Source organism: Lampetra planeri, chromosome 5, assembly GCF_965212315.1.
Source record: "Lampetra planeri chromosome 5, kcLamPlan1.2.h2, whole genome shotgun sequence".
NCBI lineage: Eukaryota > Metazoa > Chordata > Hyperoartia > Petromyzontiformes > Petromyzontidae > Lampetra > Lampetra planeri.
The window spans coordinates 73,057-145,145 of record NC_136111.1 but is presented as its reverse complement, the minus strand read 5'-3'; the positions used below and the strand labels follow the sequence as shown (position 1 = coordinate 145,145).

The 72,089-nt window shown below is 41.3% G+C and overlaps 1 protein-coding gene across 1 annotated transcript; it reads left to right on the top strand.

Annotated features, from left to right (window-relative positions):
- The first annotated feature begins 28,558 nt into the window (after positions 1 to 28,558).
- Positions 28,559 to 55,609, top strand: GNL2 (G protein nucleolar 2). Its single transcript, XM_078593976.1, has 17 exons — positions 28,559 to 28,707; positions 32,181 to 32,265; positions 33,244 to 33,338; positions 34,784 to 34,923; positions 35,855 to 36,039; positions 37,704 to 37,770; positions 38,753 to 38,911; positions 40,279 to 40,392; positions 40,501 to 40,629; positions 41,407 to 41,511; positions 41,970 to 42,128; positions 47,005 to 47,112; positions 48,252 to 48,549; positions 50,004 to 50,235; positions 52,822 to 52,901; positions 53,556 to 53,671; positions 54,965 to 55,609. The coding sequence occupies exons 1-17, from the start codon at positions 28,644 to 28,646 to the stop codon at positions 55,112 to 55,114; spliced, it is 2,286 nt and encodes a 761-aa protein (XP_078450102.1). The 5' UTR covers positions 28,559 to 28,643; the 3' UTR covers positions 55,115 to 55,609.
- Positions 55,610 to 72,089: the final 16,480 nt, after the last annotated feature.

Genomic DNA, 72,089 nt, shown 5'->3' with positions numbered 1-72,089 from the left:
CAAGAATACATTCACTTCAGCCATATTCTTTACAACTGCTGCAGCATCTCTGTGACACTACGTGGTGCTAAGTTGTTACCATTATGTCCGGACAGGTGGCTCAATGGCAGAGCAAGCGGCTCGAATAGGCAGGTTGACAAGTTCAAAATTGTGGTTGGAGTTAACTCAGCCCATCATCCCTTCCTCCAGGTAGATAAAATGGGTACCGCTGTGTGGGGAAGTCAATACGATCGTGGAATTTCCACCACTGGCTCATAGCTGTAAAGAGTGGATGAGCAGTGCCGCATACTCACTTGAGCAAGACGTCTCTCTGACTTTCACTCATTTAGTGACACGCTGTGTATACGGTGTACCTGGTAGTTTACACTCGCAATGGATTTTGATGAAGATTTGTGTTGCACTTGTATTGTACTCTACGAGGCGCGATGTGCACTGTGCTGTATTTCCCAACCAGGGGGAGTCCCACGTTAAGACAACGAGCATCATGCAGGAGTTACTCTCCGTGCTATGGCTTCAATGCAACTACAGCTCCTAAATTAGCTGTTTGTTCTGTCATATTTGTACTTTTGTACAGGGACTTCAAAACCCCAAGCACACCTGGTAGAAGTGTGTGCACCCTGTTGCAAAGCATCATAAATCACGAGCAGATCATGAAAGGCAGATCACCTCAACCTGCAAAGTAACTGCATGGCCACCAGCAAACAAGCCAACTGCCGGGATCAAAGGCAACACAAGTACCTAATTTTCACAAATTACAGCTCTGAAGGTCTTCAAAGCTCTCTCTAAACTCTTGTAATGGAGTGGCCTTTGCTGCTTGGCCCAATATTAAATTGTATTAAGAGGAAAGCATCTTCCAACTGAATGACTTAAAAACAAGATTAGCAGCATCACTAAATCAACAGCAATGTTGTTGATAAATGGTAATATTATGCCCTCATTTGTATCTGGAACAAATTTTTTTACATTTTGCAAGTTTCAATACTTAACTAAAAAAGGTGAAGTACTTGAATTTAGTATTATGTTTAAGTCTTTGGTTTTTTCGGTAAAGCCACGTAGAAAGAAAATAAATTAAATAATAGAATATGACGTTTCGATTGCAACACAAGCAATCGTCATCAGGTAGAACTAAACTTGAGAGAGAGACAAAACACAGACACGGAGACAGACAGACACACAAGCAGAGAGAGACACAACAGACACACAGAGACCCAATGCCTCTGTGTGGTGGCTTTAAATAGAGAGAGGGGGGGGCAGAGAGAGAGGTGGGTCTGCTGGAGCAGAGAAATGAGCATGTCAATGGATTGCCCACAATCAATTTTTTTAATCTACTCACTAAAAGAAGGTGATTGTGAAAGCAGAGACTTGTCTATGGAGAGGATTGGATTGAAGCATACATATAGCAGGTGTAATTGTTTTAAAGGTTGAAATATTAAATTCGTTTCGACCACAAATGTATGCCCAAATATAAAAGTAGGCAAGAAAATCTACAAATGCAGCATATTTTACACTCCCGTGTGAACTCATTCCCCTTAGAAGGTTAATTTTGTGTGCACCATACAGTGAGTGCTGCCTCTTTGGTCTCCTTTGATTTCAGTGATTTAGAGGAAGATAGCATCTCCTGCCCGAGTCCTGAGTGTAATTGAAGTGTGCACAGCTATTTTAATGTTTCACTGGTTTAACTGTGTTGACTTGTTTTCGTAAAGCACTCCTATGTTTCATTGATGTAACATTTACTGAAATATTTACCCATGAATGTCAGTGTGTAATGCGTGTGACGTCACTCCACGTCAACCAGCCCCCCTCATTAATTATCTTAAACAGGTTACGTCCTCCACATGGACCCGCCCTTCATTAATAATCATGAACGGGTGACGTCACTCCGCATGGAGAACCCCCCTCATTAATAATCATAAACAGGTGACGTCCTCCAAATGGACACCCCGCCTCTATTAATCAGTCCCTCCAGAAAAACGCGATTATGCGATCGCAAGATTTCACGCAAAATCAGCCAAAGTCCGCATATTTATGCGGGGGGCGCGTTTTTTCATATACGCCGCACTTTCGCCGCATAAATTGCAGATTTCCGCGCGCAAAATATGCGGGCTTGCATGATTTCATAATCCCCGCATTTTCGTTGCAAAAAGTCACATATATCTTAGCAGAAAGTTGAAAAATGTTGCGTTTACTTCACACAAGCGCAGCCATTTCCCCTGTTGCCATGGGAACGTTATGAAGTGACGTCACTCATTACGCGACATCATTGAAAAGCTGCAAACCCCGCGATGCCAATGAAACCATGATGAAGCCCGCAAATCTTTCTCATTTGCCAACAAACATAAGCGCAAAAGACCGCGCAAAGCAGTTCCCCAGTGTGTTACATGACAGTGGGGGCAAATTATTTTGCATAGCTACCTCTGTAAAACAGGAAGCACACATTTTATTTTTTAATATTTTATTTATTCATTTTTACAGAAGTTGTAGCATATTCATTTTGTAAAGCTACAGAACTTGTTCGACTCAATGTTTTGTAAGTTTGAGCCATCTGTTTTTTAAGGTCTGAAATAAAACAAGATGAGAACTTAAATATTCCCAGCACTTTCTGTGATGTAGTATGCTTGCTTATCATAGGAAGTAATAAGAAATGACTCTTTACATTAAAGTAGTAGCCTAGTGAATAGGGTGTTGGGGGAATCACTTTTTTTCTCTTTTTCATCAAACCGCAGTTTTTGCAAGTTCCCGCAATTTTTGCAAGTTCCCGCAATTTTTGCAAGTTCCCGCAATTCAATCGCATAAAATTGCATAAATATCCCGCATATTCCATCGCATTTTTTTAGAAAACGTGCCGCATAATCAACGATTTTTGCCCGCAACAATCACCAAAAAACTCCGCGTTTTTCTGGAGGGACTGATTAATAATAATTAGCGGGTGACGTCACTCCACATGAGGGGGCCAGGCGCCTCCTCCCCCCTCCTCAGCGTCAACTTACAACCCTCACTACAAAGGCAGAACCCTCACGTCATGCGATCTCCGTAACGCTGTTGAGACATATAAGCATGTCATGATGAACAAGGGATTATAAGCTTGAAATTAAATAAGTCTGTGTCACTACAGCCTAACAAACTCGCTGCAAGGTATCCACGCAAAAAAATATGTTAAATAATGCCTGGGCAAAAAATAATGCCTGGCCAAAATTCGTGGAGCCCTGAAGACACTCAGAGTGAAAAACTCAAAAGTATTCCTTTTAAACGCGTGTTAAAATGAAGCACCTAAACCGCATCGCATGCGGTTTAGGTGCTTGCCTCACCAATACATACTTCACCTGGGGTGGAACATTCTACAAGCAAACTGAAGGCACCCCAATAGGTTCTCTCTTATCTCCGGTTGTAGCCAATATTTTCATGGAAAATTTTGAGACGGACGTCATCCAGGCATCCACTCTACGCCCGTCCTTGTGGAAGAGGTACGTGGATGACACGTTTGTCATCTGGCCACATGGCCGACTAGCTCTGAACCAATTTCTCAACCACATTAATTCCATACACCCAGCCATCAAATTCACCATAGAGGTAGAAAAGGATGGAATGCTACCTTTCTTGGATGTCCTAATCAAAAAGAGACCTGATGACTCAATGAGTCTACAGGAAAGTAACCCATACTGACGCCTACCTAAAACCTGATTCCCACCACCATCCATCCCAGAAGAATTCCCTCATCAAAACGCTACACCATAGAGCTCAATGTATATCCGACCATGAACACCTAACCAGTGAACTCAAACACATACACCAAGCTCTCAAGGCGAATGGATATTCTGACTACACAATCCACAAAGCCATCATCCCAACCGTGAGGAAGGAGCCAACTGAGGATCCAATCAAAACCATCACCTTTCCATACATAGCAGGGGTAACCAAAATATTTCGAAAATCATTGACAAACACAAGATCCATGTCCGATTTAACACAGTACATAAAATTCGTGATCTAAAAGACAATATTCCTGACATTTAATATCTCAGCGTCTACAAACGAAGCTGTATCTGCGGCAGCAGTTACAATGGGGAAAACTAAGCGATATGTCTCGGACCGTGTTCGTGAGTATAAGGCAGATTTGAAACATGATAGGACCAATACTTCTGCCGTGGCTGATCATTATTTTAATGTGGCTGGCTCACATGAAATTGATTTCTCTAAGACGATGGTACTTTGCAAGCCTACTGGCTATCAACAAAGATTCGTTCATGAAGCCATCCATATATACAGACACAGACACAATTTCAACCGAGAGGATGGTTATAAGCTCAGAAATCATTGGAAAGATGTCATCAACCACTTTGGGTCATGACTTGATTTGTGTTTTATTGACAACCTCCACCGTCAGCAGTGTGGGTGTGTGGAGCAAGGTGCAATGATTGCCTGGTGGCCCTTTGATTGGTGTAGACCTACTACCGGTGTCGTTGTTTTCTCCAACATTAACATTAGCTGCACCGCCCATGCTACGCCCATCTCTAAACCTTTATAAACAGTTTGTCTTTAGATGCGAACCCCCCTTTTCCTGATGACGCTTGCGTTGCGATCTAAACGTCCTGGTTTTTGTTTTTATTTCTATTTTATTTTTATTACTGAAAGAACCAAGAATAAGTCTACATTATAGACTGCCAGTGCTCTCACTCAAGTTAAGAACCAGGCTACAATCTGCATTATAGACTGCTAGTTCGCTCACTCATTTTAACAACCATTGCTACAGTCTACATTATAGACTGCCAGTACACTCACCAAGGTTAAGAACCAGGCTACAGTCTACATTATAAACTGCCAATATGCTCACCGAGGTTAAGAACTAGGCTACAGTCTACACTATAGACTGCCAGTACACTCAACAAACTTAATAACCAGGCTACAGTCCACATTATAGACTGCCAGTACACTCAGTCCGATTAAGAACCAGGCTACAGTAAAAATTTGTGTTTTTTTGTTTTTTATTTTCATTTTATATTTATTATTTTGATTTTGATTCACTTTATTTTGTATTATTATTTTTCTATCTACGTGACTTTAGCGAAAGAACCAAAGAATATTGCAATACTGGTGCAGGGACATCATAATTGTTGGATAGATTAGATACTATTTTATTTAGACAGTGGTTGTAAACTTGTATTTTGTATTAGTGTAACTAATATAAATATTATGCCACTAAATCACCTTTATAATGCATTAAGTACCAATATAGACTTTGGTTCTTTCGGCAAAGTCACGTAGAAATTTTTTTAATTAAATAATAATAGAATACGACGTTTCGGTTGCAACACAAGCAACCATCATCAGGTACAAATGAATGAGAAAACAAACATAGTAAATTTCGATTTAAAGCTTTCGTGACTGCGGGGATTCATCTTCTTGGTTCTTTCGGTAAAGTCACGTAAAATGGAAATAATAAAATAATAAAAATAAAACATAATAAAATAATATAATAATATAAACATAGTACACTTGGAAATATAATGCAATACAACACAGAGAGTCGGCCAACAAAACAGTCAACACCCCACCTGGTTGATTACGTTCTTCCAAAGATTGCTAAATTTGAGAGAGAGACAAAACATAGACACGGAGACACACAGACAGACACACAAGCAGAGAGAGACTCACACAGAGACAAACAGAGAGAGACACACACATAGGCACACAGAAAGACAACGTCTCTGTGTCGAGGCCTTAAATAAAGAGAGAGGGCGAGGGGGCAGAGGGTGAGTTGTGTGGAATTCCTGCCCATAGCGGTCAGAGGAGAGAAAGGACCTATAAACAAGCACGGTAGAAAGCAAATTTAGTAAATATAGTACCATAAAATTTGGTTAAATGTGGCATTATTACAGAAAGGGTTTAAGGTAGTTTTGTATAAAATATTAAACTAAAGAGAGAAAAATGTATCATGTATAATGCTACATATACAATTAAAGTGTTTTGTAATTAAGTATCTATAATGGGTGGAAAATATATAAAATAATATCAATGAAATAACATCTGATCTTAAGTCAAAAGCAAATGTAAAAAATGTTCATTATTCGTTAAAATGTATGCTTTACTTGAGACTTATTTTGATAGATCACTCTAAGCTAGTTTGACAAGGTATTAGTATTAATCTCTAACTACAGTCATCCAAAGAATCAATTTCTTCATATTGTTTACGTCGAACTAACTGATGTGGAACTTTTTGATGTGAAAATACAAATTCAGCAGAAGCATCTTTCACCAGATTATCTTTCATTGTATATAGTGGGGAAAAGCATTTGACATATATAAACAATGTTTCAGCTGTGTCTTTCTTAAAAATGTGGATACAAGGTTTAAATATTTTTTCTTGTTGCAAAATACTGGAATTGTTTTTCAAAAACGTTCAAAGTATAGATATATCCTCCTGATATTTAAAATAACAAATCGTTATGTTGTTTAATTTTATTTAAATATTTAACCACAAATGCTTATTTATTGATTGTAAAATGGATTATGGTTGGCTTTTGATTTGTAAATATTCTCTGGATAATGCGTCACCAGAATTCCTGCATCTCTGTTGTTCATTTAGCTAGGTAATGGTTTTAAATACTAACACTTCACAGCGCACATGCGTCATTTAACTTCATTTCAGATTTTTACTCAAATCCAGATGGAGAGTCTGGACATTGTAAAGTATATATATACATGTATATATGTATTTTTTAAAAATGTGCAATTATTCAGGCAATGAAGATATGAAACAGCATAAAATTTACCCAAGCGGCATTCTTGCAAGAATGCTGGCTTTGTGCAATGTTCTTAAACCTATGGCAACTAAATTGTTTGAATGCTTTGCAGTGAAGCAGTGTCATTAAATTGGTCCTAATCGATGTTTTACAAGGGAAAGGATCTCATATGTTTTGGTTCCTACACTTTATGAGCAGCATTGTCCAAACATTCACAGGGAATCGTAAACGTGGTTTCTCGTCTAAGCCATTTACAAGGCCATTCCAATGTCATTTTGGCTGTTGCCCTCACAAATGGTTGAATTTAGGAAAAGATTCTTAGGGGAAATTACTTGGAGAATAGGAGGAGGTGAGCCATTGTCAAGATGTTCTGGTAATAAACAAAGTGTAATGTTCCTAAATGTGAAAACAAAACACAATGCAGGTTACACAACAGTTGTATTAATATTCCACAGCAAGTCTAGCAATTTATATTTACTAGATAATAGTAGCCGTTCGTCATTGCCAAACATTATTACATCTGAGAAGTCTGATTTTCTCAAAAACGCTTCGCAAATAATGTAATGTAATTATAACAATGCACTTTGTAAAGAAAGTGTTACTTTTCAAGTGGCCATCTTAAAGATGTTGCTAAATAATTAACTAATTATACATAATAACAAAAAAAATACATTTTATAGGGTATCAAAATTATGTGCGAAAACATTGGCAGGCAGGATAAGGGTGCCAGAACTGAACCACATGTAACAGTTAAATAATTGCCAGGCGTGCAAAGCACTTGCCAATAGAGTAGTAACATAAATGACGAACACCATGGATTTATGCTTTGAAAACAAAATGAAAAGGAAAATATTCGAGTTTGCTGTTGTTTGTTACCAAGCCAAGAGAGTGGCAGAGCGTGCCGCAGGAGGGGATGGCCAAAAACGGGCGACTGAGTTGAGCTGTATAGACAAAAAGCGCAGGGCTTCCCAACAGGCGGCTAGAAAGTGGTTCTGAGATTACAAAGGCCACAAACCATTAACCACAAATTGAATCACAAATTCCATGCGGACACTGAATGTAAAACACATCAATGCCGCCACATCCTCTTGCTAGCACCCCGCCATTATACCCTGAGTAGTGGTCCTGCACCTTACGTGTTCAGATTTATAAACTAACTAAAAATGTATAACTACTTTTACTTTACCAGATAAGGCTCACTGAGCTATATAACTCATTTTCAGAAGCAACCTGGCCACAAATGATAGCTCAACGAAGTGGCTTATGTGGAAATTTTTAGTAGCCAAATACTTGAAACACATGTTTTTAAATGCGGAGGGAAACCCCGGAGGACCCGGAGAAAATTCCAAGCGACCAAGGGGAGAACATGCAAACTCCAAATATACAGGTGTCAGGGATGGCATCGAATCCACCGCCAGTTATAAAGAAGATACTTTGTTTTACAGAACAAACTCCTCAGTAAACAGTGAATATTATTACATAAGATATGTATTTCGGACTATCTGATTGAAATGTGTTTCATAGAGATGTTTTCACATTTGTATTGCAGAATGACATTTGGAGAACCACTTAAATGAGCTTTAAACACGAGGGTGTCGGCAGCCTGTGGCCGCCTGCTTCTCAGCGCTGCGCACCTCGCCCGTCGCCCCCACTGATGTCCTCTTCCTCCCCCTACTTCCCCAATGTGTGCAGATGCTACTGACTCTTTTGTATGTAGCGCGTGTAGGCATACTGTATATGCTTACAAAGTACATTTATTTTTCGGGGGGTGGGGAGTGAAATTAAAATTTTGGAAACCTGTTGGATCAACTTTGACCCCCACATCTGCGGGGGGGGGAGGGGGGTCCACTCTTAGTGCCTGTTGATTGAGGCCCTCTGAAAGGCCCTCTGAAAGGCTCTCTCAATTTAGTTGACGGACAAACAGACAAACGGAACGCCGGGCTTTTACAAAAATTTTCTTGAATTTACCATGTTTTCTCTAAATAAACTTCTTCAAATGGAATACTTCTCACAATGTTTCGCGTTCAAAGCCTTTTTAAGTTGTCTGTTATCCACCAATGTCTTCATGCAGATTTAGAGTCGTTGTGGAAGTTGTCATTTGAAGTTGTTCGTTGGCATTGTTTTCGTCGTGAGTAAGGCAACGCATTGTATCACCTCTGTTCAGAGATTAGAATTCAGCCTTATTCCCTGAGCACAGGGTTGCGGAGACAAAGCAGAATCTGCTGCACGTTCTAGGAGAAACAACCTCCTTGTGAGCTGGGGGCCCCTGGGATGTTAGTGTTGGGTGAATTAGAAACTGCAGTAATGTTTTTTTCCTCTGGCTCCCTCTGGATTAGAACTACAACTCCTGAGTTTCAGCCAAGCCAACATGTACAGAGGCTCCGCTGGGGCTGGGTTAATACTGACTCACTGGGCATCCATATGGTATCTACAAATGTGCACATTTAAAAACTCCCCCTTAAAGTAACACAACATCTATCATTTTACTGCAACAATAACGTTTCTCTTCAGTCCAAAAAGCATAACAACGTATCTGTCCCTAAAGTAAAACCCTGAATAGGCATACTCAGTCATACACAGCAGCTTGAATGATCTCTCGGACACTAAAATAGGCCACCAGTCTAAACTTATTGAAATCATTTATTTAAACACTTGTACATAATTCACCACTGTTAAAGATAGAGTGCATTCTACGTGAACCAGAGATGTGCACTATTAAATCATTTGTACATTTATTTAGGTTTTGATTTAAAGCTTTCGTGACTGTAAGGATTCATATTCTTGGTTCTTTCGGTAAAGTCACGTAGAAGGGAAAAACTTTTTTTAAATTGTTTTATATTTTTATTTTATTTTTATTTCTCTTCTACGTGACTTTACCGAAAGAACCAAGAATATATATTTAGGTGTTTGGGTGTGATATTATTTGTATAGATGCATACTGGATAAGTTATACATTTACAGTGTTTGTAGACGCGTCATTTTGTGTTTGCTACGTATGTGTCAATTGACGCCTTTGCAACCGAGATGTGCCATCTGAAGGTGAAATATTTAAGTGACTAAATTAAAACTCAACAATGCTCCTCCTCAACCTCCCCGCACCTTTGATGTTGATGTAACTGAGGGAAATCTCATTGTATTGCTTTGCAGTCATCCACTTTATGACTATGTAAAGTATTTATATATTACTCCTGTACTTACGTGTTTGGTACAGTATATTAGTTTTGCATTCGATACACATTTACTCGTAATTAAGGGAAAATAATCGAGAAAAACTCGTTGTTATTTTTTTTGCCCATGTTGCAGTTTGCAAAATGTGCCACCAAAGTCAAACAGTGAATGAATGTATATTATGTTTTGTGTGTGAGTGAATACATTTACAAATTCAGTACTGCTTGGTCTGTATTGAACACAGACATTCATAAATACCCTTCTTATATAATATTTATAATTAGCATTGCTCTTTGTTCAAAATTGATAAAACAACACCTTTTACAACCAACGGAAATAAACTTTTTTTGTAAATACACGACAAATAAAAGCAAAAACACAAAGTTTCATGAGAGAACACACCAGTCACCCGTGCGGTGCGCTTAGCATGCTAAAGGTTGCTAGTACAGTACCATATTATACTTTTTGAATGTATACCCATTTAAAAAATTTCTTTCAATATGCAACATTATAGCTGCTGTTTTCGAAAACGAGCAGTATTATTGCACACATGTAGGCAGCAGTTTGATTATACACGGATATTAAAGGTGAATATTTTCAACTGTTTCTATTTTCCTTCCATATTGCTGTTTTGCTAAATTGATTGCATATGTTGTGCTGGTAGGATTTCCTTGAGTTGTTAAAACTAATCTGCTGTATATTTCTGTAATGAAACGCACATTTCCTGCTTCATTCTCTGAGGAAAGTGCAATGCTGGTGAGTTATCATGAAGAACATAATCATTGTTCTCATACAGCAGTCGGGTGTGCACCAGTAAAGAGATCAACACACATATTTTAGAGGGGGATTTTCCCATCATTGTTTAGTTCATAATGATAAGTTATACAATTAATTACAATACTGAAATAAATGTTATGTCTTTGTCAATCCACTTATGGATTAAGCTCTCCCCATTCAGTCATTGTGGTCGTTTGACCATACTTCACCACTCTAGCCAGTGCAGGTTAGTGCAGGGTTCGTGTTGGCCGGAACCGCTTCAGATATTACTCGCCGCTGATGTCACCTAAAGCTCAGGTCACCGGTATCAAAGTAAGGTGTGCTAATCACTGCACCACCCATCCACAAATTGTACGATACATTCTATTAAAGCTGATTGACATTTCATTCTCATCTGTAACACTGCACCAAGCCCTATAACGTGCTCCCTAATTTGTCCAGTCTCATTTAATAGCTTGAATGAGTATTGTTTTGCAACAAATGTCTCAGAAATTGCAACAATTTTGTGTTGTTTATCCTTCGACTACAGAAAACTGAGTTACTTACATGTACCTGACACAGGAAAAAACACTTTAAATATCAATCATTTTGTACTGCGTGGCAGATTGTGGGTACTACTGTAAATACACAACAAAAATCTTTGTTCATCATCAAAATGAAAATAAATGTTCTCTCTGATCCAAGGTCCTTCAAAAGCACAAAGGCCGTCCAGGGTTTTCCTTTCCTACACATGTAGTGCAACACATTGGTCCACAAGGCTCAATGGTTGATTGACTACTTATTGCTGTAAATATCAACTGATTATTAATATATGTACCGGCAATTATAAAAATACTGCTGCTTTACATAGTTGCATATGTCTAGAGGTGTCTACAAGCAACATGACTCCCCATTTACGAGACATAGAGTCCGATCCACTTTCTGTGTTGGCATCCATGAGCCAATCATATTCCCATGGCAAAACCACACTGAGCAGGGTCGTGGGTGTGGATGAGAAACTCCTCCTGAGCTATTTTGAAGCAACAGTTTCCCCTTAATTCCTATGTTTATGGGTCTGACACAAACAGACAACGATCCACCATACAGCCTATAATAGATTACTGCGGAAAGTACTGTTAGTGCTGTTAGTACAAACAGTGCTATTAGCGCCAATGAAAGCCAGTATGGGGCTTGCCTCCACAGTGCCAACGTATACATCACATTAGCCTTAAGTGCAAATTTAACTTGGGTCGTCGTGTTTTTAAGCACAGTGCACTAACCACGACACTATTACTCCCCACAGCTGTCTTACACACATAAAAAGCACACATGTGTAATAACAATAGAGCCTGCATGCGTTGCGAATGCACTAGTGGCCACGGGAGGTAATGACAGGGGTGTCAGTTGTGAGTGCGAAGGGACTGGTGGCTAAGAGAATGTTCGGGAAAGGAGCGTGGTCAGGTGACGGAAGAGGACGGTAGAGTCTGCTGGTGAAGCGAGCGTCCAGAGTCAGCGAGAATGATCGAGAAGGAAGGCGTGGCCTTCGTTAGTATATAAGGGAGATGTGCGGGAGACTCGGGGCTGTTGCAGTAGGGTCTCTACCTGATGTCAAGTGAACGTGTCTTCAATAAAGTGCCATCTCAAGAGAAGTGTGTCAAGTCGTCATTACACATGCACAGAATGACAACAGCCACCATAATGTCACCACTTGTGTAGTGGCACCCATGGAGACACACACAACACCCCGACAAGGTAACTACATAAACTTACGGGATAACGACATAGGTGGTAGCTAACTTCCACTACCGACTAAACCACAACGGGCAACTACATAACTGGGTAAAGTCAGTAACGTACTGCCTGACCCAGGATGCCGAACGTGACGACCGAAGATCGCGGAGACGTAGCACGGCGGATTGATTCCAGAAGACAGCCCGGATCGATGCTCGGGACTTCCCTTTTATGCCCCTGAGCGTGGCCTGGCCCCGCCCTAGGCCACGCCCCTTCTATATCCTACTAGAAGGTTCTCGGCCTTACGTCATGTGTTCCTCTCGCCACCCCTTGGCCCCCCTTGCTACCCACTCTTGGTCACGTGCCCTGTCGGGTTTACCTAGACTATCATGTCCTGAAGTGCCCTCTCTCTGGCCGTCACCAGAAGCATGCCCTCTAGGGCCCGCTTCTGTGCCATACACGCTCTGGTGCCAGACAGAGACGCTAACATGTACAGTATCACTCTTCTTCCAATAGCTAGCGCTAGACGCCATAGTGACTCAATATACATCACTACACTTGTACCAGGCGAAGTGCCCTTTGCAGTCATTTGAAGTAGTGATAATTTGCTTACATCAAAAAGAAAAGCATTTTTTTCAACATCCCATCAACCACATGGCCTTCTGGGAGTTCATTCTTTTAGCAGCATTGATTTAATAAAAGCTAACACTGAATGGTTTTTGACATTCAGTGTCTCATTAGCAGAACTAGATCTGGCATGCTTCAAAGGACGAAGTGAGCCATCGCTGAACACAGTCTATCAAAATGCTGCCAACTTATGCATCACTTTTGGAAACTCCAGCAAGAAGCATGCAAACAGTGAATGTCCACAGTTATTTACTCCTGGTGGTATCAGTATACAGTGCATGGATGCAAAGCCAGCACAAATAAGGCATCTACTTAGCATGAGTGACCTTGGTAATAAATCATGCATCGGCTCTCTTTTAGGACTTAAATGTGATGTATTCAACAATGACCTAACCTTTTTGGCAGCTCATTTTTTTTAATGCATCTTTTAAAAACTTCAATATTAATAGCTGACGAAAAGGGTAAATGATTCATTATTATACTTAAAGTACAAATCCAGTAGGGTAAGATGCAGCCACGTAATCTACTAATCTGTAAGCTGTCGTCAGTAGTGAGGATACCATCATTAAAGCGCTCAAATTGTTATTTTAATGATCATTGATCGCAATGACCCATCACATTTATCATCTTTACCACAGTTATATTTAACTATGGCTTTGCATATTATTTGGGTCTTTCGGTAAAGCCGCGTAGATAGAACAAATAATAAAATAATAACAATATTATGACGTTTCGATCGTAACACAACCAATCGTCATCAGGTGCAAAATATAGCGGGAGAGCTGCTGAGAATATATGGTGGGAGCGCTGCTAAGGCCGGAAGTTATCAAGGTTTGAGATGGGTGTAGCCCAAGGGTCAGTGGGCGGGGCTAGAGATTAAATTTGCATGTAAATGTAAGATCAGATAAATCTTGACAAACGAAGTTGTGGGGGTGGCCATTGTATTGTGAGAGATTAGCATGTCAATGTAAGAAATTTGCTTGTAAATTTAAGCTCGGAGAGAGCTGGGAAAAAGCCATTTACTAATACAGCTAACGGTGGCTGTGTTAGTCAATGTAACTCAGAGTCTAAAATAACTGCTAACATAAGTAGGTAGGGAGGGAACATCACAGCCAGTTATGACCTAAACTGGTTAATAACGTCCTTCCAATGATTGCTCAGATTGTACCCATCTTCTCAGTTTAAATTGTCTGTGTTTATATTTCTGGATGGCTTCATTAACGAATCTTTGCTGATAGCCAGTGGGCTTGCAGAGTACCGTCGTCTTGGCAAAATAAATGTTGCGTGTGCGCACAGCGTTAAAACAATTATCAGCCACGGCTGCTTGTGTTGCGATCGAAACGTCGTGATATTGTTATTATTTTTATTATTTTATTATTTGTTCTATCTACGTGGCTTTACCGAAAGACCCTAAGAATATGAATTCCTGCAGTCACGAAAACTTTAAGTCAAGATATGGCTTTACAATTTAAATGTTGATGAGTCAACACGTGGCGAGCACATTTTGTACTGAGGCAACGTTTTCAATTTACTTCTTTGCTGTATACAGCAGCATGATTTGAGAAGTCATAATCTTAAAATATGGATATATTGTAGTCGTGAATCGTTGTAATATATCTGAATGACACAATAAAATATTAGACTGTCTCTATGCCTAAGATCAGCTTCTCTCTAGAACTGCTTTTTGCGTTTAGTTTTTTGTCCTTCCCCAGCACCTCCGATTAGCACGGTTGGCTACGTATGGTGCGAAAAGAGTTCAACATACATACATACATTCTCATATGGAAAATATCAGCACACTTTAGTGTCTGGAGCGCAGAGGAAATAACACATATCGGTTACAAAAAATAATGAATTGTTTTGTTTTTGCTGGACCTCAACCAAAACAAGAAGATGGATCGGTGAACATTATGCCAAACGACAAAACAAGGACAAATACAACTATTACAAAAATGTGCAGGTTTGACAAACACAAAAAAGGAATTATAAGAAATTTACTTCTCACAAAAATCAAAGTGTTTCCAAACCAAACTCAACAATGGAATGACACTCATCTACATCGGTGAACCTGAATAAATGGTTGAAATTCCACATTTCCATGGCAGGAGTTTGCCTCTCCATAGGAAGATGACTTGAGATTCCCAAAAAGGGGTGGTTATTATAGTAATCCCAGCGACACGATGGGCTGGATGGACCTCACAGAGGCACGATGGGCTGGGTGGACCTCACAGAGGCACGATGGGCTGGGTGGAGCTCACAGAGACACGATGGGCTGGGTGGACCTCACAGAGACACGATGGGCTGGGTGGACCTCACAGAGGCACGATGGGCTGGGTGGACCTCATACAGACACGATGGGCTGGGTGGACCTCACAAATGCACGATGGACTGGGTGGACCTCACAGAGGCACGATGGGCTGGGTGGACCTCACAGAGACACGATGGGCTGGGTGGGCCTCACAGAGGCACGATGGGCTGGGTGGACCTCACAGAGGCACGATGGGCAGGGTGGACCTCACAGAGGCACGATGGGCTGGGTGGAGCTCACAGAGACACGATGGGCTGGGTGGACCTCACAAAGGCACGATGGAGTGGGTGGACCTCACAGAGGCACGATGGGCTGGGTGGACCTCACAGAGACACGATGGGCTGGGTGGACCTCACAGAGGCACGATGGGCTGGGTGGACCTCACAGAGACATGGTGGGCTGGGTGGACCTCACAGAGACACGATGGGCTGGGTGACCTCACAGAGGCACGATGGGCTGGGTGGAACTCACAGAGACACGATGGGCTGGGTGGACCTCACAACCTTCCAATTGGAAGTCGAGTGCTCAACTACAGCTCCACATAGGCTGACTTCAAAATAATTTCATCATCCTTGCTAAACATCCATATTACTATTTGGTTCTTTCGGTAAAGTCACGTATAAAGAGAAAATAATACATTAAATACTTTTTTTTATTTTCTCTTTATACGTGACTTTACCGAAAGAACCAAAGAGTAATTCCTGCAGTCACGAAAGCTCCAAAGTATCCATATTACTACAGTTAACATCCAAATTGTAAGTTTTTATTTTACACATGTATTGACACAATGGTTCTGATAGCAATGTGTACAATTAAGCAATGTAAGAATGAGAGGTAACTTAAAGAAAGCAGGAAAGCGATTAGAAAACAGAAACGGAGGTAAAGACAACAGGAAGGCTTACAACTTGCATTGTATTTTGTGTCTTCTCAATACAAAAGTTTGGCCACACAATTACATTACCTGCCTTACAACTAGAGTGTTAGCTTCATTTAAACATTTTGTATCTGCATTAGACAAAAAAACTTACAATAGTATGGGTTAAATATATCTATAGCTAACCCACTGCCTTCTAAAACCATTTGGTAAGCTTGAAAATGAACTGCATATTACAAAATAAGTAGCACTCCCTAATGCAGTCCAAAAGTCTTCCACATTAGAATAGGTTTCCTTTGCATTTGTCATACTAGTTTTACCAAATTTAACCAACATTTTAACCATATAGAACATCTTACCATATTCTTACCAACCGATTGTAAATTTATCTGAATTGCTTTGTGCAATTGTAAATTTAGTACAACCCATAAAAGTGTGCTTGCTGCACAAGGAATGTAGCTTCTGACCTTATACTGAAATTCCACACACGTCCTGTTAGCAGCACGCCAGACATAAGAGTCTAAACTTGATTCTGTTGTCCTCAAACATTTACATTTGAAGTTATTGCACATTGGTACAAATTAAAACATTTACTGCAATGTAAATGTAATGATCTTCTAAATTATCACCTATGACAGTAAATTTAAATATATGTAAAGCAGGCATTGCGTTTTATGCCTTTTGGGGATTTCTACAGGTTTGGGTTGAACTTACGGAGCAATTCGTGCCTGCAGACACATATCTGGTGTGCATTCCATGACGCTTCACTCAACACAATTAGTTTGCTCCTCTTGGACATTTTTCTCAAAATGCCAACACTGTCCCATATCTCAAACACGGCATGCTAAAGAAAGAACCAAGAAGATGAATCCCTGCAGTCACGAAAGCTTTAAATCGAAATTTAATTTATTTTTACTTTAAGAAATGTATTCAGGATCGATGTAAAATTACTCTTGATTGGTAGTGTGGGAAGGCTTTTAACATAAAAAGACCCAAGCTGCTCACACTATATCACAACACGGCTTCATATAACTGCCATTCAATGAAAGGAAAGTGCCAAATAACTACCATCATTTCCTTAACACTCAATGGCAGTGAATAAAATAGCAGCAGGGTGGTACATTGCCAATACTCAGAGCAAGAAGGGGCTGAATTCGATCCCCAAATAGGCTCTGTTTCTAGGCTGTGTGTGGTTAGTATGTCTCCCCCCTGTTCTGCATGGGATTCCAATGAGTTCTCCTGTTTCCTCCCATTGATAAAAAATATATATTTTTTAAATACAATATAAAAAAGGTAACCAAATACGCCTATGCTGAATTGTTTTCTGCATATCACTCAATTGAAATCACACAAAGCAACATCGCCTCCTACTGCGAAAAACTTGACAGGACCCTCCTAACAAAAGTCTTTGGTAAACAAGCTTAATAATATAAATCCCAATTAAATCTACAGGAATGAATGTGAAGTGAAGAAATATACATAACTCTCTGCAGATATGTCAATGCTTTTGTCTTGCAGTGAAAATGGCATAGACAAAACGTACGTGAAGATTGTGTTCAATGTGACCTGCCTGAGGCCTATGAGGCAGTGGGTGGCGAAAGCTTTTGTCACTGCCCTGGAAACACATCCACACCAGTGTGAGAATATTCCCTGCTCCTGCACAAAACGCACCTTGCATGGGGTGCAATTGAGCTGTGCAATGTGAACAAGTCCAACTGAATTGTATTATCATGATACTCATCAGGAATGTGGTCATGTGTGTTTCTTTCATTGGTGCGTGGAAATATGTTTCAATTGAAACCTATCAGTGGTCATGTCACTTAAATTTGAAGTCATCATTGTTTAGCCAAGTGAGAACTCAAGAGAACAGGATATTCACATTTTTCAGAGTGAACTGGGTCACCAAAATAAAAAAATAAATTACATGAATACAGAGTAAAACAATAAAGCAAATATAAATCATAGTAAAACCAACTAGATATGAGAGCAAGAACAATTGTGGGACAGAATAAATCAAAAACAGTGCACAAAAAAAAACCCGCCACTTTTTCAAATTTTCTTGCTGTGGATTTCACACCTGATGATGATTGTTTGTGTTGCAGTCGAAACGTCGTGAAAATGTTATTGTTTTCTATTTTTATTATTTTATTGTTTCCCTTCTACGTGACTTTACCGAAAGAACCAAGAATAGTGCACAAGCAGTCAATATAAAATCAAATAAATATTGCACAAAATATTTGCTTCGACAACTTACTTTTAAAAACTGTCTTTAAGTTCGGTTACAAAAACATACAAATTTTTACTTAAAACTTTCGTGACTGCAGGAATTCATCTTCTATGGTTCACGTCGATAGAAAAAAATACCGAAAGAACCAAAAACAATAAAAATGTATTTAAGATATTACACCAGTATTTAAATAGACAAGGATATAGCTTATGTTGAATACAACTCCAAGTGAACTTACACAGAATGTTCAAAAGTTCCTCTGCTCATATGAAGACATGTAGCTGTTAGGACATGCAAAAACTTATTCCATTCTCCTCGATTAGTAATTATTCATAACATGATTACTTGCATTGCAAGTGTAAACTATCTACGTACATTCATACAATATGTCTTACTATACATAAAACGAATAATAACAATGAATTTTGCTTGACTAAAACTTGATAACAGTGATCAGGGATGCCAGGAGTCAGGACGCCTTGACTTCATCAACAATTCACAGGAGCATAGCAATAACAATTCCTGTAATGATAATGACTTTTGTAACACATTCCCATCTCATTAAACCTCAAATAAACCTCATACACAGGAGTGGCATGGTTTGTTACCCATATTCATAGCCGCTAGCTATGAATATGGGTAATTACATTGTACAAGTCTTTGTGATATATGTGAATAAACTTGCTGTTAAAAACACTGCAATAAGTAAAATACCATTGTCACTTCCCAGTCAACCAAAATACAAGTCACCTGATGTACACACAAGATAAATGAGTTCACATTTTCTGAAATAGGCTCAAAATGCTGCTGGTATGCAAGGATATTTCTCATAACATTTATGCTGTTTAACGGTGAGAGTGTGTTATCTATCGCGTGTGAAATCACTTGTCCAGATCTGGTTACCTCTGCGCAATGAGCCTTCTTCAGCCAAAGCTGGATTATAGCATTGACAATGAAAGTCATGAGTGGATGTAAATTGTGAGATAAAATCATCTGGTTCTACTTTTCCAGGTTGCTTAGACGCTTTGCTGAGAATGTTCGCATTAACTGTTAACACCAACGAGCTGCTGACAGTCAAATATCAATTCAAATAATTGTGTTATCACAATGGTTTTCATGCTACAAAGAACAACAGTGTTGAAGTGGAGTCGCTGATGAAATGCCAGCCAACAAACAATACGAATGCTGAAAATTCAGCATTCTTATGATGGGGAACACTGTATTCAAAAAGACAACTTCCCACAAAATGCTACTTAATCTATTGACCTCAGAGTGATATGTGGCTGAGTTTCATTGCAGATGAGATTTGAACTCACAAATGTCTGTGAGTTGAGTTCATATAGCATAACTCATGCACATATGCTGTGTTTTGGTAGGTTTAATCTGTTTTCCAATGGCCCTAGTATAGTTGGTGTTTTGACTTATCAGCATCTGCCATATGAACTGTATTAAATCACGTGTGTACAGTATAAGAGGCCCACTTAACCATGAGACTCTAGAGATTTGCATGCTTTACTGAAGAATGAGACCACCTCTGAATATGGACTCCATAATTGATAGCCATGGAGCACACATAGGACTTGCTATGGACATTTCAACATTAATGTGTAGTACGATACGTATCAGACCTGGGCATGTCAGACTACACAAAACAGTTGATACAATGTTTTTTTTACATATGCCTTTTTTCTGACACAATGTCTGGAACCTTATTGTTTAAGTCCAATACAGTGGTAAAATTCTGCATGCGGGAAAATAAATCTATGACAATGATGTCACGTGAATAACATCTTTATATCATGCATGCGATGTCACTTCAATATTATATTTTATACTAATATGATACATTGTAGAAATCTCTTTTTATGCTCTTACTATCTTTGGTCATAACATCTCAATTAATTGTGTTTGCATATACAGATAGCTTTTGCAGTCTCATTATTCAGTGCATAATTTGGTATGTTCATTCTTTTAATCCTATATGTTGACAATAAATACTGTGTTTTAAATGTCATACTTCCACTGGTTCCATATGTAAGTTAATGACATAACCCACGTTTCTGTTGTTTTTCTATATTTATTTACTTAAAATGTATCTTGTGTATTTGTTCACGACATGCGAATTTCATCTTTGTACTTAGTTAAGTGTGAGTCTGTCTATTTGTTATATGTTATAAGGAAAACCAATTAAAATTTTTTTAAAATAGTTCAATTTTGTAAGAAGTCAAAATTGACTACTTATGAAGATTGTTCCCTGTAATAACACCGCAGAATTCCCACTCCAGTACTGATTCGGGTCCATCAACTTAGATGAGCACAGCCCATTGCTAGAGTGGAGATAAAGTTTGACTATTCTTTGGGTCTTTCGGTAAGATCCCAGACGACAAGAGCATTGATGGCTGTGTGTGAGACATTTAACCTGTTAATGTAAAATCAGAGTCGAAAATAACTACTAACATCAGAAGGTTGGATGGAAACATCACAGCCAGTTATGACTTCAACTGGTTAATAACGTCCTTCCAATGATTTCTCGGTTTGTATCCATCTTCTCGGTTGAAATTGTGTCTGTGTCTATATACAGTATCTGGATCTTGCATTGACATGCTAATCTCTCACAATACAATGGCCACCTCCGCGCCTCGTCGTGGAGGTAGCTCCCCGATCTTACATTGACATGCAAATTTCTCACTTTAACATCACTAGCTCTGCCCACTTCGTTAATGACCCTTGGGCTACACCAATTTCAAACCTTTAAAACAGCCTGGCTCAGCAGCTTTCCCCCTCTTTTTTCTCCTGATGACGATTGCTTGTGTTGCATTCGAAACGTCGTAGTTTTTTGTAAAAATGTTTTTTTGTTCTACGTAACTTTACCGAAAGACCCACATAATATGAATTCCTGCAGTCATGAAAGCTTTAAGTCAAGATATAGTTTGACTGTTTTACTGTGCTGTATTTCTCTATGTGATTAATCGTGTATTCAAGCAACTAGGGTATTACTGTACTGATACCGTGGTCGTGTTGTGACTGAATTCTACCATGGAAGTGCATGGGATGTAATGAGGTTAATGAAAATGGTGTGAAAATGAACATGTGGCCATGAAGGCAGATGGACACTCTAAAGGGAATATGCGGCTGTCAACGAGCAGGTCGGTATGTTGTGCAGGTCAAGAGTCAGGGTGACCTGCATCCAATTATGTTGAGGGTGAATGGTGACTGCGGTTCCCAGCAGAATGCTGAGGCAGGAGCAACCCGTTTTGTTAAATGCCTCGGATCCAAATGCTGTCCAATCGGCAAAGAGGGGGCTCCTAGAAAATCAATGATCCAGGAGTCAGTGAGTGGCGGGAGCAGAGACGCCCGGGCCCCTGGACATGCAAATGCATAGATCGAGGGCGATGTGCGCGCGTGTCGAGGCAAGATGAGGCCGTGCGTACAGGACTGAAGACTGCGACGTCTCCCAGAGCAGCTGGGATCTAGCAAAGTAGTCCGTCCGATCCGCACTCGGGCTGAAGTAGAAAGCGTGGGGACACAAGGGTGCAAATGGGCGCAGGAACGAGTCGGACAAGGAATGTGAAAGCAGGGGTGGGGGAGTGATTGCGAACCGGAGCAGTCGTGGTGGCGGTAAAAGTGTGTCAGCTGTGTTGAATGAAAATCATGAAGATTGTGCGCCCTGGATGTTGTCTGTGTTGTATTTCAGTCGAATCACTGAATTCCTAGTCGATAACTGCATGAAGCTAAAAACAGATTGATTGAAACGTCATTTGTTGATATTGAATTCAGTCATGGAAGCCTTCAGCCTACTTCGAGGCCTACTTCGGGGTCTACATCGAGGCCTACGTGGAGGGTGCTCGTCAAACGGGCGAGAAGCCGTACATGTGCGACGAGTGCGGCAAGACATTACTCGCGCTCGGCCTACCTGTACGTTTACACGTGTGTGTTTAACTGTTGTGGTTCTTTGTTATTTTAAAGATGGCAATTCTGCTGTGTATTCTAGTGCTGTCCCTCCCGGCCATATCTAGTGCCAAACACAACTCCACCACTGGCAGCCCTCGTTATTTCTCGTCCATAGTTGATGCTCCATTTGCCACTACACCTGCTAGTGAAACAGCTTATAGCCACTTCTACACTCCACCATTGTATCCTTTTAAACCCTATCTCTGTCCTATTACTTCACCAGCACTCCTAGTGGTAAGGATGTTGAAGCTGGGAACGCACTGAGGGAGCTTTTTGGGGGCCTTCCTAAAGGTGAAATCATTTTAATGGGTGATCTCAATTGGAATTGGCTAAACCCGCCGGCCATGGCCACAAATTTTGCAGATTAATTTAACCTATTTCAATTAATAAATGTCCCCACAAGACCCAACCTAAACAACCCGGGACAGTCATCTCTGCTTGACGTCATATTAACAAATGCCCCTCACAATTTCGCGCTGACTGGTGTTCTGGGTAATAACCTTAGTGACCACTCCTTCATATTTGGGGTGAGATCATCAGCCAGACCCAAAGCCCCCCCTAAATTGGTTGAGAAGCACTCCATGAGACACTTCAGCATTCAGGCATTTAATAATGATGTGCTTCACTCGGATATTGACAAGGTCTGTGATATCCCAAACCTGACTTTCAGGTACACGTTTCTCCAAATTCTTAACAAACATGCTCCGTTGGTTAGATTTAAAACTAAAGGCAACCGTCCACCATGGTTTGATCCCTTGATTACTAAGCTCATGAAAACTAGGGACAAGGCTTGAGCATGTGCTCAGAAAAGTAATTTGGTCCATGACTGGCTAGAATACAGTATTTTAAGGAATAGATGCGTCAAAAAAATACGGCATGCAAAAAATGCATACTTTTACTCCACTCTCCTGGAATCATATGGAAATGCCAGGATCTTCTGAAAAACAATCAAAAGTATCGAAAAGGCATCTAACACAGATAATCTGCCCGTAGATCTTAACCGAAATGGGGAATATTTTCAGAGCCCCAAAAAATAGTTGACAATTTTAACCTTCATTTTTCTGAAGCTGGTGACCTTTTTGATAATGTATTGGGAGTCACCCCTGCGCATACAAATTCATACACCCCTGTCCAAACATTAAACGAATTTAGTTTCCAGCCAATCCACGAAAGTAATGTTCTGAAACAACTGTCCTACCTCAAAGGGTCCTCCTCTACCGGAGCAGATAGTATTCCCGTCTTTGCTCTGCTAACTGTTGGTCACCTAATATATAAACCTATAGCCCATATTTTCAACCTGTCCATCAAAGAAGCATCAATACCTCTAGAATAGAAACATTCATATGTTCGTCCACTTCACAAAGGAGGCCATAAAGATGATCCAAATAACTACCGACCTATCTCAATTTTGTCCCCGGTGATGAAATTTTTTGAAAAATTATTGAACTACCAAATTAGCAGTTTCCTGTCCGACAACAATCTATTACATCGAAAACAATCTGGGTTCCGAAAAAAGTACAGCACCACATCTGCTGCATTAGACTCTCTGAATCACATTTACAGTAGCCTTGATAATAAGCAGTATTGCGCCAGTCTTTTTCTTGACTTGTCCAAAGCCTTTGATACAGTCGACCACAACACCCTGCTTAGCAAACTAAGTTGCCTCCGTTTCTCCAAACACGCAGTAGAATGGTTAAAAATTACCTCTCTTTTCGCACCCAAACTGTACTCACAGATGGTTGGAGGTCAAACAGTGTTAAGATAACAAAAGGGGTTCCACAGGGTTCAATCCTCGGCCCCCTCTTGTTCTCTCTTTATGTCAATGAATTGGGCACTGACCAGGATCATTCCAGGGTAAATCTTTTTGCAGATGACACGATACTGATTACTACTGGCCGCTCTCCGGATGACGTGATTGCCAAGCTCCAGGGTGATTTCAACAAAATACAACATCAGCTAGTTGCTCTTAAACTAGTACTGAATACCTCCAAAACCGAGGTGCTATGCTTCTCACCGGGACTAAAGCAGGAAGTTATTTTTCCCCAATTACATTCCTTAAATAATTATCAAATAGAGCAAGTCAAGATCTATAAGTATCTTGGGGTCATTCTTGATTCAAAATTGAAATTGGAAGATCACATTGATTATATTGGTAACAAGACAAAAATAAAAATTGGTTTTCTGTATCGACACAAGCACTGCTTCCCCCCTATGTTCCGCTTGGAATTAATAAAAGCTACCATACTGCCTCTACTTGATTACTGTGACATCGTGTATAAATCAGCCCCAAGTACTGTACTGAAGAAGCTTGACTCAATGTATCACTCGGCCTTAAGATTTGCATTGAACTGCCCATATAGGACTCACCACTGTGATCTCTACATTGGGTCAAACTTAACATCTCTCAATGTTCGACGGCTTGTGCATCAGATCTTATTTATTCATGATGTACTTACAAAAAAATCCGCAGATTACCTGCTGGATCTCCTCTCTGTTTCAAAGAACAAATTTGACCTAAGGTCTTCGCTCATTTACCAGCTTCGCATTCCCTATTGCCGTATAAATACTGGAGGAAGGGCCTTTGCTATTGATGCCCCCAGGGTCTGGAATGCTATTGCCAATAAATTGTAACTTGAATCACTACCTATGAGATCTTCACTCAAAACTGCTCGAGAGGAGTTGTACACCCCTAGCTGCCAGTGCTATTCAGTGGCCTAAAATACAATGTTTCGCTCCGGATGATCGCTGCAAAGTATGATCTGTTTTGATTTAGTGTGCTGATCTTAAAGGTGCATTGAAAAATGTTGATACTCCGACTGATGCTCCTACTGTTATGGAGTGACTCATGCAGCCAGCTACGGCTGCAGAGTTTGGTAGTACATGTTGTTTACGTCGTTTATTGTGAAAATTCGGTCACAGTTCCTATGACGACTGTTTCATTGCTTTTATGGCTTTATTTTGGTGATTTTCGATAAGTTTTTTGGTTTGGCCATGTTTGTTTGTTGTAGTACAGAGTTAGACTGATGGCCTTAATCTAAGTTATATTGTGGTTGTTGTTGTTTGACTTGCATCCCACTGGGATTTTTGCACATTTTTGTGTACGGTGCTTTTCTGCAATATTTTACTGTCTTTTCTTGGATTTTCTGTTTGCACTCAGTCACATATTCACTTTAAGATGTTTTTTGTTCATGTTTTTGTTTTTTGTTTGTTGCGGTTGCACCCGATTCAAGAGCCGAATGGCTCACAGGGCTATGCCTAATACATGAACTTGAACTAGAGATGTTTATTGGTCATAATTTTATCAATACTCAGACACGTATAATGACAATCTTGCTGGGTGGTGGTTAATGACAATAATTTTGGCAGAAAGACACAGTGATTCAACCCAAAAAATGATGCGTATTTTTGTATTGGCTATGCAACGTCCATATTTAGTAAAGTACACTAACATAGTGTTCAGACGCTGTCTTTCCGACAGACCTGTTCTTCACCTGAGGACGGCTGCTTGCGTTGTGGCCGAAACGTCGTGAGAATTATTTTGTTTAATTTTTATTATTTTATTATTTCCCTTCTACGTGACTTTACCGAAAGAACCAAGAAGATGAATCCCTGCAGTCACGAAAGCTTTAAATCGAAATTTACACTAACATATTTCAGGGAATACATTCTAAATCGCTGTTATAATTATTCAGCTGTTAGAGATAAAGAGTTAGCAGTATTAAATGATGAGAAAATTATGGTATAATAGAAAATTAAATAACTCGAAATTACCTTGGGCGACTTGGAAATTGTGTCTGGCTCAACTATGTTCTCTTCACGTGGGGTCACTTGGGATTCAACTGTCGAAATGGGATAATTCTGCAAATATTTCTCTTCTTAAACAGCTGACCACTTCCCTGGGGCATGCATTAAGCTAATCTCCAGCTTTGCTGTGGTATGCCTTTCCTGTATTGCGATATCAGTTCTGTGACCAGTTTTTCATGAACAAAAAATCCCTTTCAAACTTGGTTATTTTGTCTCCTACCATAAAAACTACTTTCATGGCTTTTTCTAAATGCCTTACTTTAAAAATGTGATTACATCAACAGCAGTTAAATGTTTGACGATAGCGCAAATTTTAACTAAATTTTTGTAAAGAAGTATTTGTTATAATAATTTATAGTAATTGCATTTTAACTGTGAGTTTCAAAGTAAAAACTCTTACTAGAATACTTTTTCGTGTAATGAATACAGTACAAATGCATTTAATTTGCCATTCACACGCAAACAATATACTGTACAGTCTAACCAAGGCATCAGTCTTGTTTTAAATTGTAATGTTACCTCAGTCTACCCTAAACCACGGAATCTAATAATGCTTCGTTATTGTGTATTAAATTATTGACATTTAGATAATTTGCTAATTCTCGTGTAAATAAAACAGCAGCATGTGACTTACGTCCGGCATCAGCTCTCATGGTCACAGATTGTCATTTATGCAAAAAACTATTTTCACTGGGGCTTAGTCCCTTAAATCGTGAATTGGCTGATGGATCTTAGTCCCGACAAATACCACAAGCCCTATTCACGGTGCTCACGCCTCCAGGCCTGCGCGATCCCACGGACAATCATCACCCATTGTTCCTGCCCAGGGTCGGCTTGCCCCAGGACAGAGGTACTTGTCACTGAGCTCGCTGACTGGCTTCTGGCTTCTGCGTGACCGAAGCACGAAAAATGTCCCAGTGTTTTGATGGGATTTTCTTGTGAAAGCTTTGCTGACGCATCACTCTTCGTTTTCCCTGGAGTGGCACTCTTGGCATTTTGCTGCCAAATCCTCGGGTGGAGATGTGAGAATCCCAGATTGAAAGCCATGTTCCTGTCAATGTTGACACTTTAAATAAAACAATTAAATAATGCATGCAAATCTTTAAATATAGAAAGCTAATTTTGGCATAGTCGTACACATTGCACATGGCAATTACAGTAAATACTGTTTTTTTCGGTAAAGTCAAGTAGGAAAATATATATATTTATTTATATTGTAAATAAATATATACTTATTTATTTCCTACGTGACTTTACCGAAAAAAATAAAGAGTATGGACCCTTGCAGTCACGAAAACTTCAAATCTAGAATTACAGTAAATGTTTTAAATCCACGCGAATGCTGACAATATATACAAAAATGTATATATTAATAAGACTGTAAATATGAGCAGTGCACTGGTGAATGTAATGTCGAGGGCTGTGTTGTGAGATGCTGCAGCAGTTGTTTTAAGAAATCGCACGCGTGTTGACATGCACAACGGTAAGAAGTGACAGAGTTACGCGAGTAGTTGTCACCAGTTATCTGCCAGCCCCTTGTCGGTGGACCGCTGCAGGGCTCCGCTCGGTGTGAGGGCCGTGCACCTGTGGGCCAAGAAGCGGGGGGGGCGGGGTCGAGGCAATGATGTGAGCCGTGATCGTCAGGTGCACAGCACAGCGCACGAACCGCGGCGCCACCTACCCCCACCCGTGACTAACGCAGTGCACACAATGCAGGTAGTAGTAGGCGTTTAGTCGACCCACTGCTGGATGCGGTTCCTCCCACGCGGGGAGTTGTTTGACCACACACTGACCACGCTGGTCAACTCGCACTGACCACGCTGGTCAGTGCGAGTTGGGGGAAGCGGGGAGCATAGAAGTACAGTCCTGTGCAATGGATGTAGCTGCACTGCCCCCTGCTGCCCACAGCCCTGGCTCCGCAGCCTGTAGCACCTGTGGCGATATACAGGCCCGCGCCTGCTTAACTCTCACGATCCGAGGAGTTCGGGGGCGTTCCGGGTGATTTGTTTACAAATATAAACTTCACAGTGATCCCAAGCAGACACATTTGAAAAAGTATTTAAATAGATACCTCACCCAACTTTGGAACAAAACACAACCTGACATGAATATTATTTCAAATATGCAACAATGCACGTCAAGCTTTTTTATGTTACTGTATTAACGTTCTAGATTGTTCAAACAGGCTAGTTACCATCTAGAACATGATTAACATTCACACAACCATAATTTCCCAATTACTGACAACATCACACATCCCGCCCTGACCGCTCTGCCAGTCAGCAATGAGCGAGCAAATGCTTTGCAATTCCTTGACGCCCCTCCGTTCATTTTAAAATCGCGTTACGGGGCCTTTAATCAGCCCCCTCTCGCGCCTCGTAGGGGCTGAGCGTGACGTCACTCGCGCGTTGCGCACAGTAGTGCGCGTGTTGCGTACAGTGCTTCCACGTGCAGCTCACGATGGTGAAGCCGCAGTACAAGGGGAGGAACACCATCAACCCGTCCAATGCAAGCTCCAACCCAGGTGACGCTCTCATCGCGCAGCCCCGTGTCCCCGAGTCCCGTGGCACCAGCTGTTGTGGAAGCTTCCCGAGAGCGGGGAGACAGCGGCGACCAGGAGGCCCCAAGCACACGCTTGCAAATGCGACAGTCCGCGTACCCGCATATTTTACGCGTGTGCATATTAAGTTTAACACGAAGGTTTTCGCACCAAATATGTGCAATTTTTACGACGATCCAAAGTTACCGATGGTACTTTGAGGTTTTTCTGTGTGAATGGAGGCGCGCGATGTAACGCGAGGCTGCTCTGGCGGCGTTGATGTACACATTTTGAACCTCACCGAAATACACGTGCACCTAATATGGAGTGGATGGAAATCGTCTAATCCTTTAATCCCTTAATAGTATAATCGCTCGTGTGATAATCATCTCAGGTAGTCAAGAGGTGAAGTTCACACTTGAGGTCACGACCAAGTCAGTCCATCCTGGTCAGCTGTTCCAAGGGTCGATAAAGTTGGTGCACCTTTGTGGGAAGTACAAAGTTGGTGTACAGTATATCGCGTGGAAATTCAACTGCATCTGGAGGCCTACAAAAAGCTGAACATGAGCATCACGTAGATGAAAGAGTGTTGGATATAATTTTAGAGTAAGGTTTAATTGAAAATTCATGAGGAGAGGAAAAGGTAGATCTTGAGCCTGAAGGCCAAGGGGTTGGTCGCGTGGATGGTTGGGGTCTGGGAGATTCCAGCCGTTGCGTGCAGCAGCATAGAAAGATTGACCCCCCCCACCCCATTGAGTATATGCTAAGGGTTTTTTTGTCCAGAAGGGCATTGCTTATCAAGAGAGAGAGCGTGAATGACAGTGAAATGAGAGGGGCTGGGACAAGTCCATGAAGAATCTTAATAAGTAATATTTAAAAAATACTTTTTTCCAAAACACGCTTTAATAAAATATACCGGACGAGTAATGGCAGAACTCCACGACTCCAGGAAGTGGCCCCGAGGCTTGCCATAACGTAAGGGGCAGTGGTGATTTACATCCAACGTCAGTTTAGCGTGGACATTTAGACCCAAGGCGAAACATAACATATAAAAGATGGTTTAATTTTTTTGTTATGATAGAATATAGTATACGAAGTTTGCAGTCGATACCACATTGTGAAGTGGGTTAAAATTGAGTTACAAGATTTGAGGATACCACAACAACAGAGTGAGTTAATAGAAAGCGTGTAAAAAGATTGTTTAAAAATAGATGTATTATTTCTTATGATAGAATATAGTATTGTCATCAGTAAGACATAAGTATACGAAGTGTGCAGTCGATACCACATTGGGAAGTGGGTTAAAATTGAGTTACAAGATTTGAGGATACGACAACAACGACAACAACAGACAGAGTGAGTTAAATAAAAGCGTGTTAAAAAACGCTGTTGATCTTGCAATAGACTCGCGACTGGACTTTTGAGCCAGTGGAGTGAGCTTAGGACTGGGGTGATGCGGTCTCGTTCATGGATGAGGCATGAATCATTTGAGGATATGGAGGTGAGGTATTTGGGACGACAGTCGAGGATGGAGTTTGTCATGTTCAAGGCGACAGGCAGTAAATGCATGGATGAGTCTTGGCAGCAGATGGAACAAAGTGAGTGATGTGAGGAATATTGCTTAGAAGTATGAATTCATGCAGAGCTGACATGTAGGAGAACGACAGCACGAGGTCCATGATGACTGTAAGGTTCACGCTCTTTGCTCGCATGATGGCCAAATCAGTTAAATAATATAATACGACGTTTCGATTGCAAAACAAGCAATCGTCATCAGGTAGAAAACAAACCTAGTGAACTTCGAAATACAATGCAATCCAACACAGAGTCGGCTAACACAACAGTCAGCACCTTACCTGGTTGATTACGTTCTTCCAAAGATTGCTAAATTTGAGAGAGAGACATAACATCTGAGGACCCAATCAAAACCATCACCTTGCCAAAAGCATGAGCAAACACAAGATCCAGGTTCGATTCAACACAGTACGTAAAATTCGTGATCTGATTCCATCTGTGAAGGATGTGATCCCTGACATGCAATACCCCGGCGCCTACAAACTACGCTGTGTCTGCGGCAGTAGTTACATTGGGGAAACTAAGCGACATGTCTCGGACCGTGTTCGTGAACACAAGGCAGATCTGAAACACGGTAGGACCAATACCTCGGCCGTGGCTGATCATTGTTTTAACGCTGTGATCACACGAAATAGATTTTTCGAAGACGAAGGTAATCTGCAAACCCACTGGCTATCAACAAAGATTCGTTCATGAAGCCATTCAGATATATAAACACAGACACAATTTCAACCGAGAAAATCGGTACAAACTGAGCAATCATTGGAAGGACGTTATTAACCAGTTTAAGTCATAACTGGCTGTGATTTTTCCATCCTACCTGTCGATGTGAGCAGTTATTTCCGACTCTCAGAGTTACATTATCAGGTTAAATGTCTTTACATTAACAGGTTAAATGTCTCACTAACACAGCCACTGCTGCTCCTTTCCCTCGATGTGGCGGTGGCCCTCGTTTTTTAACAGGCTGAATGTCTCACTAACACAGCCACCGTTGTGTTGGTTCTCTTACATTGACATGCTAATCTTACATTAACAGACTAAATGTCTCACTAACACAGCCACCGTTGTGGTGGTTCTCTTACATTGACATGTTAATCTTACATTAACAGGCTAAATGTCTCATTAACACAGCCACCATTGTGCTGGTTCTCTTACATTGACATGCTAATCTTGCATTAACAGGCTAAATGTCTCATTAACACAGCCACCATTGCGGTAGTTCTCTTACATTGGCATGCTAATCTTAAATTTCGATTTAAAGCTTTCGCGACTGCAGGGATTCATCTTCTTGGTTCTTTCGGTAAAGTCACGTAGAAGGGAAGTAATAAAATAATAAAAATTAAACATAATAAAATATTTTATTACCGAAAGAACCAAGAAGATGCTAATCTTACATTAACAGATTGACATGCTGATCTCTCACAATACAATGGCCACCTCCACAGCTTCGTAGTCGTGGAGGTACATCAGCTCTCCGATCTTAAATTTACACGCAAATTTCATCACTAGCCCCGCCCACTTCGCTTATGTCCTTTGGGCTACACCCATCTCAAACCTTTATAACATCCTGCCTCAGCAGCTCTCCCGCTATATTTTTTCCTGCCTCAGTAGCTCTCCCGCTATAGTTTTTCACCTGATGACGATTACTTGTGTTGCGATCGAAACGTCGTGATATTTTTATTTTTTATTATTCTCTTTCTATCTACGTGGCTTTGCCGAAAGACCCAAAGAATACTAATAGTAAAATTTACTTTCGTACATTATTGATAATGGGACTCGATTCTTACATGTGGATTTCAGTTAAAGAAGTAGCATTTTGCATTGTATTGTGTGCCTGTCAATGCAATGGCTGAGTGAAAAGTAATTTGTGAAATTGTGCATAGACCGGCCCAAGGGGGCCGGTGACCACAACATGCGGGATCGGGCCACCGTCCGCCGCCTCAACATGTACAGGCAGAAGGAAAGGAGGTACGGCCCACACTGAGTATACATGGCATCCAGTAACTACACCAACTTTGTGCACAGCAGTGGACACAACAAAGAGTGCAACACTTTTCAGTAAAATCCTGTACATGCTGGTTGATTGAAAGAAACATGCTTGTAATACTTTAAATGACAACATTGCTGGCAGCAATTCAACCACTTTTTATTTGTGATCGCTATATGTTTTTACAGAATAACTGAATCTCTACTTTATACAAATTATACACAATGTTCCCGCACCTCCAATAAGCACAGTTGGCTACGTACGGTGCAAAAGAAGTTCAACGTACAGACATACTGTTTTTTTGTCCCAGTTAACATACTCTGACAAATGTTTTTCCTCTCCTTGATTTTAAAGTGGACCATTTATTAAACAATGAAAGCAAGCATTTGGGAAAATACACTGGTGTGTTTGGGCACTAATGTGCATTGCCTCAGGAAGTTGGTCACATGACCAAGTACTCTATGCCTATTTAAGAGCCCCTGCCAGAGGGGGGCCCAGAAAATGAATATCTGACAGAGACGATGGCTGCCTACACCTGTAATTCTGTGTGCAGCACACGTGTATGTACCTCAAGTCTTCTAATTAAAACACCATGTTAGCCTTTTACGAGTTAATGAGTGTTTTTGTGTCTCTGCACACGGGGCACAACATAAACATAACCATAGATTGGTAATGGTTTGCCACCATTGTAAGAACATGTATACAAATCCAAAAAGCACTGCTAGACCAGAGCCCTACAAATAAGTATCAGTGATGGTTGCCCTGTGCATAAACAGGGCCCCACGATGTGGAATTCCCACTTCTACCTCAGGGCTGCTAACAGACAAGTACCGCCCCAATCATTTCAGTAAAGAAGCACCTTTCTCTTGTTGTGTAATAGCAATGTTTATTTTTGTTTGAAATGGTTTACCTGCAGGATTATTACTGATATGTACTGTAATCTTTTTTCCACTTAAAAGGAACAATTTGGGAAAGGTGATCAAGCGGTTGCCTTACCAGTCGGAGGTGGCTTCTGGAACTGTTGCCAGAGTGGAACCAAACAGAAAATGGTTTGGTAAGTTTTTTTTCAACCAAGTTGATTTTAGCATTTTAAGTCATTAATGCGTGTATTTTATTTGTAGTGGTTCTTTATAAATCTGTAATTGGATTGGATTGGTTTAATATGATTTATCCCATGGGCACGTAGTGTATGAATGTGTGCTTTGAGTGCACCTGCCCAGAGCATGGTTGGCTACATACGGTGCAAAAAAAGTTCAACAATGTGATCAACCACGTATGAACATACACCTATTTGGTAAAAAAAACACACAACTGTTGATCACACAAGTCAACAAAGTAAACAACATGTTAAACATTGATTTGAAGCTTTCGTGACTGCAGGAATTACTCTTTGGTTCTTTCAGTAAAGTCACGTAGAAAGAAAATCAATTACATAATATAATACGACGTTTCGATTGCAACACAAGCAATCGTCATCAGGTAGAAAACAAACCTAGTGAACTTCGAAATACAATGCAATCCAACACAGAGTCGGCTAACACAACAGTCAGCACCTTACCTGGTTAATTACGTTCTTCCAAAGATTGCTAAATTTGGGAGAGAGAGAGAGAGAGACAAAACACAGACACGGGGACACACAGACAGACACACAAGCAGAGAGAGACAACACAGAGACACACAGAGAGACACACAACAGACACTACGTATTTTCTTTCTACGTGACTTGACCGAAAGAACCAAAGATATTAAACATTGTAAATGTTTAAAATTTCTGCTATGCTCGATATTGCAATATCCAAAGCAATACATAGGTTAGCAACACCAACTAATTCATAGTAACAGGTTATTAGGATGGATAGAATGCCAGCTATATTGTGACCTAGTTTTCGAAAGGAAAACCGGGTGAATTTTGTCTCTTAATGCATGCCAAGTGAATTGTGGTGTGTTTTTGTCTTTTATTGATACAAGTTATGCAGTTGCTATGCATGGTTTATTAAATGTAAATTTGGTTGAGTTTGAAAAATATAAAAATAGGCTTTACACTTTCTGGCAGGGTAAAGTTTGTTCTTATTTTTTTCCATTTTCATACTGGCAAAAGGGTCCCATAGGTATTGGTTTAGTTTACTGAACCTCGATTAAAGTTGTGCCTTGTGTCACAATACAATTACGTTTAAAGCAACCAAGATTTTCTATGTTTTTATTCTATTCTTGACCAAATGTGGTGGCAGTACTCTCCTAACTCAAACTTGATTCTCAAGAATTAACACTTCTCTGCATTTGTTTCTCAGTGAAGTTTACGCCACTCTAAAGGGTGGCTTTCCTGCCTACTGCTGGTGTGTGGAAGCCAGCATTTCTGTACATGGACTTCCAAGTGCCTACAGTTATTGAGTAATAACACCAACAAAGGAAACAAATAGGCTGCTTGTAAACTGGCATGTAAGAGGACCATGACTTTTAAAGGTTTTCCAAAAAACATATTGCTGTTTTTGCGTGTAACAGGAAATACCCGCGTCATCAAGCAGGCTGCCTTGCAGAAGTTTCAGGAAGAAATGGGAAAAGTTATAAAGGACCCGTACAAAGTTATCTTGAAAACCAGTAAACTTCCAATCTCTCTTCTGAATGAGACCAGCAAGCCACATGTAAGTGTACTTTGTGACTTATTGATGGGTGGGTATTGTTTCCAACATATTGTCTAGGATGACATGAATAAACTGTAATACGTATTTCCTGATAATTAACATCCTGAAAGTAAAAACTGCACAAGCTCATAATCAAAATGTTTGAGTTAGGTTCCTGGTTAAGGAGCGACTCGACCCATCTGTCTGGCATTGAAAAATTAGTACCACCTTGTGCGAATTCAACGATGGTGTTTCCTATGGAGAGATTGGTGGGTTGTCATAGGAATATAGAATTTTGATCATTGGCTTTGGAATCAATAGAACTTAAGACATTTAACTTTTTAATTCAATAAATATTTGTATATTTTGATCAACGTTAATAAAACTATACTCTTTATTTTCTTCCCAATTTGTGCTGTCTGCGTGGTCATGAAACAATGTTATTTTCGAACTTGTATAGCAATGCATCACGCTGTGTCAGAAAACAGCCTGTGGAAGGATAGACCAAAGAACAACTTCTGAGACCCCTTCAAGTAACTTCTTTGGAATCACTTTCCCACTGACCCTGCACAGAGAAATATTTGCTTTCGGCAGTTAAACCAATATTTTTCAATTTTAGAGCTAGAACTTTGCCAAATTAAATGAAAAACAAATTTAATTTGATGCTTTTAATTGCAGTCATTATTGACAGGAGTGAGGTGATAAACTTGCTACACTTAGGGAACCTAATTTAATCACAGGTAGCTAAAATCCAGATTTTAACTTTGGGTATTAGCTGTCCCCACTCCGTGTTATGACCCCTGAACCACTCAACCACCTGCATCTAACGTATTATTTAATTCCCATATCACGTAAGTATGAACTTCTTTCGCACTGAATGTAGCCAACCGTGCTAATCGGAGGTAACAATTGCTGTAACCAAGGCACTCCTGCCATGCCTCATGGTTCTCAGAACTCCCGGGTGCACATCCTCGACACGGAGAGTTTCGAGACAACATTCGGGAAGAAAGCACAGCGCAAGCGGCCGAGCCTGCCAGCAGCCGACCTACAGGCCCTGCTGGAGAGCGCCCAGACCTCGGCCGACACCTACGACCTCGAGAAAGACCGCGACCTCGTGGTGGAAGATTCTGGCATACGGTGAGCACCGAGGGCAAGCGAAAGTCACTTGACCAATGTGTAGCAAGTGCTTGGTGGTTTTAGATCTACAGAATGGTCAGAGTTCAGTAGTAATTTGTGAAAAGTCAAAGGAATAATAATATGTACATGTATATGGTGGCTACATGCTTCAATCATTCGAAGGGTACTCCAAGTGCTAGCTGTGACTCAGTATGGGGGCATTGCTTGATATTTGTACAGTCACTCCTCGCCTAACTTCGGGGTTACTTTCCTGGAAAATATGACTTTAAGTGAAGCAGCATTAAGCGAAACCTGTTTTCCCATAAGAAACAATGTAAATAGGGGGGGTTATTGTTCCTGGGAATTTTCCTATTAAAATTAAGAATGTAAAAAAGCTTTCTTAATGTACATATTTAATTGAAAAACGAATAATAACACTGATGATTAACTGTAGCTATAAGTGGAGAAAAGCTTGGTTTAGGTTAAGACCATGAAGAAGGGCCATTGCCAGGCCACACAGTGTGTATTTCATTGACAGATGTTTTAAGTTATATATTTTTTTAGAAGTCATCGCAGGTTGGCTGGGTCTGCAGCGCAATGCGCTAACCACTGCACCAAAGACAAAGATCCCCCTTGTAGCCTTTAGCAGGCTCGGTGCAAGTGCTGTTAGCGAGTAGCGCCTATGAATGCCGGCACAGCACACGAGAATGTGGGTGGCAGGCACCACACACGCATGGCCGTCTTTGTCTCCCAAGTGGTGACGTTTAATACACACTGCACCAGGTATTCATTTTGGACTGAGTCCAACTAGGGGAGTCCCAGTTCAGATAATCGCTATCACTGGTGTTGTTAGTGGTGGCTGTGAGCAGGAATCAAACTCTGGTCTCTGCCGAGTTGGCAGCGGAGTGCACAAACCACTGCACCACCACTCACTCTCACAACAATAACAACCGCCGTTCACTACGAATTGACGGTGACGTCACCACAATGAACCGACGTGAAGATATGCTGCCGTGTACTGTATCACCCCGCTGACTAGCGCAGCGCAAGAAAGCGAGGACCTGCCGTACAGTCTGGCCGCATAGAGCATACAGCTGCCTCACTTTCCGCCATGGAAAGTAGTTGCCTGCTGGCAGCGACGTTAGAGCGATAACACACGACGTTAAATGCATAAATGGGTAGTGATTCATCGGTGACGTAGTAGCGAACAATGTTAAACGGGCCGAAGTGAAGCAACCAGTGACTTCCCAATAAGTAATTTGCAGATCTATTTTTATATTTCAGACCATGACGCCAGCACACAATCTTTAACATCCCCTGTGAGGCAGAAGGGGCGAAATATTTCATGGTTAATACACACCCGGGTATTAAGCATGGCAGCCTTTAAGATTTTAACTGCAAACATCTGCAGCAAGTTGTGAATGCACTCCCGCTGGGCCATGTCATCACCCCGTATGTTTAATGTGTTGGGATTAAAAGCTTTACAAACAAATGTGACTTTGGCAAAACTAGCAGCAGTTTAGATTTTTATTTTATTAAATATTGGTAAGAAGTAGGCCACATTATTCACCCCTTGATACCTAAATATGCTTGTTATTATACATGCAATAAAATGTACTCTATGGTAATGGTATATTTTGATTTACTTTAAGGTGAAGTGAAATATTTTTCCTCTGAATTTTTAGGGATGAGGCAAGAGAAGAGATCTTCAAAAAAGGACAGTCCAAGAGAATCTGGGGGGAGTTGTACAAGGTAATTATTGAGCGATTCATAAATGCAAATGTTTTTGCTGGTGAATGAAGGTGCAGTTACATGTACGTATTGGTTTCATGGCTGAAAAGAACACAAATAAGCACCATCTTCTAGCCGTGTATTCAGAGGGTCTCATGATGGGAGGACAGATGGCCTTGTGTTTGGCCCCTATATCATGGGATCTCCTTTGCCAGTACCAAAATATGATAATAGGGGTTTCCCCTTTGCATTCTGACCACAAGCATAGTGGTTAATGCAGACATGATTCCTTGTGAAAGGTTTCAGTTTGGTGTTTTTACATCTTAACGCCTGTTTTGTTGCCAGACAGAAGGGGAAAACCCTATTATCATATTTTGTCCCCTATCTTAAAAATTGTAAAGCAACTTTTCACACCTGGTCAGCCTAATTTTTTATTTTATTATACCAGGTAAGGCCCACTGCAGAGAGGCATCTTGTGTGTTATTTTCATCACAAACAGAGGCCAGAGTTAATCGGGGTTGGAGACTGCACTCGACACCAAGGGCACGCTCTTGTGTGCCGTGAAGAAAGACTATTTCCCGTAACTTGGTCGATTATATATTTTTTCTTTTAAGGCAGTGTTACTGACAAATGTGAGTTTTTGTACATGTTATATGGAAGCTGATTGAATAAATAGCAAATCTCAATGATTTGCAGTTTTGTTTATTTTTATCTGTCATGTTGACTGAATAGGAACTGCTTGTTCAATATTTATTTTTGTAATACAAAATTTGCTAAGACTATCGGTCTGCTGCACATATATTATTTACAACTGACATAGTAATTTCACAATGAATATAATGAATGCATTATCAAAATAAGTCGATTTTGCAATGAATGCAATTGTAATTTAATGTTCAAAAGTTCAGCAAATACTTATGCATTCACAAAAATATTAATTGTGTGTATAGTTGAAGTTGCTCATGTAGATTATAATACTCCACCCCCGCCAACAACTCACTAGGTGATCGACTCATCAGATGTCGTTATCCAAGTTCTTGATGCTCGTGACCCAATGGGCACCCGCTCGAAGCACATCGAGAAGTACCTGCGTAAAGAGAAGCCTTGGAAACATCTGATCTTTGTGTTCAATAAGTGTGACCTTGTCCCAACGTGGGTGACGGTATGTACTTTTTTCACATGCATCCTAATAAGTATATATGCAGTGACATGGTCAAGCGGTCACGCGTTCGATGGATGGTGTAGAGGTTCGTGGTTCGGATTCGATAGACCACCCTGTATAATACTGTCTATTAACATAAAAACTACACGCCGCCTACTTAACAGTAGATGCTTCAAAATGGAAGATCATGTGGTGGGATTCAAAAAGAGCAGGCCATTCCTTGCTGGCGTCATGGTCCAAATTGACACATTTGAAATATTCACAAATTACTTCTGTGATATTACACATAGCAAACCATTGCCCATGACTTGCAGACTAATTTCCACTTGCAGGTTGGTGCCAAGTCGCCTTGTGCCATACCAAAACAGATGCCAACGGTGATCCCCTTCCAATGTTTGATATGAGATGTGATGTAAGGTTCTTTGAGATGCAATTCAAATATTATTATTAGTATGTGAATATTTTAGCACCCTGTTAAGTGTTATATGCACAAGTTTGACTATAAAGAGATGCTGCTTTGTATTTTCACGAAGAAAGAACCTTAGAAAAATAGATTTTTATGATTTAGTCTTAAGTATTTTTTAAGTACAATGCATAGTTCAATCAATCTTAATTTTTGCATCGGACCTTTCCCCAGAGTATTTGCCTCAAAGGGGTTTTGCAAAAAAACTATAAAATATTGTAGCTAAATGCATCAGAGAATTTGTATTAAGAAGTAGAAAATTCGTAATAAATTTGCACACATAAATTAAAAGCAAGTAGTACAAGATAATTTACAAGAGTGAATTCTAAATCATAAATATGTTTGAATATCTCTTCCCTGTTCTAATACTAAGCAAGTCTGCATCCTGTGATCTAAGAGGCCAACTTTGGATGTAAGACGACCCTTTGATAGGCGTCTAGTGGAACCTGGGCTCATTTTGGCCTTGTGATAAAATGCAAAGTGAAGTTTAATTAAAAGAGCAACAGTGATGTCGCCATTTTGGCTCCTCGTGTGTTTGCTTCACCAACATTTATAAACAAAGTAAATGGTACAACCTACATATTGTTCCAAGTACAGCTGCTATTAAAATTATAGCAATGCTCGGTATCTATTAATCACTGAAGAAATTTCCTTTCAAGCCGGCCAGCAGCCAACCAGCAGCCAACCACATGAAAGGGCCATTAAGCACCAGCACAGGCACCAGGCAGCCAAGGCCCAATGCTCGCTGCGCAATTTCCTCATGTTAAATTTTCCACTCGACCGAGAAGGATCTCCAATAACCAACTCTTGTTTTGTTTGACTTTGGTGCAAAAATGCCGTGTAAATTGTAAGTTAATTTAAATTGTAGATGGTTTCACATTCTACTGGCTTATTTCTTTCACAGCAACGCTGGGTCGCCATTCTGTCCAGTGAGTATCCAACGCTAGCCTTCCATGCCAGCATTACCAAGTCCTTTGGCAAGGGAGCCCTGATCCAACTCCTTAGACAGTTTGGAAAGGTAAGCCAGGGTTTTTTTTTTACATTTTATTAAAGATGAATGGAGTGCATATGTTTATAAATGTGTGGTGCGTTTTGATGGCGGCCTTATTGCAATATTGTTCTGCAGCTACACATAGACAAGAAACACATTAGTGTTGGCTTCATCGGCTACCCCAATGTGGGCAAGAGCTCCATCATCAACACGTTGAGGTCAAAGAAAGTGTGCAAGGTGGCTCCGATTGCAGGAGAAACCAAGGTGAGACAATGTCCTGTGCAAGAACATCTATGTTGCCATTTGAGTGTCACGTTTCAAGATGAGTGGTGCTGTAGCACAGATCAGCTCTCAATCAGAAGTTGTGATTTCATATTCCTGCCAGGGTTATTGAGTTTTTGGAGTCGGTAAATTAGGTCACATTTTTGCTCTAGACTTTGGGTTGTAGTGTTTCTGCTCATCCAGGACCAAAATGGAGATGTCCACTACCCCACACATTAGCAGAGAGACACGTTGAATCATAAGTAATAAGAGTAGGGCTCTAATCGCTCAGTCAATGAGTATTAAGAGTAGGTTTTTGCTGAAAAAGTCTTAAGACGGAGAAAGTTGTGGTTATCCTCAGTAAATGAATGGCATTTAATTTCTCGTTTCATGTGCAAATTAAATAAATGTTTACGACCAATTCAGGTTCCTAGTGCAGCGTGCTAACTGCTGTGCCACCGCTCCCCATTATGATGGGGAGCGCTGTTCTTATAAACACGCCATCAGACGGAAAATACGGTGTGAACAATTACGTGTTGTACAGCTGACCCCTGTAAGATTTACACACCGAATATTGACCTGGCTTCAGCGAGCCTACGAATATGCGTGTGTGCAGGTGTTGCACCAACATTGTCAACCTTTAGATATCTGTTCAATCATTTTAAACAGATATGCAAAAGAGACATCCTTGGGAATGGAACATGTTGTGTCTCTCCTGTAGAATAGAAGCAGATGTGTCATAAATTTGGTATTGTGTTTTGTGACTGTTGCATGAGAAAGGTCTGGCAGTACATAACACTGATGAAGCGCATTTTCCTCATCGATTGCCCTGGTGTTGTCTACCCTTCTGGCGACACGGAGACGGAGATTGTTCTCAAAGGAGTGGTAAATAAAGTTTTATGTCGCGTGTGATCTTATATAAGTTATATGTTTGAAACTGCATATGGAAATTCGTTAGAAGTAGCGTAGCCAAAAAATTTAATCTCGATTTTTTTTATTACATTCAACGTGAGACCTGTTTTATTCGAAATGTTGAATATAAAGCACAGTAATCAGTTATACAAATTTTGGTGTGGCTATTGAATAGCTAGGTTTGTAATCAGTACTTGTAGAAAGCTTACAGGAATATTTATAAAAAACTTAATCTAGAAAGCATGAAAATAAATTATGTAAGAATATATTCAGCCACTGTGCACCATACATATAGTTTAAGGAAGTGTATGTATTTAATAACTATAAACATGCTTCAAGGTTATCCAAAAATATGCCCAATTGCTGGGCTCAATTGAGTCTATTTTCTGAAAACTGCTCTTAAATCACTCCCTGGCCTGTGTGCGCCTTAGGTCCAAATAGAGAAAATTAAAACGCCTGAAGATCACATACCAGAGGTTCTGAACCGTGTTAAGCCAGACTACATCCAGAAGACATACAAAATCGAGTCTTGGTCAAGCCCAGAAGACTTTCTGGAGAAGATGGCTTTCCGCATGGGCAAGCTACTGAAGGTATTTTATACATCATCAACACACATTTCTGTTAGTTTTCTTATGTGATCTAGAATTGTTTTTGAGCTTCACTGAAGCTTGTTCCTAAACATGTTGGCACCATTGTCATCAGCCATGATCTGTTCACTGCTGGATGAAGGCCTCCCAACATCTATTGCCATCCCTAAAGGTCTTGCGATGCAACCATCCACCTCGCCAGCCTCACCCGTCTGCCATCATCAGTACTCGTGACGGGTCCTATCAAAGTCCACTTAGTCTTTTTAAGTCAATATAATGTCACTAATTACTCCTATAATGAGCCAAAAATGTATGTGTGTCCCGCGCGTGACATCACTCCACGTCGACCAGCCTCCATTTATAATCATGAACCGGTTACGTGCTCCTCATGGACCTGCCCCCCCCTCATTAATAATCATGAGCAGGTGACATCACTCCATCGAACAGCCCCCTCAATAATCAATGAACAGGTGACGTCCTCCAAATGGACACCCCCCCTCCATTAATAGTTAGCGGGTGATGTCACTCCACTGGGGAGGCGAGAGGCGCCTCCTCAGCGACAACTTATAACCCTGACGTCACGTGATCTCCGTCACGCTGTTGAGACATAGAAGTTAAAAGGACGTCATGATGAACAAGGGATTATAACCTTTACATGAAATAAGTCTGTGTCAGCGCGGCCTTACAAATTGCACACAAATTTATGCAATTAATATCACGTTGCGGTCTGCTTTCGCTAGCAAGTTTCAGATTTATTGAAATACACCCGTCCTTGGACGGGAAAAGGCTAGTTTTTGGTATATTCTATCATTTGTGTTTTGCTTTTCTTTCATTGTATTGTGAGTAATAATGTTTATCATCTATTTTTCATAGAAGGTAATATTCACTGATTGAAAATATTCTCTTTTAAGCACATTGCTCTGTTGCGTTTCATTATCAAATAAATTTTCTTAATGCATTATTCCAAATTCACCTTTAATAATTGACCTAGGCATGTATACTCTGTTTTTCTTCAGTAGTGTACATCCAGCACATTTTCTTTTCTTTGGCAAACTTGTACTTTGCTTTTGTATTGCTCTGTCTAACTTGAACCCAGCTATGCAGCATTCTTGTTTGGTCATTCGTTTTCAACAAATGTTATAATAACTATATCATCAGCAAATCTGAGATGGATAATGTCTTCTCCATTTGTCGCTTTGCCTTTGTTTCTTTAACCCAGCTTTTGGAATAGTCTTATGTCGCAGAGGATAATTTCACTTTTTCATGAGCACCCACATTGCCTTGTACCAGTTTGGCCACAGTGTACATTAAAGGTTAAAACACCCCATCAATGTAATTTATATGCTGTCAAATTGGTTGATGATTATCATTCACTCGACTGAGATGTATACTTATCCCTACAGTTCTGCTATTAAAATTATTCTTATATAGCAAATAAAATAAAAGTCTGATGGTCAGCAAAATTGTTTTTTTTGCATAATTAGAAATATAGTGGAATATTTGATTTAATACTTTATTTTTTAAAAATTGCAAAAGCAATTGCCAAGTATAAAGTGAAACGTGAGTAGCAGTTGAATGTTTCATTAGAAAGTGCAGCCAAAATCAAGACTGCAATCTTGTTTAATAACAACACCAAGATCTCAAGTTGCTGATGCTCAGCCACTTTTGCTGCTTGGAGGAGCTGTGCTTTTATTGTGCTGAGTTCTAGTGCTTACATACGTGGAGTGGACCGTTAATTAGAACCATTTCAGTTTGTTCAATAGGATGTGTGTATTTATATATCTCTGTGTTTTGTATGGCTACTTCATAATGCTGTGATGTTCTATTCGCACGTATAGAAGTGTATACAAGCTCTCACTTACTCTTGGTTCTTTCGGTAAAGTCACGTAAATAGAAAAAAATAATTAAAAATAAATAATGAAATATTTTTCCATGTAGAATAATAAAAACTTTTTAATAAATAATTATAACGTTTTTAAATAACAAAAGCAAAAACCCCACAATAAAAAATAGTGAAATAAATAGAAAATAATAAAAGCAAAAAAATCCACGACGTTTCGATAGTAACACACCGCCTGTTGAAGACCGCTTGTGTTGCGATCAACGTCGAGGGTTTTTTTCTTTTATTATTTCCAATTTATTTTATTTTACTATCTTTTATTTTTGATTATGGGTTTTTTGCTTTTATTATTTTAGATACATTTTTTTATTTTATTTATATGATTTAAATGTTTTTTTTCTATTTACGTGACTTTACCGAAAGAACCAAGATTATGATTTGCTGCAGTCACGAAAGTTTTAAGTAAAAATTTAAGCCGTAACTTATTCACAGCTTTATCAACGAATCACACGTGTGTACAAATGTAATATTGTGAATTATGTGTTATGAGCTTTTAATAACTTGTGTGATTTGTATTATTATTGCATAACATTTCTAATATATACACAAGGAATAATAATGTAACATTATTGTAGTGACAAAATGTCTGCATGGCTCTATTGCTTTCACGGAATAACTAAGTCTTCAGTACAAAGGTAATCCGCAAGGCTTATGGTATTTCATGACCTTTCTGCCATCACACAGTTGAATGTTATCGTTCTGACACGTGTGGTTACATTATTTCAGTATCTGTAGTTGGAAACTTTTTGGGCCCATTATGTAGATTCCAGCATTTACAGCCTTGGGAGAACAGCAAGGCTGCACTCTGCCTTTAAACACAAGCAAACTGTCCTGGTTATAGTTTATTGAGGAAACCTGGAACGATAATGGATTCTCATACTGCCAATAATTGTGTGTACCTCCATGTCGTCATTGGGCTTACTATTATAGTAATCTCATTAATATAATACAACGTGCATGTATTCATGGTTACGCAGAGCATCTTTGTTTCATTTAGACCAGGAGTGTGCAGCCGTCAGCCCATGGGCCATTTTGAGCCCACGGAGTTAGTTGTGACTCTGCGAGCACTGATTTACGTGAGCTATTGGCTAAGTGGGCTGTTCACTGCGAACAGGCGACTATTCCTTTCATTCGTGAATATGGCATCATTCGCAAACATGACGTTCTTTTCCCTTAAGTGAAGTTGCGTTTGCGACGTTTTCACGTGAACCTCTCGGCCCACAGTGAGCTAGTCGTGTGATTCCGTTTATGGGTCAAGCAAAGAAAATGTTGCAACTGCTGATGGAGAACGTGCTTGGAGAGAGGGACAGCTTACTCAGCCACATGGTGGACTTTGTAAATGAAACCTGGGTTTAATATTTTGGTTTTGTTTCTTTCATAATGCATTTAAATATAGTTGTATATAATCAATCTGTGCATGGTATTTGGTCTTATAATGCAACAATTCATCTCTATCCTGAAAACGAGCAGATCTCCTCGCTGCGATCTCTGCAGTGGGATGTCCCTTTTGAGAATGTTCCCTTCTTTGGCTACCGTTCTGTTGTTAGTCTAGGCCACCAGCCATCATCCCTTCTAGCAACTTTCCCTGCCCAAGGTCCTATTCCTTACGTCAATATGATGCCTCTAACTTGCGTAGGTTCTGTAACCCGTGCATTCCTCTTTCTGGTTTTCCTTGTCATTTCAAACATGCACCTCCGTGCTTCTTGCTGCATTTTTCAGTTTTTCGACTTTTTTTTGTAAATTTCTGTTTCTGACCAATATTTTATAGTAGATATATGCTAATCGAAGCACTTTTTACGTTAGAAATTTCGTATGTTAAAATGCATTATTCAAGAATTTAGAATTACTGAATAATTCAAGAAGTTAATAAAATAATAAACTAAATTAAGAAAGCTGAAAAGTTTGGCTCATGACACGAGCAATACAACAATTAAGTACTGTTAACTAAATTTAAGATATTTGTTGTAGGGACACAACTGGACAACACATTATTGTGTACCTAGGTCAGTTATTTAAGGTGGACTGGGATAAAACTGTTGAAATAATGAGGTGGACGAGAGGTTGGAGTGCTTTTGGACAACTCAACTTCATGAAAAGCAACTTACAAATGCTCTTAGTCGTGCAAGAAAAATATTCAAATTGCTCCGGTTTTTACATAATTTATTTCAAAAATTTTTTTATTGCAAAATAGCTTTCGGCTGATTTTTTTTCAGCAAATATAATCAATACATTTCTCATTTGAGGCCACCATGAGGTTACACATTTGGTCATGTGGCTCAGCAGGAGAGAGCTGCTCTCAATGGGACGGTTGCGAGTTCTAATCATGGTTGGGGATTGACTCATCATCCCTCTGGGGTTGATAAAATGAGTATCCTGTCATAGGAATGTGGAATTGCCACTTGGCTCATAGTTGTGAATGAGAGTTAATTACTGCTTTCATGCTCATTAATCTTGAATTACATTTCACTTGACCATTATGTAGCCCATGTTTGTGTTTAGAAATGAATTATTATTTGGTTCTTTCGGTTAAGTCACGTCTAAAGATAAAATAAGAAATTAAATTAAATAATAGAATACGACGTTTCGATTGCAACACAAGCAATCATCATCAGGTATAATGAAATACCGACATAATATCTAACCAGAAAACTATAGACAGACATATTAGCAGACAGATATCAATCGAAACGTCGTATTCTATTATTTAATTTAATTTATTATTTTATCTTTAGACGTGACTTAACCGAAAGAACCAAATAATAATTCCTGCAGTCACGAAAGTTCTAAAATTAAGATTTAGAAATGAACTTCCAAAAACATACATAGTATAATTCTGCAAACAATCAAGTCTTCAGGCTGCCTATCTAACGGCCACCCACTGCTTCTAGTGCCCTGCAAGTTTTGGAGTTTATGGGTGGAAGGTGTTGCCGCTGCCGGCTGCTTGAACGTGTGCCCATCACTCCCTATTGTGTTGGTCAGGGTGGGGAGCCAGACTGCCAGACCGTGGCCAAGATGGTGCTCAATGATTTCCAGAGGGGTAGGATCCCATTCTTTGTGAAGCCGCCAGCAGCCCCAGGGGGTGTGAAGGTAAGTGGCTCCACAGCAGCAGCAAACCCTACCACTTGCTTAGCCTGCTGCTTATCGTGGCATCCATTGAATTTACAGCCTTCCAATAGTGCCTTAATCACAGGATCACTTAGATTGTTATTTCCCTTGAGGTTAATAATATTGTGTGTGAATGTTCAATAGTGAAAACTATGCACATTGGTAAAATCTTGTCCAAGTTTCTTTAAATCTTGCAAGAGAACAAACAGTACATGAAAAAAAATATCTTCCATCACATCTTTAGGCGCCAAGTCAAAAAGTATTTGAGAGTGAAGGTGAGTTTTCTGTAGAACATTCAACCACAAAGCCATCTCCATAATACATTACCGTCTTCACACTTGTGTGCAGCAAAGCTTGCTGTTCAGAAATTATTGTGCCATATCCTGCATGAAGTGGATTTAGGAAGTCTGACCATATGTGCTGTGTGAAATAAATTACGGGCAGTCTTAATAAATATACAAACAAAATGCCAAATAGATGTTTACACTGCTACATGACCCAAAGTATAACCCGGCTCTGACAAGGCTCGGAGGACAGGGTAGGGTTTATCTGGCCATGGTGACTAAACGATGTTTTGTTGCACCGTTTGGGATGTTTATTTTCTGTTCATTAAGAAACACAAACATTGAAAATGTAAACATTTGTGGATAGTATGATTACCACAGGCTCATTCATAAAAATGTTACTCAGTTGAAATCAAAACAGGAATATGATGTCCCTAAATAAATGATTTACATTTTTTTGTCAAACAAAGATGATGTGCTGTTCATTAAGTGAGAAGGGTCCTTATAGGCCCTTCCATTATGAAACAGAAGACTACTGGTCTACAACCGAAGCTGTTAGCAAGGAAAAGGCATTCGTACTGCCATAACTTGTTTTTTATGACATAAGGGTAAATATGCAATTTCTGGTAATTGACCGGATTTGATTTTAATTAGATAATTTCTTAGTCAAAAAAATTATTCCGTTAAGACATTTACGATAACAGACACAATTATGAAAAAGAGTTTAAATTTGTGAGGTCAAGCAAATGTCAATTTGAGGCTTCCTATACATGGAAACAACGTTATTTTAAAAATACTCAACATTGATAATACATCTTGATCATGCAATGTGTACAGGGAGTCAACACGGAAGCCCAAAATGAAGCAGAGGTTGGAGCAGACACAAAAACGCAGGATACAGAAGTTGCGAGCAATCCCGTTGTTAGCCAGGAAGTGTCAGGGCAAGGAGATGCTGTCGCGGTTGAGGAGGAGGAGGAACAGGAAGAGGGGGTCAACGCCTCAGCCAGCGTGGTCCACCCCAGCGTCCACCAGGACTTCAGCGTCATCAGTGTGGGACTGGAGTTTTCTGGAGACGATCTACTCCCTCTTGAACCCATCGAGCTGCCATCTGAGGATGAGAATGAAGATGACAAAGGTGGCTGCTATATGAGCTGTGGGTGGGTGAGGCTTCGCCTTGACTCCATGTGGACCTGTTCAACTGGCAGAGCACACTTCTACAACACGCTGATCTACCCCTACGTCTAGTGCACTTGAATTGGTGACGGGTTAATTTGGTACTTTGGCAAACGTTGCTTTGGGTCTCACGCCAGTTGATGTAATCTTCATAGTATTGTCTGCCTTCCAAATACATATGGACATATGACTGTACATTCCAAGCAATTATTTTTTGCATTTCAGACTAACGAGGTTGTTTAAATGTTGGCAAGTATAGAAACATTCAGGTATTTGTCTTGCCATGGTATACACACAATGCATTGCTATGAAGTATTGACATTGAAAAACATTCATTTGAAAAAAACACTGATGCCCCTGGGTTTACTCACCATGTCCAATTGTCATGGTTTTGTGCCACGACGTTGGAGTTCATATTTTTTATGAGGAAGGCCTATTTCCCAAAATGTCTCCTATTATGTATCTTTTTCCTTTTAGGGCCACAGTGTTATTAACACATGGGCTGAGTTTGTATTGATGCATTTGCATCTCGACCAATGCAGTATCACAAAAACTTTGTTTAATTTAAAACATTTGAGGTGATTGATTGGTATGCATCGAATTAACTGGTGATGAGCCATTGATTGTGAGGTGAGCTGATCCTGTTTTCACATCACAAGCATTGACTTCACATTGAGTAATTCATTCTAGATTTGAAGCTTTCGTGACTGCAATGATTCATATTCTTAGGTTTTTTCGGTAAAGTCACGTAGGTAAAAACATTAAAAAATAAAATAAAAATAAAAATCACGACGTTTCGGAGGCAACACAAGCTTCCGTCTTCAGGTGGTACCGTCACAGCCACGACAGCTCAGCCTTTGTTATGCAGTCTATTCTTAGTCTCAAGCCTCACCTTACCATATTAATAATAAGTATGCGGCCCTTGCCCCACCACCTTCTCCAACCATTATATAAACGCAGTGGTAACTCCTGCAATCTCTCATTTACTTGATACAGCTGTCGTGGCTGTGACGGTACCACCTGAAGACGGAAGCTTGTGTTGCCTCCGAAACGTCGTGATTTTTATTTTATTTTACTTTTTAATGTTTTTACCTACGTGACTTTACCGAAAAAACCTAAGAATATGAGTCATTCATGTTGCTATATATCCATTATGTTATCAATAATGAAGGAACATTGAATAAAACTTACTGTATTTTAATTTAAGGAGCACTTTAATGCATGAGCATTTGTTTATAACTTTAAACTACTGTACAACTAAATTATTAAACTTGTATATTCCATAGAAAATAACTGTAAGCCTTGAAACTTGGAAGGGCCGATGGAATTTCTGAAAAAAAATGATCGATTCCGATAGTAACTTTTTGTGAGAAGTGGTGGGTTTGGTTCTGCTTAACATATGAATCTCTTTACCAGATGACAGCCTTTCAGACAATGAGCAGAACTCTGCCCGGCATGAAGGTGCCGGGCCTCCTAATGTGGGGCTTCCGGAGGACGTGGAGGGTGCAACTGAAGACAGTGCCTCCTGTGCCAGAGAGAAGCCGGAAGCCAAGTCCACTAAAAGTGTAATCAGAGACCTTGATGCCAAGATTGACAAATATAAAAAGTTCCTGGCTCAAGCCCAGGCCAAGAGGTTTTCTGCCATCAGGTATGTACAATTCCTTCTCAGGATTCCTGTTCTGAATGGATAAGCTTTAGATTTGTATTCTGACCGTGTGTGATTGTTCGCATTATAAATGTTAAAGCCAAAGCTGGCTTTATCTCTGAGTTGGTGCTAGTATAGGGTACCCAACAGAAATTAATACTTTCATGGGATGCTTGAATTTTAATTGGTGAAATGTTACTGAGTTCTGTATAGTAAACCCTCAGCAACCCACTCTGTGGTTAGCCTACACGTTTTGTAGTAAACGTACACATTTATAACTTAACAAAATTGAACATTTTCTTGTGCAGTACATGCATAACAACATATTTATATTGTATTTAACTGGATTCAAGTTAACGTTTTGTGCCCAACTAGTGTTGAAAGCTATTAAGTGGTTTTATGAGCTTATAATTTCCTGGTGGTGTTTGCAGTACTACCATCTACCAGTGTGCAATAATTGGAAGCACCAATTGGCATACTCGTGTGGCCAAGAATTGAACTATTAGATCAAAGGGATCAAAGGCCCACTGCTGTAAGAAGTCTCCCTTGATTACAGCAGTAGCAGTATTAGGCATGGCAGTTTGAGTGTGCACACTTGTGTGTGTGTTGGCAAGTGCTTTTATTTGTGTGTGTTTTCATGCTTGCTGAAAGTGTTTACTTCAATTGAGCCAAACTTTTAATTGCAAGATATATTATGGAAGTGTAATTTTTTCCGTTTTATTTGCACTTGTCAAGGAGTTAATGCACCATTTTTTTTTACTTCTCAAATAAAAATGTTGCACTTGTTGAAAAACAAGCACTCTTATGCAAGCCAGGAGAATATTAATTTTACAACTAAGCCCTGGGAATGTTTATTATGATACAAGTAGTGGCGTGTATAGAGTCACTGTGGTGTAGCGCCAGTAGCGAGAGAAGAGGGGTACTGGAGGTGTGGAGCTTCTCTCTAGCACTGAAATGAGTATGGAACAGAAGGGCCCCTAGATGGCATAGTTCGGGTGACAGTGGTTTCGAGGTCGGGTGAGGACTTGACCGTCTGGGTGAACCCGAGAGGACACGTGACCGGCACGGGGTAGCAAAGGGGTCCAAAAGGGGGCTTGAGGGACATGTGGTGCTGGCTCCAGATCCTTCAGAAGGGGGCGTGGCCGGAGGCGGAGCAAGGCCACGCTCGGCATCATAAGAGGGATGGCCCGAGAGCAATCGCGGATGTCTTCTGGAATCAACCTGCCGTGCTACGTCTCTTTTGTCTTCAGTCCTCAGTCTTCGAGCTTCGCGCACGACATCGTAGACCAGGCAGCGTGTTAGCCGACCTGGTCCGATTGTATAGTTATCGAGTGGTTATGTAGTTACTCGTGGTGGTTACCACCCTAAATCGTTATCCGTCGAGTGATAATATAGTTACCTCGTGTTAAGAAATAAACGTGTTGCCTCCAAGTTCGAGTGTACGCCTCTGTGGAACCCACCACACAAGTAAGGAAGTAATATGCAGGTTTATAAAGAATTGTATGAAACAGTAAGTACATGACATACAGATAATGGTAAGCATTTACAATAAAATAATTGGTAGGAATTACCACGTTTATAAATTTGAGTCTCAAATTATCGCTTTGAGTAATTGCTTCAGCTTGTGTTCCCCAGTTCACACTGAGCAGGTCACAGCCCAGAACCAGGTTTGTGACAGTACACTTAACTTTAACATGCCTGTGGATAAGCATACTTCTTTCATGTGAGGGCCAAAAACAGATGGATTCATTACAGCAGTCTATTAAGTGTTGCTGTAATAAAACGTGAGAATCAATTCATGGCAAAATGAATGAAACAAAAATGCAAGGTTGTATTAGAAAACAATTATTTTAAAACACAACATTCAACGGCCAATTCCGAGTATACATTTCCAGAACAATAAGCACACCCTTGTTTCTGTTTGAGTAGTGTTTTTAATTATTTCGTATTTTGGAACATTATGATTGTTACATGTCACAATGTATTTTAACTTTAAATATTTCAAAATATGCCTATACCGACGGAATATTGCTTGGATGGCCTTATAATATCTGGAATAGATTGGGGGTGTCCTGTGTTCATATATCAGCTAAGTGCTGTGTTGATCTCAACTCATTATGGTCTGAGTGGACTAGGTAGTTGGGGGAAGGTTTTGTGCATATATCGGTTGCTAAAATATTCTGATGACTTCAAAACCATTAAATGTGTTAAGCTTCCTTCGTCTGCTGAATTCCAGAGAGGAATAGGGTAAAACAATTATTTAATTGAGTTTAGACTTATTTTAAAGAGGCATTCCATAAAAAAACTTCCATTTGACATACACAAAGGCCATCAGTGATTTTGATTTGCCTACTGAGCTGTTTTAAATTAAAACGGAAAATTATAAATACAGTATGGCCTTTTTTCCCATGTATCTCTTGGTAACTTCCTCAGGATGTGTAGTTTTTTAATGCAATAAATGTATGTTGAACATCACAGCTTCGTATGATCTAAGTATGTTGACCGTTCTTGCCATAATTTGCAAGCAGGTTCTAAATGTTGCAAGTATTGCAAGGGTGGTAAATGTTTCACTGTGTACCCAAAATGAAGGATACCAAAGGCTCTCAGTGCCAAGATGGTCATGCACACGGAGGATCCAAAGCAAAAGTTGAAGCGACCTTCAAACGAAGGTGAGTGCCCAGCCAATGGAGATGAACTTAAGTCCGCTGACCTCTCATGAATCAGAAGTAATGGGCGTTAGTCTGCGGCTTTGTCTTGGTGCTACATTTCTATAGCACAGTGAGAAATTAAATGCATTTTCACAATCATGAAATGTGTTATTAAATAAATATGAATATTTTATGGATTAAACATTGCATGTATGATCGATAGTATGTGGTAGTTATATCATAATAGTAATGTGTTTTGGGATGCATTTATATTACTCGTGCCAAAGAAACCAAAAACTAGCTTGCTAATGCATGTTTTCTCCAGGAACTCCCAATTTCATCCCACACATGTTGATATACGAATTTGTCAAATGTATCCTGAAAATATCTTAAAATCCAATTTATCTTTCTTGAATAAAGCGTGTTTATATTTTTTGGCTTTTGCTTATACTACTAAGGCACCTTGACTTAAAGCTTACGTGACTGCAGGAATTCATATTCTTGGGTCTTTCGGTAAAGTCACGAAGATAGGTTGCAATTGTTATTTTGTTTGAACCTATCTGCGTGACTTTACCGAAAGACCCAAGAATACTAAGGCACCGTTTAATGAGTAACAAAGTCGAGATTATGGTTGTAGTCTGAGTTCATCTTGAGCATTTATTGCTCACTTTCAAGGCAACGAGGAGGATGAGAGAAGCGCCAAGAAGAAGAGGAGAGGGAAGCCTGGTGGAGATGATGATGCAGAGAAGTGGTGGAGTGATGAGGGGCAGGACAAGATGACCTCCAAACAGGTTTGGCCCATCACATCTAAATTTCGGTGGCGAGACGTGGCCTTCGGTGTTTTTAAAGCGACCTAATATTCAGTTAGGGTTGTGTCAATATTGATCAGGCTCATTGGCTGTGGCACTTAAGCCATTGCAATTGCTCACATGTGAAGGTCAGGAGCCTCTGGTTTTTATTCCTCAGTGAAAGCAATTGCATTTCAACAGAACAAGGGAAAACAAATCTCACCCTGGCCACAAATAGCCACATTTTTCCTTAATAGAGATTTTTGGGTTAGATCGCGTAAATATAAATGTATAGTCAAACCTGCCACCACCCAACACAATCATTTAGTAAGGTGTGTCATGTAAATAAAACATGCCAATTCATTACTGGTACAGCACCGGTGTGTTGGAGAGTAAACCCACAACATTTACAATGGTAAATGTTTACAAGATAGGCTGTGAGTTCAAATCCCAATAGGACATTGATGTAGTCCATAATTCCAGAGCTGTGAAATGAGTTCCACTTTGTGAGAATTGGCCTCTGGTTATCTTTTGGATGGGACTGGCTTCTGGCATCTGCCATTATATACGATTGCTGATGTCGAAGCACATAACCCAGAAATCATTTGACTGGAGGCACTTTGGGCCTGATTTGTGAGTCGGTGAATGTTCATTTTCATCCAATTTTTGGCAAATAACCCCCCCATATTTGCAAAAAAATGGGGCAAAAAGCCCACGTATTCTGGTTGTTTAGCTTCAAGTTGTGAGTTTTGGTAGGAGGTGCAATAGTTTGAAAATGAGTTTATTTCTAACAAGTGGCCAATACAAACTGTGTACTCAGCCCCTCTGCTTGAAAAGCATATGTCTAGTTTTATAAAGGGATCAATGTCTAGTTTTATAAAGAGATGGAAGAAAGCAGAATTGTTATAAGGTAAATTTAGTATTCCATACTTATTAAGTGTCTTCTTGAGATGAGTGTTAATTTCAGTGGGGTTTTTTTTGTAAATTTTGAGCTACTTTATACATAGTGTTAAAATTAAATGTCATGTCACAGTTTTATTTTCACTTATGTCAGTTAATTTCATAAGCCTACATTATAAATAACGAATGTTTGCCAAAATTATGGAAGGCCCAAAATTTTGTTTTAATTTTAGATGTTTTCCCAATTGAAGGAGACTCAACTAAAATTGACAAACATCTGTTTTGTAGCTTATAGATATCATCATTTGAAATGACATCCATCACTCAGACAATTGTATATGTGTATTAGATGTACAAACAGTAACAATGTGTGAATTCGTATTTATTTTTCCATAGAGACGGAAACTGGATCGATCCCAGAAGTCCAAGAAAGTGGGAGTGCGATATTACGAAACGCACAATGTGAAGAATAAGAATCGAAACAAAAAGACCACAGAGGCATCGCAAAGCAAAAACCCAAAAGGAAAATCCAAGGGGAAAAAATAATATTTAACTTTCTGCTACAATACAAAAATGTAATGCCACTCAGGCTTTTTGTAACACACTTAGAGTTGCTGTGTTAATTCATGCAGTGTTAATTTCTTTATCAAAGTTCAGCAGTCAATTTTACCAGATAGCAAAAACTACAGATTGTTGTATGTCTCATGGTCATTGATGTCGGAATACTTCCGAAGGCAACGCAACATTTGATATTTATTGCATTCATTAGGCCAGAGCACATCTTGTTGAGCTGGTGAAACACAATGCAAGACATTTTGTTAAGGGATAAATCAGAGGTCGTAGCTTTACCGTGACTCACTGCAAGTACCGCAGCTTCCGCCAAGCCCAATGACGATAGCTGTAACAGAGAGGGTCGTGTCATTTATAATCGCGTGGTCCTGCAGTCAGGGCATTGCAACACCACCTGGCGCAGTGCATCTCCTATGCCTTACACTGTTTCTTATGTTACTTAAAAATTACAATAAATGCTCATAAAAATTATCTGGGACAGTGACTGAATCATTAAAGTATACACAAGGTGGGGACTTCAAATACAACCAGTCTTTATTTGCACGTGAACCTTTGCAGCTGCTGACGAGACAGTGTTTGTCAATCTCAAGTGCCCATAAAAGTAATTTCCCTGAAGACAACAGAAAAAAATGGCATTTGTTTCAATTGTGTTTCTTTCACCACAAATTTGAATAACTTATCTTTCTGTCAACATCCCAGTGGACATTGCAATTATCAATCTCAGTTTTTAAACCTTGTGAGATATATGAGGTATGCACCTTGACTTTTTGGAAACATTTTAATAATGTTGCTTCCATTCACAGGCAAGACTATACCTCAGCAGTACGTAACTCAGCTGACTTGGTCTCTCTAATCAAGGCCACCTCACTGTCTCCAGATGATTTGCTTGACAGCTTTGATGTAGTCTCTCTGTTCAAGGTTCCTGTACCTGACACCTTAGCAGTAATTGAAGACTTGGTCCAACATGGACTGGATCCTGATGTACCAACATTGGTTAGGCACTGCCTTACCAACACTTACTTCACCTGGAATGGTACTTTCTACAAACAAAATGAAGGTACCCCCATGTGTTCCCCCTTATCACCAGTGATAGCGAATATTTTAATGGAGAAATTTGAAACATGGCCATCCAGACAATCCACCCTACGTCCTTCCTTGTGGAAGAGATGCGTAGATTATACTTTCGTCATTTGGCCACATGGCCTGTCAGCATTGAACCAATTTCTCAAACATCAATTCAATACACCCATCCATCAAATTAACCATGGAAGTGGAGAAGGATGGTAAGCTACCATTCCTGGATGTTCTGTTTGAGAAGAGACCTGACGGTTCGTTGGGACACTGTCTACAGGAAAGCCACCCACACAGATTCCTATCTGAAACCTGCTTCCCACCACCATCCGGCACAGGAGAATTCCCTCGTCAAAACACTACACCATAGGGCCCACTTCACCTCCGACCAACACCACCTAGCCAGTGAACTGGAACACGTACACCAGGCCCTTAAGATGAATGGTTACTCGGACCGCATTATTCGGAAAGTTGTTTCTCCAACCATGGAGAAACAATCTCCTGAGAATCCAATCAAAACCATTACTTTACCATACATAGCAGGTGTTACCAAAAATATTTCCAAAATCTTAAACACAAGATCCAGGTCCGATTCAATACAGTACATAAAATCCGTGATCTAATCCCATCTGTGAAGGAGGTAATTCCTGACATGCAGTACCCTGGAGTCCACAAACTGAGTTGTACTTGCGGTAGCAGTTACATTGAGGAAACGAAACGACATGCCTCGGACCGTGTTCACGAACACAAGGCAGATCTGAAACATGGCAGAACCAATACCTCTGCCGTAGCTGACCATTGTTATAATGCTGTGGGCTCGCATGATATTGTTTTTTTCGAGACCAAAGTACTCTGCAAACCTTCAGGCTACTATCAAAGGTTTGTTCATGAAGCCATCCAGATATATAAACATAGACAAAACTTAAACCGAGAAGATGGATACAAATAGAACAATCATTGGAAGGATGTTATCAACCAGGTAATGACTTAACTTATTTCCATCATTACCTGCCGGTTTACTGCTAGCCCTGCCTACATGCCCTCCCCCAGCCTCACGTCCGCTTCCCCTAGCGCTCACGTGGCCCCACTACCCCACACCCCCCTCTCTCCCCCATTGCCTCCTCCCCCCTCTTACCTACATAACCTCTTGCCACGGCAGCTCTCCCGCCGACTTCAGCATTTTCTTTTGTGGTTGTCCCACCTGGTGAAGATCGCTTGTGTTGCGATCGAAACGTGATTTATTTTATTTCTACCCACGTGACTTTACCAAAGAACCAAAGAGTATGTAATTGTTTGGGTCTTTCAGTAAAGTCACGTAGATAGGTTCAAAGAAAATACCCAAAAAATAATTTTTAAAACTACGACGTTTCGATCGCAACACAAGCGTTCGTCATCAGAAATAAAATAGCCAATCTTTAGTTTGCTTACCTTATGATACATAGCAACAATTTACCTCGTGAGCCAGTGTTGGTGTCTCAAACCGGAAGTACATGTTTAATTGCCGCGCAAAAATAACATGTTCAAATATGAATAAAGTGCAAGCTTCATTTGATTAAATCCTAAACATCTAAAAGAAACATTGTCTATTTTGTTAAAGCTAGATTGTTTAAATATAAATGTATTTTCCTGTTGGAGACCATTCATGGTTATATTAACGACAGCTCTTGCAATGAAACCAACGGATGTGGTTAAAACGAAGCAATGTTAAATTGGCCACACGATCAGGTGCTGTATTGCTCAGGATCGCACCACAGCAAATAACTTCCATTCACTGACGGTACAGTACACAGCACCAGGGTGAATTTCACTAAACACCACGCATTCAATATCTGAAAGTCTGAACGGGATCGAGTTATCAATTATATTGATCTTCAAACAGATTTCCAAAATGAATAGCAACAGAGCCCCCTCATGGTGACTTTTTGAACCCTTTGCTGTCGGAGTGCAGCTTTTTCGAGTTCCGCGCTATCAGTCGTGAAGTTCAAACACTGAATAGAATTTAACACGGAGTCTGCTATCGCGACCAATATCCTTAAGAGGTTTTTTTGGGTTAGATCGCGTAAATATATAAATGTGTCGTTAAAACCCGCCACCACTTGACAGCCAACTAGTAAGGGTTGTCACATAAACAGAACATGCCAATTCGTCACTAGTACAGCACACCGGTTGTGTGTTGGAGAGCCAAGCCACAACATTTACAAACTGAGTACGACGTTTCGCCAGTAATTACAACTGGCTTCATCAAGCGACAGCCAGATTTGTGGAGAAGTCCATCTGTTTCGTTCCTTATATAGAGGCGTAGATGTGGTGACGACGCTTCTGCGCTCTTGCGCAAAGTGGGGGGGGGGGATTACTGAGTCAACGTACATTAAGCATGTGCATTAATGCGAGCCCTTTTGATCTTGTCCTTCCTGTCTATTGTGTGTATTAAAGATTTTGAAACAAAAGCAATGGCTTCAAGCACACAAACCATCTGCTTGGTTAGATGTGTGGATAACACATTAGTGATCTGGCCACACTGCAAAGATACACTTAACGCATTTCTAAATAATCTCAACTCGCAAAACCATCCATCCAGTTCACCATGGAAGTGGAAGCTAACATAACTATACCATTTCTGGATATTCTGCTCGGACGGGGTGGAAATGGTAAAACAGTGTTTACCGAAAGAGTCAGATTTGATACGGTACATAAAATACAGAAATTCATATCTGGTGCAAAAGATGTATTAACGAAGCTATCAGCAGAAGGTGTGTACAGGATTAACTGCACGTGTGGTAAATATTATTATGTTGGGCAAACAGGACGAATGATCAGCACGAGACTAAAATAACTTCAAAGAAATATTAAATTCTCCCAAATACAACTGTCAGCAGTAGCAGAACACGCGTGCCAACAAGGACACTCAATTGATTTGGATAATGTTGAAGTTCTGTGCAAAACTAGCTACTACTGGCCAAGACTAATGAGAGAATCTATCGAAATTTAAAGAAATAAATAATCAGATAGCTACCGCCTTAGTGCTGCGTGGAATCGAATCATCAAATAATACGTTATTTAAATGCATGCCGATAAAGGGCAGCGTACTTCAATAGAAGTTACCGTTGGTACAGCTATTTTAATACAATAGACAGGAAGGACAAGTTCAAAGGGCTCGCATTAATGCACATGCATAATGTACGTTGCCTCAGTAACCCCCCCCCACTTTGCGCAAGAGCGCAGAAGCGTGGTCACCACATCTATGCCTCTATATAAGGAACGAAACAGATGGACTTCTCCACAAATCTGGCTGTCGCCTGATGAAGCTAGTTGTAATTACTGGCGAAACGTCGTACTCAGATTGTAAATGTTGTGGCTTGGCTCTCCCAACACACCGGTGTGCTGTACTAGTGATTAATTGGCATGTTCTGTTTACGTGACAACCCTTACGAGTTGGCTGTGTCGGGTGGTGGCGGGTTTTAACGACACAAATTTACGCGATCTAACCCAAAAAACCTTTATTATGCGTAGAATTTCATAATGCACACAACTGGTTTGAAGTTGATCTCTTCACAAACCACTTTGGCATATATTCGTTTTATTGGACGATTCTGAACACAACTCACCACGTTGATCAGTTTTAACAGCGCGTGAACTAACATGATTTGTCAAAATATGTTTTTATCGTCTGCAGGTGAAATTGTTTATTTGATGACTCAACATTTAGCGTTTGTTCCAGTTCGTGCAATGTTCTTTGAGGCAATTGTATTTTCATCGGATGTATTTTTCGGGTTCCCTTAGAATGTGTAGGGCCAGGAGTTGATTAGGCTATAAACACGAGTACGTGCCTGACGTTTGTCAAGTGTCACGTGTATTTAACCACAACTATTACTACCTTGCACATGCCGTATCACTAATATATTTTTTGTTATCTCGTGGTTATGTCATTGTTACTATTAAAAGCATCGAGACATGAAAACATTAAATCCTCAATGCATTAAATAACTTTCGAATCTTTACCAATGCTAAGATATATATTCTTCAACTAAATTAAGTCTCATATGAAATTGAGTACAAACTTCGTATGCTGATTTCGAGCCGCAACTATGAATTTACATTGAAGTGGTTGAGCCAGACCATTGTGCCAGGAGTAGCAGAGTATCGCTATGACGCTTCATTTGTATTTAGCAACTAAAGTTTCTTCTATATACAAGATAAACATTTTAGATATTGTCTTAAGATGAAAAATACACATTGGAATGCTGACGATGCAGTATACGGTTGCCTAAAGAGACCAGCAACATGCACGTGTCCAAAGGTCCATTCTAAACTTTCAGGAAACCATGTCATAGTATCTCAGAAACTGCTGCTGTGGAGGGGAATTGAAGCGACTGTTGTGGCAATGGTATTTCTTGTGAATGGTATTTCTTGTCAATGGTATTTTCATCATCTGTGAGGTCAAGCTGTTGGCCATTGTTGGGCCCTCCTACTCAAACTCTTAGTCCACGAGACCTCAATTGTCGGTACTACTTGAAGTGGCAGAACTTTTTTGGTTCCTATTTAATTTAATTATGGTATAACCATTTGAAAGGTTTGGGTTATCGAATAGCTCCTTATGAGACTAAATACATCAGCACGACTAAAGTGTTTCTCCCTTAGGTGGTACCCATTTCTGCCCTGGCCCACAGACTATTTGACCCAAAACCACGTCACAGAGTGTTAGTTCGTCTTGTGGGATTTGCTATGGACACGATTGTTAATATACATAGATTGAAAACTCTTTTCTTTACAACTGATTTTTGTGTTTATGTTCTTCTTCCCCCGCACCTCCGATTAGCATGGTTGGCTACGTATAGTGTAAAAGAAGTTCAACAAACAGTACATGTCGGTGTGTGTTCTTAAAATGTAAAAGCATTTAAAAATAATAAGAGGCACAGACAAACCACTCTTAACTGAAAAACCGAGATGGATGAGCCAGAGGTTTAAAGCCCTGTCAGGATAGTAGCTCAGAAGAAATAGGTCATTGATATTAATCGTTTGTGTTGAAACGTTGTGAATGCATCTCTTCCCTGCTGTGCTGTCAGAAACGTGCTCAGCGAAAGATGCAACTTGCATACCTGAAGGAGCCATACAGCTGTTTCTACTTATGTAGTGACATAGAATGGTCACTACTGTGTCGGCCTGTACGAAGGCTGGGGGCCCCAAGGGGGTACCTGGGGGGTCACGTGGTGGAGGGATCCGGACCTTCCCAGAGGTGGGGGAAGTGAGGCGTGTCCTGGGAAGGGAGGCGTGGCCTGAAGAGAGCCAGCCACGCCGGGGCGGAGCCAGCCACGCCAAAGGAGATATAAGCGTGGTGTGAACGCAGAGCGAGGCTGTTGTACTGTACTCCAAAGTGAAGACATCATCGGTCGTCAAGTCCCGAGTCGTCGTCCTGGGCCAGGCAGGCCGTTGCCTGCCTGGTCCAGTCTGTGTCGTGTTCCAGAGTGTTAGTGAGTTGAGGAAGGTGGTCACCACCTTATGTACAGTGTTATATTACTTACCGTTTAATAAATAGTGTTGCCTCCAAGCTGCGTGTGTGTGCACCTAATTCGAAACTACTACATTTGGCGTCAGAAGTTGTGGAAAAATAAATATTGCTAGGTGTTATCCTAGGGAAGTAAAATGGGCACACGAAAAACAAATATAAAACTCACCTGGACACCTTCGTACGACGGGGACGGTGTGACGACCATCCTTCGGACAGCCCCGGGGATGGCAGCCCCGGTGACAGAGAGAGAGAGAGATGGCGCTGCACGCGGAGCGGTGGGACTTGCATCGCACTGCTGCTTCGCCGCCATCGGGAACGGAGCTGGCGGGGGAGGCCCGGGCATGCGGCCCACGCGGTGGGCCCGCCATTTCGGCGGCGGGTCGGGGCGCTGTTCCCACCAAAGCGCCGCTCCCGCCATTTCGGCGGCGGGTCGGGGCACTGTCCCCGCCAAAGCGCCGCTCCCGCCGACATCAACGCCTGCAGAGGGGGAGTTCCACACGTGCAGGTGGCACCCCCGTCTTGTGGATGGGGGTTCGCAAGAGCAGGCCGTGTTCACCATGCAAGATTCTTCGGGGTGTCCCAGTCCTCCACCTTGCCGTCCTCCACTATTCACAGTTTGCCAGGCGAGTCGTGACATGACAAGCACCCGGCCTCAAGAAAAATAATAATAACTTCACCCATCTTGCGTGTGCCGGGTTGCGATCGCGGGTGTTTTTTTTTTAACTCGCTGGTTTGCGGAGCGTGTTCGTCCGGTTGTGTGCGTGATAAAGTGACGCGGCGACCATGCGGGTTTCTGCTTGTAACAGTGTTGTTGTTAATTACGGCGTCGAGATCGGTATCTTCTGGGTGTAGTTAATGATTAATTTGTTGTTGGTGTCCCGAGCTCCGTTTATATCCTGTATGTTGCCGTGTTAATGACTCGTGTTGTTACATCGTTGTGTTGCGAAATCGCCATTGTTATTGTGTATACTGTATGGAGTTTCGCTCGTGATTGTCACTTGTAACTGTCAGAAACTTTGATCGTCATTGTTGCCAATGTACAGACCGTATGGAGCTTTGCTTGAAATTGTTAACAGTGTATGGACTGTTGGGTACTTGCTTGTGATTATTTACTATGTACGGATTGTCTGGAGTATTGATTGTGTGTGTTGCCATGTGGGGACTGGATGGAGCATTGCGCCAAATGATTGACTGTACGAACTTCGTATACTGCATATACTGTATTAATCAATTCGGCGATTTTTGACGTTTGTGTCTAGTTTTTTTTTTGCTCTCAAAATTCGAATGCCCTGAGTCCCATGGTTAATGTTGAAGGGGATTTTGAAATGACAGGTTCGGTTTGTTTCAAACTCACTGGTTGGTTCCTGTCCGTTGTTGCACAGATGATGTCTTTTGTGCGGGAATGCTCCTTGTGTTCTACATGGATCGGGGGTGCGTTCCGTTAATTGCCGTCAAATTGCGTTGCTCTCTCCACTCGGTTGGTACAGCTGCATGCTGCAATGCGAGTCTCGGAGATGATGTGTACGGATACGGGATGTGAGGTGTATTGTTGTGACCATTGAATATTCGGGATCGTCACAAATTGTGCGTACCTGTTCGGCATTGGATCAGTTCTGTGGGGGATCATAATTCAAATTGTATGTGTTGTGATGGTGTTAAATTGCGATGGTGACATGCTGTCAGGGATTTGGAATTGTGCTGCTGGCTGTCACCTATCTTGGGGCGCAGGTCCTGACCAGGATGGCCCAGTGAGTGTTGCGTGTCTAACATGAACAGTGTGGTCCCGTCATGCAATGGCTGACGGCTTGACCTGACAGCCCGGAGATTGAAACACTCCGTGGCATGTCTAGCCTAGTGGGCTGTGCGCTCACATGGCTCGGAGAGTGTGGTCCCGTCATGCAATGGCTGATGGCTTGACCTGACAGCCCGGAGATCGAGACACTCTGTGGCTTGTCTAGCCTTGTGGGCTGTGCGCTCACATGGCTCGGGGAGTGTGGTCCCGTCATGCTATGGCTGACAGCTTGACCTGACGGCTCGGAGGTTGAGACCCTCCGAGGCACGTTGAAACAGTGGGCTGGAGATTCGTAAGGTTCAGGTGGAGTTGTCCTGTTACGTTGAGACTGTATCCCTCAGTTGTTAGGGTGCATGTTGTGCAGTGAGTGAATGATGGGTCGTCTCAGCTTGGTCGGTACAGCTATATGCTGCGATGCGAGTCTTGGAGAGAGACTAGGTCGTCTCAGCTCGTTCGGTACAGCTATATGCTGCGATGCGAGTCTTGGAGAGAGACTGGGTCTCAGCTCGGTCGGTACAGCTATATGCTGCGATGCGAGTCTTGGAGAGAGACTGGGTTAAAATCCCCCCGATATGGCCGACGCGTGCTACTGGTTGTGACGCCGCGTCGGAAAGGCGGTGGGGTGGTAACATGGAAATTCCCCCCCCGATATGGCCGACGCGTGCTACTGGTTGTGACGCCGCGTCGGAAAGGCGGTGGGGTGGTAACATGCAAATTCTTCCCCCCGATATGGCCGACGCGTGCTACTGGTTGTGACGCCACGTCGGAAAGGCGGGGGGGGTGCTAACAGGTGACTGTCATGTCCGAAGAGCGGAGGCGAGTGTTCGTTGAGTGATGCCTCAGGAGGGTTTGGTTCTCGTCACAGGAGGCAGTATCTACCTGGCACCTTGAAGTCGCCGGTTATGCCGACCGGCTATGGACTGGGGGGGGAGTGGAGCATGCGTCAGCTACTCCTGCTCCTCCTGTTCTGACTCCTGGGGGGAGGGGCCGTGCCCTTTGGGCCGCTTCTGGTTCCCCAGGCCCGGCCACATGGACTCGTTGAAGACTGGCTGCTCTACATGCCTCTCAGACTCCTTGCTCATTGCCTATGCCGTCGTTCCAATGGCCACACTCACATGTCAGTGCATGCGTGATTCTCACGGGGAGGCTGTGCTGGAGCGTAAGTGGGTTAGCCAGTTTTCATGTATATTTGTTGTTAATTCCCCGTTTTCTATGCGGTTCCCTTTTACCCTCGTCGATTCTGTATATATTACGTGATTGTATTTCTTATCGGTCGCCGGTCATTTATTGATGTTGCTGGTTCGGAGGCACACCTTTTCGATGTTTCACAGTTGTGTTACAGCCGGGGACGGCTGTGTGTTTATACAGGGGGGGGTGATGTAGTGACATAGAATGGTCACTACTGTGTCGGCTTGTACGAAGGCTGGGGGCCCCAAGGGGGTACCTGGGGGGTCACGTGGTGGAGGGATCCGGACCTTCCCAGAGGTGGGGGAAGTGAGGCGTGTCCTGGGAAGGGAGGCGTGGCCTGAAGAGAGCCAGCCACGCCGGGGCGGAGCCAGCCACGCCAAAGGAGATATAAGCGTGGTGTGAACGCAGAGCGAGGCTGTTGTACTGTACTCCAAAGTGAAGACATCATCGGTCGTCAAGTCCCGAGTCGTCGTCCTGGGCCAGGCAGGCCATTGCCTGCCTGGTCCAGTCTGTGTCGTGTTCCAGAGTGTTAGTGAGTTGAGGAAGGTGGTCACCACCTTATGTACAGTGTTATATTACTTACCGTTTAATAAAAAGTGTTGCCTCCAAGCTGCGTGTGTGTGCACCTAATTCGAACCTACTACACTTACACCACTCACAGCTACGTTCCTCATCTATATTCACAAATATAAAATTCGAATCTCAAATTTACAAATATTAATTTCAACAACAATTAATTGTAGACAGGGAAGGTAACTGACAAGAATGCAGACGCGATGTGTTGGATGTCCCCCCGGCTTCCATAACACTACTCAGATTGAATACCCAGAATCACCGCTCAAATGCCAACGCAGAAATGAAATCGTGACCTGCACCTGTGCCAACCTGACCGTTTTGTGTGGACCCTACGTACTTGAGTACTCTTTCAGGGGACTGCATCGCCATATCATTTAGAGGCGTCTCGACTCGGTCATTGCCTGCGACATCAGTGAAGCTACACCATCGGCAGCACTGTTTTGTGATGTGAAAGGTGGCCATTTGAGTGGTTATCCCAGATGTGTGGGAGAATTGCAAGCTTTGTTGTTCCCTTGTATCATTCTTCAGGAGCGAACGACCATTTTGAGACTGCATGCAGTCTTTCTACTGAAGGTAGTTTAAGGTCATTCCCTTGATCAACCTGTAACCCTTCCCTCTCTGTGTGAGGCCTCTTATCAAGTAAGGAAAGGCTTTGGAGACTTCGTATGAGTCTGCCAATACCTTTTAAGTATTGCCTGCTGAGGTGTTCTGGAAGTCTGATCTCTCATTAACACTTTACAGTCTTTAATTGAAGAAATATGACATCAAAATCCATGATTGTGTCTTGGATTAAAAAATGCATAACTTTCTGTAACACGTCAAAAGGGCATCATGCACCTGAGCCATATATAATAGCGATGTGGCTATTTCATGGGTGTGGGCTGCCTCCCTTTCTGCAGGAGTTGTGTAACCCAAGGTCCTCCTCAAATGGCTGTCAGCCACAGCTAGGAATAGAATGAAAGGCAGGAGAAATATATTTTAATTTGTGTCTGGTACGCCAGAGCTTTTAACGTACACAAATCATGTGCGTAATATTGCCATCATGATTGTGGTAATTATTGCCAGCTAAATACGGTGCACAATCTGGTATTTCGTATGTTGAACTTATTTTGCACCGTACGTGGCCAACCGTGATAATCAGAGGTGTGGGGGAAGGATAAGCTCAACACAAAACGCAGTTCTAGATAAATATGTACGTATATTTCCGAAAACATGATTTTTCCCCTGATTTACTTGTTTATGGTCATAACTAAAGGAAGCTTTGCTGACAGTTGATGCAGCAAATTACATAGTTATTATAGTTGGGTTTTCTGTCCAGTTCTATCAAACGTAATGCATGTCAATACAGTTCAATCAAAAACACAGGAGCTTAAGTATTTTTTTACATGAGTAAGTGTACCTCCAGTTCGCTTTGGTAAATAGAAGTGCCAAATGCACTTGCCAATATTTTCGCTTGAGGTGCGTGCTGTAGGTCTGATCCAAATGGATCTGTTGACTTCTTCCCTCAACTCCACCCCCAAACTCCCCCTGATCCCCCCCAGATGTTTTCAGAGAATGGCAGCATTGCACGCAAGTGTCTGAAAAATGTGCACGACATATGCAGTGATCAATTGGAAGAAAAAAAACAGGCTGGGGAGTTTGGATTTAATACGGTTTAGAAGGTGTCCCAGGGTTTGCAGGTTGGGATGTGCTCGAGAAAATGCATAATATTGGCTCATTCAATATTTTAACAAAGTTACAAAAATAAATGGAAGGTGGAGTCAAACAAGGATATCTATATATATAAAATCGCAAATCTGTCTGTCTGTGTGTCTGTGTGTCGCCGGACCATACGCAGTTTCATTGGACGGCGGTTGCCCCTGGCAACGGGTAACGACGCATTCACTGCCGGGTGGACGCCATTTTTAATTCCCGTTAAAAATATGCGCACGCATTTGTCGTATAAACTCGATATACCCAGCGTTGCCCGGGGGGAAAATACATTTAAAATCTTATGAAATTTTTCAAACATTACATACCAATGAAAAAACAACTGTGTAATTACTTTTAAACCCGACGCGCCAAGAATCGATTCTCTGAATCGCGCAAAGGAATCGAAGGTTGTAGATTCCTTTACATTCGGACGATTCCCGTTTACTATAAGTTGCTTAAAGTCGATATAAACTGCTACGAACGGGAAATATCCGGCGTTGACCGGGGCTAAAATGTAATTAAAAACTCCTGAAAAAATAAAAAAACAATTAAAATGAAACTCTATCATTCAAAATCTAAACCCCCAACATGCCAGGAATCGATTCTTTGAATCGCACAAAGGACTAATCGAAGGTTGTAAATTACTTTACGATCGCGCTTCCTGTTTAATATAAGTTGCTTATAGAGTTGATATAAACTGCTACGAATGGGAAATATCCGGCGTTGACTGGGGCAAAAATATAATGGTGAGGGCGGTTGTGAGTGGTGATTAGTGAGTGGTGAGGGGAGGTTGAGTGGTGACGGTGAGTGGTGAGGGTGAGTGTTGACGGTGAGTGGTGATTGGTGAGGGTGTGATTGGTGAGGATGAGTGGTGAGGGAGAGTGGTGAGGGAGAGTGGTGAGGGTGAATGGTGAGGGTGAGTGGTGAGGGTGAGTGTTGAGGGTGAGTGGTGATTGGTGAGCGTGTCATTGGTGAGGATGAGTGGTGAGGGAGAGTGGTGTGGGAGAGTGGTGTGGGAGAGTGGTGAGGGTGAATGGTGAGGGTGAGTGGTGATTGGTGAGCGTGTCATTGGTGAGGATGAGTGGTGAGGGAGAGTGGTGTGGGAGAGTGGTGAGGGTGAATGGTGAGGGTGAGTGGTGAGGGTGAGTGTTGAGGGTGAGTGGTGAGTGGTGATTGGTGAGAGTGTGATTGGTGAGGATGAGTGGTGAGGGAGAGTGGTGAGGGAGAGTGGTGAGGGTGAATGGTGAGGGTGAGTGGTGAGGGTGAGTGTTGAGGGTGAGTGGTGAGCGTGTCATTGGTGAGGATGAGTGGTGAGGGAGAGTGGTGAGGGTGAATGGTGAGGGTGAGTGGTGAGGGTGAGTGTTGAGGGTGAGTGGTGATTGGTGAGGGTGTGATTGGTGAGGATGAGTGGTGAGGGAGAGTGGTGAGGGAGAGTGGTGAGGGTGAGTGGTGAGTGGTGATTGGTGAGCGTGTCATTGGTGAGGATGAGTGGTGAGGGAGAGTGGTGAGGGAGAGTGGTGAGGGTGAATGGTGAGGGTGAGTGGTGAGTGGTGAGGGTGAGTGTTGAGGGTGAGTGGTGAGTGGTGATTGGTGAGGGTGTGATTGGTGAGGATGAGTGGTGAGGGAGAGTGGTGAGGGTGAATGGTGAGGGTGAGTGGTGAGGGTGAGTGTTGAGGGTGAGTGATGAGCGCGTGTATGTGTACCTATGGACGGGGGGCGCGTGTGTGGGGCGAGCGGTAGTGTAGTGGTTAGTGCGCTGCGCTATGAACTCGGCGACCCAAGTTCGATTCCCACTTACTACCACCACCTGTGACGATCATTTGAACCGGTCCTGGGCCTCCCCTAGGTCGACTCAGCCTCAAACGAGTAACCGTGGTGTGAACATCGCCACTGGGGAGACAAAGACGGCCGGGCGTCGAGAATCCATGTCCTGGGCGAAGCCGGGTAGTAAACCTAGTTTTTTCTATAAAGTTGTTCTATGTGTATGTTGATTTTAAAAAGGCATACATATACATGGAAAAAGCATTAACTATATTACATTTGCTGATGACAGTTCTGATTAAAAAAACAATGGGAACATATTACAAGACATGATTGAGAATAATGCATGCAAAAACGTTGGGCTTGTACAAGAAGTGTGCAAAAAATTGGAGATATCCGTTGGAGGGACACAACTGAAAAACACATCCAGAGTATCTGCACCTTGGGCAGTTAATGATGATATAAAGAGGTGGACAAGAGCAGGTTGGAGTGCATTAGGCCGTAAGGTGAAGACGTTTTACGTTTAATCCCGTTCCCATATATGGGGCACTAAATTATTTTCATTCTAATAAAAATATCTATTGCTTTTGGCCGTGAAAATAAAAGTTCTCCATGTCTAATCCTGCAGTTTATTTTTTTATTACTGTTTAAAGTTGGCAATATTTCTTTCCTCGCGTAATCATATTTTGATCATCAGTGATGAGGCTTTGCGTCACGTGCTTCCCGCTAGACCAATAAGGTGGCCGCTTTTTTGTGACGAGAGGTAAACATTATCTTCTTGGTTCTTTCGGTAAAGTCACGTAGAAGGGAAGTAAAAAAATAATAAAAATAAAACATAATAAAACAATTCTCACGACGTTTCGGCCACAACGCAAGCAGCCATCCTCAGGCGAAGAATGAAACACCCCAAGCTTGGAGCGTATATTTAAGCTGGGTTAGAGGGGGGGGGAGGTGGGAAGAAGAGCGCCTAAACAAAATAATTTGCATATCAAGAGGAATTCAGCATATGGAAAATGCGTAGGAGGTGGGCGGGGGGGGTTCCAAATCAATACTATGCCCGTGCATTATGCAGGATTAGCAGCATCAAAGGGGGGGGGGGAAGGGGGGGAGCATTAACAAAGGAAAGGAATGTTAATAGTATGTAGCTGTAGTTACTAAACAACCACGTAAAAAACTACAGTATAAACTGCATGACAAACTAAAGTATAAACTACATAGCATCATCAGTAAACTTACTATACTCTACAATAAGCTGAGTTACTAACAGTAAGTAATACATGAAAAATTCTACGTTGTAAAAAATTATATAATATGCTTCCATCTAAACTTTATTCTCTTACATCACACGCGTCTATACCGTACTATATACTTCCATAGGCAAAACCAACATTAAATTACATACTGTATTGCTATAAACCACCCTATACCTTATACATTTTTAATATAACACTATGTATTATTCTACCCACCCTAATGTGTATCAAAATGGTTTATTACGTCCTTCCAGTGATTGCTAAGCCAGAATCCATCTTCTCGGTTAAAATTGTCTCTGTGTTTGTAAATGTGGATCGCCTCATGTACGAATCTCTCATGATAGCCAGATGGCTTGCAGAGAACCTCTGTCTTGGAGAAGTCAATGTCATGTGAGCCCACTGAGTTGTAACAGTGATCTGCCACGGCTGAGGTGTTTGTCCTACAGTGTTTCAGGTCAGCTTTATGTTCACGGATGCGGTCCGAGACATGTCGTTTGGTTTCCCCAATGTAACTGCTACCACAGAGGCAACTTAGTTTGTAGACACCAGGGTACTGTATGTCTGGAACCACATCTTTTACAGACGGTACCAGATCACGGATTTTATGTACTGTGTTGAATCGGACCTGGATCTTGTGTTTAATCAGGATTTTGGAGATCTTTTTTGTGACCCCAGCAATGTAGGGTAAGGTGATGGTCTTGAAAGGCTCCTCAACAGGATCCTTCTTGGTGGTTGGAGTGATGGCTTTGCGGATTGTGTAGTCGGAGTAACCATTAGCCTTAAGAGCTTGGCGTACGTGTTTGAGTTCACTGGAAATGTGTTCATGGTCGGAGATGCATTGGGCTCTATGATATAGAGTCTTGATGAGGGAATTCTTCTGGGATGGATGGTGGTGGGAATCCGGTTTTAGATAAGCATCCGTGTGGGTGGCTTTCCTGTAGACAGAGTGGCTCATTGAACCATCAGGTCTCCTTTTGATTAGGACATCCAAAAAGGGTAGCTTGCCATCATTTTCGACTTCCATGGTGAATCTGATGGCTGGGTGTATGGAATTGATATGGTCGAGAAATTGGTCTAGAGCAGGCCGGCCATGTGGCCAGATGACAAAAGTGTCGTCTACGTACCTCTTCCATAAGGTCGGGCGTAGAGTGGCAGTCTGGATGGCGTCCGTCTCAAATTTCTCCATGAAGATGTTGGCTACAACCGGAGATAAGGGGGAGCCCATTGGGGTGCCCTCAATTTGCTTGTAGAAGGTTCCATTCCAGGTGAAGTATGTATTGGTTAAGCAGTGTCTCACCAGGGGGGGTACCCCAGCATTCAGTCCTTGATGAATGCTGGGGTACCCCCCCTGGTGAGACACTGCTTAACCAATACATACTTCACCTGGAATGGAACCTTCTACAAGCAAATTGAGGGCACCCCAATGGGCTCCCCCTTATCTCCGGTTGTAGCCAACATCTTCATGGAGAAATTTGAGACGGACGCCATCCAGACTGCCACTCTACGCCCGACCTTATGGAAGAGGTACGTAGACGACACTTTTGTCATCTGGCCACATGGCCGGCCTGCTCTAGACCAATTTCTCGACCATATCAATTCCATACACCCAGCCATCAGATTCACCATGGAAGTCGAAAATGATGGCAAGCTACCCTTTTTGGATGTCCTAATCAAAAGGAGACCTGATGGTTCAATGAGCCACTCTGTCTACAGGAAAGCCACCCACACGGATGCTTATCTAAAACCGGATTCCCACCACCATCCATCCCAGAAGAATTCCCTCATCAAGACTCTATATCATAGAGCCCAATGCATCTCCGACCATGAACACATTTCCAGTGAACTCAAACACGTACGCCAAGCTCTTAAGGCTAATGGTTACTCCGACTACACAATCCGCAAAGCCATCACTCCAACCACCAAGAAGGATCCTGTTGAGGAGCCTTTCAAGACCATCACCTTACCCTACATTGCTGGGGTCACAAAAAAGATCTCCAAAATCCTGATTAAACACAAGATCCAGGTCCGATTCAACACAGTACATAAAATCCGTGATCTGGTACCGTCTGTAAAAGATGTGGTTCCAGACATACAGTACCCTGGTGTCTACAA

Coding starts and splice junctions, on each gene's coding strand:
- GNL2 (XM_078593976.1), top strand. CDS start 28,644: ATGGTGAAGCCGCAGTACAAGGGGAGGAACACCATCAACCCGTCCAAT. Junction 28,708..32,180: donor CAATGCAAGCTCCAACCCAG/GTGACGCTCTCA, acceptor AATTGTGCATAG/ACCGGCCCAAGGGGGCCGGT. Junction 32,266..33,243: donor TACAGGCAGAAGGAAAGGAG/GTACGGCCCACA, acceptor TCCACTTAAAAG/GAACAATTTGGGAAAGGTGA.